At 34.6% G+C, this 72,089-nt stretch overlaps 2 protein-coding genes and 1 long non-coding RNA gene across 7 annotated transcripts; all 3 read left to right on the top strand.

Moving 5' to 3' along the window:
- The first annotated feature begins 44,216 nt into the window (after nucleotides 1–44,216).
- LOC148803085 (putative wall-associated receptor kinase-like 16) lies at nucleotides 44,217–54,977 on the top strand. 3 transcript variants are annotated; one of them, XM_088897825.1, is made up of 6 exons: nucleotides 44,217–45,193; nucleotides 51,183–51,344; nucleotides 51,435–52,274; nucleotides 52,369–52,539; nucleotides 52,901–54,112; nucleotides 54,300–54,977. In XM_088897825.1, the coding sequence occupies exons 3-5, from the start codon at nucleotides 51,596–51,598 to the stop codon at nucleotides 54,094–54,096; spliced, it is 2,046 nt and encodes a 681-aa protein (XP_088753951.1). In that variant the 5' UTR covers nucleotides 44,217–45,193; nucleotides 51,183–51,344; nucleotides 51,435–51,595; the 3' UTR covers nucleotides 54,097–54,112; nucleotides 54,300–54,977. The 3 variants fall into 3 exon arrangements, with proteins under 3 accessions (XP_088753951.1, XP_088754394.1, XP_088754106.1); XM_088898268.1 differs by lacking the exon at nucleotides 54,300–54,977 and having other exon boundaries at nucleotides 44,217–44,736; nucleotides 44,804–45,193; nucleotides 52,901–54,280; XM_088897980.1 differs by lacking the exon at nucleotides 54,300–54,977 and having other exon boundaries at nucleotides 51,438–52,274; nucleotides 52,901–54,280.
- Nucleotides 44,296–45,117, top strand: LOC148803086 (wall-associated receptor kinase 2-like). The gene has a single exon (XM_088892499.1). The coding sequence runs from the start codon at nucleotides 44,296–44,298 to the stop codon at nucleotides 45,115–45,117; it is 822 nt and encodes a 273-aa protein (XP_088748625.1).
- Nucleotides 54,978–61,874: 6,897 nt separating the features above from the next.
- LOC104589510 (uncharacterized) lies at nucleotides 61,875–70,520 on the top strand. 3 transcript variants are annotated; one of them, XR_002022247.2, is made up of 8 exons: nucleotides 61,875–62,143; nucleotides 62,228–62,370; nucleotides 67,463–67,545; nucleotides 67,652–67,741; nucleotides 68,226–68,465; nucleotides 68,546–69,788; nucleotides 69,873–69,984; nucleotides 70,080–70,520. It is a non-coding gene; the product is annotated as an uncharacterized LOC104589510 (long non-coding RNA). The 3 variants fall into 3 exon arrangements; XR_016082776.1 differs by having other exon boundaries at nucleotides 69,873–70,520; XR_016082718.1 differs by having other exon boundaries at nucleotides 68,546–69,984.
- Nucleotides 70,521–72,089: the final 1,569 nt, after the last annotated feature.

Here is a 72,089-nt window from a genome sequence, read left to right as displayed (position 1 = left end):
GCATCAGAGTAAGTAGCAAGAGAGAAGGTATGACATGATTGAAGAAGTAAGCCATAAGTGATTGTACCTTTTAGATAGCAAAGAATCCTCTTTGTAATAGCCCAATGGACCATAGTAGGGGATTACCTGAACTAACATACCTTATTTACAATGAAGGAAATTTCTAAACGAGTAATAATAACGTACTAAAGAGCACCAATAGTGTTGCCGAAGAAAGTTGGATCAGTAAGCGGTTCACCCTCTGATTTTCTAAGATGAGTGGAGGCAGACATAGGAGTGGAGAGAGGTTTGGCTTCATGAAGTTGTGCTCAATGCAAAAGATCATCAATATACTTCTGTTGAGAGAGACAAAAACCATGTGACGATCTGTGAAGTTCAACACCAAGAAAATAATGTGCAGAGCCCCAATCACGAAGAGAAAACTAAGAAGCAAGACTCTAAATGAGGGTGTTAGTGGCAGATGAAGATGATCCTGTAATGATAATGTCATCCACATAAATAAGAATTACAATGATGTCAGAACTAGAATGAGAGATAAAAAGGGAGGCATCAGCCCGGGATTCAAGAAAATCGAGAGAAAGAAGAAATTCATGCAGCCTTGTAAACCACACATGAGGTGCCTATTTCAATCCACAGAGAGATTGATGGAGGCGACAAACATGTATTGGAAATCTAGGATCAACACATCCAACTGGTTGCTTCACATATATTTCTTCTGAAATGTGACCATGTAAAAAATCATTGCTAACATCCAATTGGTGAACATCCCAATTAAAAGAAACAACAAGAGAAAGCACTATGCGAATTATAACCGGTTTGACAATAGGGCTGAATGTTTCATCATAATCAAGACCTGCTTCCTGAGAGAAGCCTTTGGCAACATGGCGTGCTTTGAAACATTCAACTGAACCATTAGGCTTGCGCTTGATTTTAAAAATCCATTTGTTGCCAATAATATTTTTATCAAGTGGGGCTGGGACAAGGGTCCAAATTTTATTTTGAAGAAAGTCTCTATATTTATTAGCCATAGCAAGAACCAATCGAGGATCCTTATGAGCTTGAGAATAACAAGTTGGTTCAGATTTAGCAAGGGGACTTGAAAGTAAGCCATACCTTAGATTTGGCTTAAATGTACCATGTCGAGCTCAATTGGTCATCGGATGCAAGGAAGAAGAAGGTGGTAAGGTAGAAGTAGTTTATTCAATATTGAAAGATGGAGGCATAGCATCTTGAGGGGACAATGGAGATGATAAAGCTTCACCCAGGGATGCAGTGTCTGAATTAGCAACAAGGGGAGGAGCCCCAACTGGAGGAGGTGGGCTCAACAATGGTGGTGATGCAATAGCCTTGGTATAAAGAAATGGAAATATTCCTCATTGAAAATAACAATGGGAAAAATAAAGACCCATCCTATAGGCTGATGTATACATAAACATCCTTTGTGAGGATTAGAATACCCAAGAAATACACATGAAAGGGAGTGAGGTTGTAACTTGTGCTTATTATGTGGCCGAACGTGTGGAAAACATTCACACCCAAAAGCATGGAGTTTGAGGTAATCCAGAGGAGGCCCAAATAATTTCTCAAACAGAGAGTACGACCCAAGAACCAATGTAGGAAGCCGATTAATGAGATAGATGGTAGTGGAGGACTCAAACTAATATTTAGGTGGGGCTCTAGCATGAGTCATAAGAGCAAGACCAGTCTCAACAATATGGTGATGTTTGCGTTCAACTCGCCCATTTTGTGCCTGTGTATGCGGAGATGATATATGGCAAGAGATACCTATATGATTAAAATAATTTTCAAAAGTCTTGAATTTAGAGCGACCATCACTTTGAAAATGTTTAATTTTAGCATCAAATAATAATGCAAAAGTAGCTTTGAATTTCAAGAACACAATAAAAGCCTCAGATTTGCAAGTGATAGGGAAAAACCAACTATACCAGCTGAAATCTTCAACAAAAAGAATATATTAACGATAGCTAGAAGCATATGTTACTGGAGAGGGTTAGTATGATTTCTGGCAGAGGGAAGTACATGACTTTTGGCCATTGAGCAAGTTGAACAAAAATTAAATTCAATACTAGAAATTAGAGGTAAATGCTGAGAAGAAATAATAGCTTGAGTCACTTTAAGAGTAGGGTGGCCCAGTTGATGGTGCCAGATTGTAGGGCTTGCATGAGTACCTACAAGTGCAGAAGGGGATGAAGCAGATACAAACCATCCCTATTCGGCCCTTGAAGGATTAACATCTCGGTGCGATGATCCTTCACAAAAAATTCATGAGGATTAAATTCAAAGTTGACATTATTATTAGTAGAAAACCAAGCCATAGATAAGAGATTTGAAGGAGATCCGAGGAACATGTAGAATATTATTCATAAGCGATGATTTAGAAGATAATGTAGAAACAATAAAAGAGCCAGAATGAGCAATCTACAAATCTGAACCGTCGCCAATAATGACTCGATCAGATCCATCACAGTCAGAATGGATTTGCAATTTATTAAGATTTGAAGCAAGGTGATGCGTCACCCCAGAATCAGGAAACCAGATATCTGTATTTTGCTTGTTGCTGCCAGAAGCAACCATAAACGGAAGGGATTGTGGTCGTTTAGGGTTCTTCAGACTGTCAATATGATTTCGTCCTCCACAAATCTGGCAGGGATTATTGCTATATTTTGAGGGATTGGTGGATCCATTACCCCTTTGTGGTAGATCAACTTTATTATATTTTTGGAATCTTTCCCTTTATAGGTAAGATTTGTAGAAGGAGAGGTAGCGTGTGTAGTTACTGAATGAAGCAAATGATTTTCATGAGTGAGAAGCATGCCTTGTAAGCTAGCAAATGATAATTCATCTGTCCAGGTAATGATAGATATAGAGAAAGCATAATAGTTTGGACCAAGGCCATTGAGGGCATGATGAATTAGCTATGAATTTGTAAGAGGCTCTCCAATTGTAGCAAGCCCATTACCAAGTACCTTGAGTTTTTGAAGATAGTTGGTCATGGAGAGATCATTCTTTCACAGTGTGCCAAGTTCATTTTTGAGGCCAATGACACTAACTATTCCTCGAGGAGAATAAAGGTTGTCAAGGGTTTCCCAAACATCCTTGTTGGTTTTGCTTCCCAGTCATGCACTAGTATTGTTTTTATCAGATAAGACAACAACCAACTGAAAATATAATGGTCTTGCTTAGCCCATTGTATATAGGGTTCTATCATTGAGCGAGATGGACAAGGGTTCATCCTATCAACAAATCCGAGGATCTCATGGCTTAAAAGGGCATTTTCAACCTAAAAATGCCAGACAATATAGTTGGAACCTTCCAACCGTACCGAAATCAATTGAGGAATGTGATTCCTCGATGCTCTGGAGGTTATTTGATTGATTGAACTGGTAGACATGCTGGAAGACATAACGAAAGAAACCTGAACAAGAAAAAATGAGAGAAAAAGAAAATAAGGAATTGTTTATGGCTCTGATACCATATGAGAATAATGGTCAAATTTTATGTATTTAACTTTCATTACTGATATATATAGATTACAAGGATACAAGGATAAGTAAGTCCTATCTTGATTAGGGTAGGTTAGATGAAACCTAACTAAGGTAAAGCTTATCTTATTAGGATAAGTCTGTCCTTTACAAAAATAATCTACAGAGATGAGAATATCTATAAGAGAAAAATACAGTAGGAGAGGTAATTACAATATAAGTTGAAGAGGGAGTCGACAAAATGAAAGAGGAGAAGAAGGAGTTCTACTTGCATACGCCATAGGTGCATGTGCCATGTATGCGCCATGCATGTTTGCACGCTATCGTTTACAGATCATTCTTCCCAACTATATTACTTTCATCACATTTAGATATCATCCACCATTCACTAGAGACTCCCATTTCTCTCCTAGCAGAATATCTAACTTGGCCATTATTGGTGGCCTGAAAACAAGCTCACTTTTTTGTGGGGACTCAAAATTTAGAAAGTATTTGACCAATTAAAACCACCTCTCATGAATTTGATAATTAAATAACCACCCGATTTGTTACGACATTTATGATACGTACCAGTTGATTGGTTACAAGTTTTTTCCGATATCAAACTCAAGAGTGGTTAGTGAAGTTGGTTTGAATGTTTCATTGTGATCATTTGTTCAAGTTTCTTAACATTTTTTTAATATATTTTGTTCATGATATAAAATATCCAAATTATTTTTAGTTCATTTTATTAATAACATGTAATATTTTGGTCATTTTTAGTTTAATTTAATAATGATATTCAATAGCCAAAGACTTCTAAAGTTGGCTTGAATATGGTTTTTAGCCGATTCGTTTGTTGGTTTTGTTGCAGGAAGGTTCAATTAAATACACAATTTCGGTCCACCTTACATGATCAATGATCCAGACTCTAATCAAGAGGAGTAATTTGAACCAGTGTTATCAAACTTGGATCAGGTTGGACGGTTGAACCATAAATCATGTAATTGCAATTAAGGGGGTATTTGGCAATATGCTTGATATTATTTTTAAACCAATCAGTTTTTTTTTTTTTATTTTGTATTCTTAGAAATGTTTGCATCAAATTTATGACCAATCAAAATCGTTCCACGTCCTGTCCAAGTCTTACAACATTGCTCTTTAATTTGAATATAGTAACTGGGTGTATGTAAGTTGGCACACATGAAGATCCTGACTTTCTGTGGTTTGAAACTAAGGTTTTTCAGTATGAGGAAATCAAGTGGATTGGTACAATCTATTTTGATTGTGTTTTACATGCAATAAATATAGGGTTTTAGAATGTCTACTTCCAGGTGAGACATTTAGGGCCCATTTGGTTTACAAGAATAGGGGTTTGGAATTGGAATCGGAATGGGCTATTCCGATTTCAACTGTTTGTTTGGGTGGAATCAGAATCCTATTCCCATTCCTGTTGGAATGGCACTCTCCCATTTGAGAGAATATCCATTCCCTACTCCTTCTTTGGGAATGAAATCTCATTCCTGCTGGTTTTAATTCCCATTCCAATTCCCATTCCTGCTGATTTTAATTCACATTCCAATTCTCATTCCTATTTGAACCAAACAGACTATGGAAATAGACTATTCCGATTCCAATTCCAAAGGATTTTGATTCTGATTCTAATTACAAACCAAATGGACCCTTAGATTATCTCCATTTTCAGCATTAAAGCAAATTTCAATGGCAAGGAGAACTTGGAATGAGATAGCCCATAGATTGTGTGGGCCATTTAAGATACTTGAGAAAGTGGATTTGGTTGCCTACAGATTGGAGCTTCCCTCCTCTAATCTACCACCCCATCTTCCATGTCTCCTTCATAAAAAATCACACTGATGTGTCCTTTATTTCATAATTTAGTGAAGTTGCTTTATTTGTACTTTTTAAAATTTATTGGATAATTATTTTATGTCCCCACCATTCAAGTATCTTTAGTGCTTTTAGATGGACTCCATTCCTCTTATCATCTTGTAGGTTGGAATTAAGATATTAACTATAACTCTTTCCTATTTAACTGAGTTATCTTTGATTTAATCTTGCTCAGGTCTTTCAACCTTGGATTCAGCAGAGAAGACTTGAATACGCAAAGAATAAGCATGTAACCTCTGGAAAATTTTGAAATATCTGGAAAGGAACTCATTAGGGAAGCTCCTCAAAGATGATGGTGAACCTAATGAAGATATTATAAAAAGGTTAGTCTTTGTTAAACCTCTCAAAATTCATATTCCCTTTTTATGCACTCTGGTGGGTCATTGTGACACTAGCAAGTGCATTAGCCGCTCAAGTAATAAAGTGATGAGTAGAGTATCATTTCCACGAGGATTTAGGTAGCAACTACTAGTACTAAATCGGCCAACTCTTATCTAATTAACCGAATACTACAATTTATTCAAATCTGAAATTCTAAATTGCAAACTACCTAAGAGACATTGGTTCAAACACCTTGCATTCAAGTTGAGAGAGTAGGCTAAAATTACAAATTCATGATTCAGCAGTCAGCTCTCTTAGATCATTCGAATAGAATATGATTCAGCCTTGGTTTGGTGAAACCCCAAGGCAATGGACAGCCTCTTTCAAGTACATGTTCATCCTATGCATGAATGATGATTCTTATAACTTTATCAAGAATCTAATCATTCATGCATGCATTAAATCAAACATTTCAAGGGCATCAATTCAAATTGAATTGAAAACTAATTAAATTGTGCAAGTTATATCTAACCTTGCATTCAATTCTATTCTTGAGTAGCAGATCCAAATTTCTAGAGTCTCTCTCAAGCACTCTAAAAATTCCAAGAGGTTAGAACAGATCGGCTAAGCTGAATAATGAATGTCTGAATTCTTTCTCAAGCAATTCAGACATTACAAATCTCAGATCTGAAATTTCAAATCTGAATTTGTAAGAGAACAGTTCGGCCAATAAGTTCTACAATCAATTCTCTAATAAAAAAACATCAAAGTTGGATCTAATCCATTCGAATGATTCAAGAGAACTTAATTACAGAATATGAATGTACAGCATTCAATCTCTATTACAGCAAGAAAGAAAGAAGGAAAGAGAAAATACATACTATAAAGCTGAATTCGAATTCAAAGAAAACAACAATTGAGTAAGAATGTAACCTAGATCTCTTAATTAAGTTTCCCCTCATTCAAACTCACCTTCTTCTCTCTTGGATGCTTTGATCTCCTCAGCTGCTTCTCTTCTTGTGCCTAGCTTTCTCTCCTCTCCTTTTCTTGAATTTCGAACCCAAGGGACTAGAGAGTATTGAACTTATGCAATTGAAAACTCTCCCCCTTCAAGAGACCTCCTTAAATAGGCTTTCAAGGAGTCTAGAAGCTGCCACCTCTAGCCTCTCTTGAAGCTTCTAGAATTGGTTGCCCTTCTCTCATCTTGAACCTTCTAGAGTGTTGCCCCCTTTCTTCTCTTGAAGCCTCTAGAAGTTGCCGCCCCTAGCTCCCTTTAGGCTACACTTTAGGCTGCAACTTAGCTGAATTTTGAGCTGTTTTGGGCTGCAATCTAGGCTGTTCTTTGAGCTGAAATGGGCCTCCTCTTTGTTAGGCCAAATTTAGCTTTCTTTTTAGGCTCTTTCTTTGGGTTCTCCCAAAGAGTGTAGCATGGGCTACATGGGCCTAGTGATCCTCTATTGCTCTCTTGGTTAGGCTGGGCTAAATTAATTTAATTTTGGCTCTTTTTTTCTTGTTTTATGCCTTCTTATTCTTGAATTGGTTTCCCTTGAAATATTTCTTGAAGTTAAGCTAAAAAGGGGTGAAACTCAAGCAAACCGGCATAAAATTCATGCATAAAACCTCATAAATTGTAGGTAAATTATGTGTTCATCACACTCTATAAGTAGGGCTTGTTATATCCTCTAGCACTACTTGATCACTATCCTGTCAATGCAATCACAGGTCATTTAAGCAAATTGATGCAGATAAGGATGGACACCTTTCAATTTCTGAGTTGAGAGCACTGATTATTGTCAATACAATCACACCCTTTCTTTGCAAGTCACCCAGATTGAAACCAGCAAAGGCTTTACCGTTCACCATCTAGGTATTATGATTAGCTAGGACTTGACCTCTTAAGAGTCTCCAAGGAAGAATACTTCACTTAAAAAATTATCCTATTTCTTTCCTCCTAAATATTCCATATGAAAGCATGGATAACCACTTTCATATAAGAGTTTTTTTTTCCTAACAAAAAAACTAGATAGAATGTAAAAACAATTGCAAGTTATCTATAGAAAACCGCTCTACAATGACATAAAAAGTAAATATTAATAATAATCAAATGAATTTTTATGGCTGAACAGTTAGACTGCAATCTTGGTTGCCTGGCCTAGGCACTAGGCTCATCTTAGGCTAGACTAGAGCTGTATATCAGGCCTGATGCATGATTGCGCCATTCTAACTCCTGTACCTGATGCTAAGCATGGACTAGCCCTGTAATGCTATATCTTCACATTGAGCCTGTTGCTATAGACAATATATGAGTTGTTCTGAATTGTTTAAATACCTGGAGAGGGGGTTTAAATACCTTACCCCTTAGAAGCTATACAAGTTGGTCATTGGTTCACAAAAACAACCATCCCAATGACCAATAAAAGCCAAAACCAAAACTGACTCTATACCATCTAGAAAAAGTAAATATCTTTGGTCTGGCCCTAGCCTTTCTAATCCCTTGTAACTTATCTCTTTCACTTATCGGTGCTGTAGGTGGTCTCATGGGGAGTAGATCATGAAAATGCAGAATTCAGAAGCAGACATTTAGAACCTGTCCTATTAGCATTTGTGGAGGAGAGAACACCGGTGTAGTTGGCCGAACTGGGAGTAGAAAATCAACTCTGATCCAAACACTGTTCATGCTGGTGGAGCATTCTAGAGGGAAAATAATTATTTATGGGATCGACATTTGCAAGCTAGGTTTTCATGATCTCAGGTCGCGGTATTGAATTATTCCTCAAGAACCTGTCCTCTTCGAAGGGACACTTTAGGTTTTCTTTTTTCTTGGATGCTTATTTGAATAAACGTTTCTTTTTTTCTTTTCATTTTTCACTGCAATGATACTTGGGAACACTTTAGGTTTCAGCGGGTGTCAACTGAAATTCTTATTTAAAAAAAAAAAATTCAGCACCTAAGCTGGCAGTCAAATAAACCGCCATCTTTGGCAAGCATTACATTTAAACCGGTGGATTATATAACGTCTACGCCGGCGGTCCAAACTGCCAGCTTTGACGAAATGGGCGGCGATTAAATTAGATGACAATTTAGTCTGAGTCGGCGGTTAAAACTGCTGGATTTGGTTACAAAATTTAGCTAAGGTGGCAGTTTATGGAAGTGACAAATTAATCTAAGCCGGCGGTCAAGGGCACCGGCTCAATAAATAAACCGGTGTTCAACTTCACCTGTCCCAGCGGTTTGGGCTACTGCCATCCATTAGATAAGCTAGTGGTTCTTTAAAAACCGCCATTAAATGTATGGTTGGACTGGGTCCCAAGGACAACGGTTTTTGTATTCAAGACCAATGTCCATGAACCACTGAACCACTGACTCATGTCTATGCCAGTGGTTTAAAAGGCAAAGCCGGTGGTTCAGTGAGCACTGGATTAGCCCATTTTTCTTATAGTGAATGGTCAAGTGAGACTGTGGTCTTTGTAAGCACGAGTGCTTTGATTCAAATTTTCATAACCTCAAAGTATTTTGAGATTTAATTCACGGTAAGCTTGATTCCAAGGCCATTTCTACCAAGATCAACCAAGGTTGGTTCCACTAAGGCCAACCAAGGCTGATTCTTCAAGTCCGTTTGAGTAAGGTAAAGCCCTAGACCTTAGAACCAGATTGGGTGGGGAATGGTTCCAAAAACTAAATCCTACATGATAATAGATTGGATAGGGTCGGTTTAAGGCGAATTTGAGGTTGGTTCCAGTTTGTTCTGAGAAGACCTACTCGTTTGTCATTTGTTCACCCCTATTTAGGGTAGGGATGATTATGGGTTGGACAGAGGTCATGCTTAACACTTATTACAAAGTTATAGCCACCTAGGTTTGGCCCTTGGCTGGCTTAGACCCTAGGCCTGAAATACAAGCTTGGACTTTTGGGTTTAAATGCAAGATGTTAAAAATATATAATATTTTTTATTATATGATGTTGGTATACAATTTGACTAAAAAGGGGTAAATTACTTAAACTATCCCTAAGTTTTAGGAAATGAACTTATACTAGGGGTACAATTTGGTCGCACCTAGCCCGAGCCCGAATTGACCCAGCCTAAAATTTTATATAGGTTGGGCTTGGATTTTCAGTTCTTGACTAGGCTCTGGCCCAAGAATTCACGCTTTTTTATTTTTTAGGTTGGGCACGGGCCTAGCGCATAGGTATCTAGAACCCAGCTCGAGCCTAACCCAGTGATACACATCCCTACACATATGTATATATGTAAATTTTTACATGCATACATACATTTTTGTATGTATATATATTTACCTATATATATATATATATACATATTTACATATATATATTTATATGCATATATAATTGCATAGATAAAATTATACATGTATAATTTTAGAGTAGGTTCATTGACCAACCTGAGCATGGCATGGGTTGAAGCTCAACTTGAATGAATCAAATTACAATGTAGGCTGGGCTCAAGTTAGAGAGGCCGGACTTGATCTCAGGCTCAACCTGGACTTGTTAAAGCCCAAAGTTTAGGGTTGGACTTGGGATGACCGTAAACCCGACCCAACTCACCTGACTTACACCCTCAACTAATATTACCGGACTGTTTTACCTAAAAACATATATTGACATATATAATATGTAAAAAATTTAACCTGAACATCTTAAAATTCTATAAGATTTTAAATAGATGCTTAGTGTCAATGAAGAAGAAAAGCCAACTATGACAGAAGTGGCAATAGAACGAGAAGTATTGAGAAATAGAAGAAGGAGACATCCATGGGTGAATTCAACTGAAGCAAGTACCAAAGGGCACCAAAGGGTGTTTATCTTATATCTGAGCCATCGTAGCTTTATCCTATGATATCAATCCAGCTTGTATATTTGTAGAAGAACATTTAAAACAATAAGCTCTATTCTCATGTTGACATATTTTGCCTAATCTGATTTGGCAAATCATTGTGTAGTTACCAAAATACCATTGCGAGCAACTGTGGCAACATTGAGCTAGTTCATGGATTTACAACTAATTAACATTATGCTCTAAATTAAAGCATGCATGGCCAGAATATTTCAAGGCTCTGTTATTTTTCTCTTGCTTTGTTTGCTTAATTCAAAATAAAAAGAATTAATTCACTTTAGCTTAATTTACAAGTTTATGATGGACGGAGATTCAAATAATTTAATTCTATGTTGTCCCAAAAACACATTACCATGAGAATATCTTTTTGGCGGCAAGGGTTTTAAGGACAAATTTCTTGTAGTGAATCTGATGCAGTTATAACTGTGCTGAGCATAATAGAAATTATTAAATTAATATGACCATGAGAATACAAGAGTTTCTAGTTCCTTGAGTAAGCTGAATCTCACATCACATCATAAATTCTTTTTCATTTGTACATATTCGACAAAAAGTACTTTATATTATAGCATGAAAATATTTAGGAAATTAATATTTAATGCAATTAAAATAATTCTTTTTGAAAGAAATTGAATTTACCAATTCAATGTTGACTATGTTCATTTTCTAGATTTATGTGGGAATCAGGGAAGGTTTATTTTCTTGGATACCACTTACCCGGGTAAGTTGTACAAATCTCCTAGGTGGATTAACAACTTTCCCACCTAGGGGGGAAGTTGACCACACTTGAATGAGACAAAAATGCCCCTTTTAATAATAGATTTTTATGACTAAAATGATTATTTCCTTATTTACATGAAAAATAAAAAAACATGGGTAAATGCACTTACCCGGGCAAGTATTTCCGAGAAAAAATTTATCCAGATAACTGCATTTATCCAGGTAAATAACTTACCGAAAAATGAACAGAACCTAATTGTTGGGAATATAATAATATCAGATATTTATCAACCTAATATTTAACTAGATGAAAAATTAATGAAATGACAAGACCACAATTTAATATTCTTATAACCAATCTAGTTTATAGATACAAATATTTCAAACAAGTTGAATTTAGCATGGGTTCTTCTCAACCACAACCCAACACCAAACCTACCTAACCTAATTAAAACCGACCAAATATGCTAAACCAATAGGGTTATATATCAAGGTACCACCAAAACTGATTGATCAGCCCTTGTATTCATCACCTTTCTTCTTCTGGACTTTACAAAATGGTGTTTTCTGGAAGTTGCTCAAGGTGATTTACTTTCTGACATGAGAGGACAAAGCTTTTTGTATTGCATTTTTAGCTGCTGATTGGAACTCGTCACCAACTTCATGGTTTGAAATTTCTTATTCTGTTATTGAATCTCAAGCATCGTAGAAAATCTACTTATAAAATCATCTTCAAGTGTAGGTCTTTCACAGCTCTATATAATATATACTTAAAATGCAGTTGTCCATCAGCTGGGCAAAGCTTTCTGTGTTATATTTTAAACTGGTGATTGGAACTCATCACGAACCGCAAAATTTGAAATTTCTTATTCTGTTTTTGGAACTAAAGACTATTCCACATCAAATTTCTTCGTCAACGGTTTGCTAGTACAGATTGAATCTCGAGCACTAGAGAAGTCTACGTATAAAATCATCTTCAGCAGAAATAGGACAAAGCCTTCTGTATTTTATTTTTTGAGCTGATGATCGGAACTCAGTCACCAACTGAAAGATTTGAAATATAATTTTTCATTCTGTTTTTGGAACGACTCAAGACTATACATACTATTAAATTTCTTCGTCAACATTTTGCAAGTACGTACAGATTAATCTCGAGTACCAGAGAAATTCTACAAATGAAGTCATCTTCAATGGAAAGACAACAACTCAATCCGTAGAATTTTGTGGTTTTCTTGCTATTTTAAGAAAAGAAATTAATCAGACATGAGACTATTTTAATTTGCTCATGACAATCAATTTGGTTACCAAAATCAACCATGTACATCTTTTAACACCAGCCCGTGCACTATACCAGTCTCTTCTACTACTATATATTCTGTTTGTCTGCAATACAATTACATTTGCACAAGTATAAATGCATGAGAATACAAATTAAAGAGTGCAAATTCAGGTTTGTTTTTGTTTTGACTTTCACTTATACTTTGTTTCCAGTTTTAATTCATTTCATTTACATTGCAACGACGAAGGAAAACAGATAACATTTGAAACAAAAGTAAATCAGAATTTGCATTTGACTCATTTACGCCCTCATGCTTTTGTACTAGTACAACTAAAATTGCAATGGAAATTAACAAAGCAGGCCAGCCTTACCAAAGACAATACTACTAGAGAGTAAAATTGGGCCAAAGGGTTCATTGTATATTCGTATTTCAATTGCCATAGCCCGGTTTTTACAGTTTGTTTTAATTGTTAGATCCTGTTTTATTTAGTAGATAAACCATTTGCCCGGTCAAGCCAAATTTTGCACCGAACAATGAGAATCAATATTCAGTAGCAATGTGAGTTTGACGCTGTTGCGATTTGCTAGGAATGAAATTGTTTAAAAAAATAACCAAGGAAAAAGAAAGAAGAAAAGAACGCCTTGACCAAGTAATGACGGTGGGAGTTGAACTATTTATTTAATTTTCCCTCTTATTTTTTTTTATTTATTGTTCTATTCATACTTTTTATTATTAGTTATATCATCTAATGTCATGGTTCAAATTATTCATCGACTGAAAGATGAATTGCAAAAATTTCTGTACCACAAGCTATTAATCCAATAAAATCACTTGTTTTTTTATAAGAGGCCAATAAATTAAAAACAAACTCACTGATTTCCTCCAGAAGACCGGGCAACTGACTAGATCTGTATCTTAAAGATTCTAGATGTATTCAGCTGATTGGCTTAAATCCTTTGACTTTGGTTGTATCATTAAAGAACAAGAAGAAAAGAAAATAATGTAAAAGAAATTGTATTTCCGTGTATGTCAACTAGGGACACACTTGGGTACGATATATATACAAAAAGAATAAAATAATAAAGGAAAGAATAAAGAGAAACTATGTAGGAAGTTTCTCAAATAATTTATTTCCTATTTCAGCTATTTCCAAACTTGGGAGAGAATTTTCATTGGAAACTTCCACTCTTGTAGAGGTATCACCTTTAGATCTTTCCTCTTTTACTCTATTAAAACTTCCACTCTTATAGGGTTACCACCTTTAGATCCTTCCTCTTTCATACTGGTCACCCATAGCTTTCTTTAATACTCCCCCTCAAGCGAAATTGGGCTAGAAGCACATGAATCATGGACCGTAGGAAATCAAATCAGATGGAGGAGAGAGGTTTTGTAAACACACATCAGTAAGTTGATCATTGGTAGAGATATATCGAACCATCGGATTTTTGTGAAGAATGTAATCTCACAAAAAAAATGAAAATCTATTTCAATGTGCATGGTACAAGCATGAAATACTGGATGCATAGTAAGATATGTAACTCCAATATTGTCACAATAGAGAATAGGCGGAGAGGATTGGTGGACAGCCAAAACACATAACAGAGACTAAAGCCATAACAATTTAGTTGTAGTATTAGCTAAAGAACGAAACTCAACTTCAGTGCTGAAACAAGCAATGGTGGGTTGTTTCTTAGCACTTTGGAAAATCAAATAAGAAACAAGGAAAATACCATGACCACTAGTGGAATGCTGGCCATCAGGACAACTAGCCCAGTCATCATTCGAGTATGCTACTAAGGACCCAAGGGGATTAGCAGCAAATAGAGGTGTAAAACGGGTCGTGTCGGGCCAATCCACCCTCTCTTGGAATAACTTGGGGGGTCAGCCCCGCACGGCCCATGGCCCAAGCCCGTTCCATGTCGTGCCGTGCCACGGGCTGGGCTGGTTTATGAGCCAAGCCTTGGGCTAGGCTAGGCCACAGGCCCAGCCAAAGCTATTTATTTAAAAAATTGAAAAAACTTAAAATTTTAATTTTATATGAATTTTTATGTATACAATTGCTTATATACAATAATTAAATAAATTAGTATAATACAATTGCAAACATTTTTTTATTTTATTAATATATTATTATATAATTATAATTTATATACTATATTATATATTATATTTTACATATATATATATATATATATATATATATATATAAATAATATATGGACCGGGCCACGGGCGGCATGGCCCACTCGGTTCTACCATGCCGGCCCGACCCATGGACCTAAAACCCTAGGCCCAGCATGACCCACACGATCGTGCCCTGCCTGGCATGGCCCACGGGCCGTCGTGCTGGGCTGGTCCAAATTCATGCTAGGCTTTTTCGAGCCGCAGTCGGCATGGCCTGATTTAAACCTCTAGCAGCAAAGAAGAGCCCAAAGGTGATTGTAGCTTTGAGATAACACAAAATACGTTTCATAGTCATCCAATGATCATCAGTTGGATTTTGGAGAAACTAACATGCCTTGTTCACGACAAATGCCACATCTGGTCAGGTCGGGTGGCATATTTCAAGGCACTGACAATACTACGATATTGAATAGGATTAGGCAAAGGCTCACCCTAAAATTTTAATAATCTAGATATAGGCGCCATAGGTGTGGATAAAGGCTTGGAAGCTGCAAGATTGGTCTTTTGTAAAAGATCAAGAATATAGCATCATTGAGAGAGAAACAATCCGTTCTTGTCTCGACACGCCTCTACACTAAGAAAATAGTGAAGAGAGCCAAGACCCTTAAGAAAGAAACTATGAGACAAATGCATGATAGGTTGGGAAACATGAGAAGCAGAAGAACCAATAACAATAATATCATCAACATATATGGAAATATAAAGAGAAGTATTAGTTTTTTGATAGATAAAATGTGATGGATCACACTACTAGCATCCAAAACCAAGATCATATAATTTTCTACTAAGCTAAGAAAACCAAGAACGAAGAGCCTAACAAAGGCCATAAAGAGATTTATTTAACTTGCAAACATAACCTAGATGAGTCTGATCCTCAAAACCACAAGGTTGATACAACACACACACATACAAATATATATATATATATATATATATATATTCATGAACAAAACCATTCAAAAAGGTATTGTGAACATCTAATTGTTTGATATCCTATCCCTGTGACATGGCTAGAGATAAGAATGTATGGACAGTGGCCGGTTTAACAAACGGACTAAAGGTATCAGTAAAATCGATTTTAGGAACCAGAGAAAAACCTTGAGCAACTAATCTGCTTTTATACCTGTCTATAGAACCATTAGGTTTTCTCTTGATTTTATAGACTTAATAGAGCTAACGACATTCATAGTGGGATCATAAGGAACAAGTTGCCATGTAGTGTTTTGGAGAAGAGCATGAAACTCAAAAGCCATAATAGAGTGTTAGTGAGCAGATTCTAGGTGAAATTCAAACACCAAAATTTGATTTGCTAATAGAAATCAAATTCTTTGTTAAAGCAGGAACATGATAAACATTTTTCAGTTTAGACTGATGTTGATCATAAGTTATAAAAGAGGAACCAACATTCTTAATTTCTAAACCTTCTTCATTACCTTTCACTTGATCCGTACCAAAAAATTCAAACTTGTTTTGTAAATTGTCACCATCTAGAGTCATGTGATGAGTTGCTCAACTTTTAGGATCAAAATTAGCAGTCAAACCATTGTAGGAGGACATAACACTTTGAACACAATAGTAGGGTCTAGAGAATTATTATTGCTTTCTCCTTGATATGATAGATCATACCATTTGTAGCACTTCAAGGCTCCATGTCCTCGTTTATTACATAGTTGACATATGATTGGGTTGCCTTTACCTCATCCTTGACCTCATCTAGGCTGATTGCCATGCCCCTACCTCTACTATAGCCACAGCCCCCTTTGTTGTCTTGAAACTGAGAATTTTGTTTGCTGCTATTATTGTTATTATTGCTATTATTTGTAGCAATATTAGCATGGGAGCTTCATTGGAGATATTATTTTGAGTAAGCTATGATTCATGACTAAGAAGTAGGCCAGGAACATCATTGATTCCTAATTGATCTGCATCAACTCTGTTAGTAATAATTGTAATGAGAGATTCATATTCACTTCCTAGTCCAGATAGAACATACACAACAAGATCCTCTTTTGCCACCGATTCAGAAATAACAGACAGATTGTGTGTAATAATCTTTGCTTTTTGAATATAATCACTTATAGACAATTTCCTTTCTTAAGATTCTGAAATTGGCACCTAAGATGTAGTACCCTAGATTGTTAGTGAGAAGAGAATGCATCTCTCTAGGGCACTCTAGACTTTAATTGCAATAGAAAGCCCAACAACTTCGGCCAATACGCCCTCAGTCAAAGATACAACAAGCCAGCTCAAAACGAATTTGTCCAATTCTACCCAAGAAGAACAATCTGGGTTAAGAATTTCTTACTACTATCATTTGGATTTGGGATCTCCTCTGGTCGTGCCTCTTGGCCAATCCATTAATCAGACCCATCAACTTGTATGCTCTAAGCACTGGTAAAAGTTGAGCTCTCCACAGTAAAAAGTTCTCTCCTTCCAACTTGATCGTGAGGTAAGGAGATATTTTGGGAATTGAGCTCATGGCTGCCATAGTAGACACATTCTAGATAGCAAATGAATTGGAGTTCATTGCTTCAAAAGAATCAGCACTATTTGCAGCCATGATCAACCTTCAATTCTTGGTTCTAATACCACGTTAAAGAACAAGAAGAGAAGAAAATAATGTAAAAGAAATTGTATTTGTGTATATGTCAACTAGAGATACACTTGGGTAGAATATATATACAAAAAGAATAAAATAATTAAGGAAAGAATAGAGAGAAATAGGCAAATATCTATGTAGGAAGTTTCTTAAATAATTTATTTCCTATTTCAGCTATTTCCGAACTTGGGAGAGAACCTCCATTGTAAACTTCCACTCCTGTAGACTTACCACCTTTTGAACTTTCCTCTTTCACTCTATTAGAAACTTCCACTCTTGTAGGGTTACCACTTAAGACCCTTCCTCTTTCATACTAATCAACCCATAGGTTTCCTTAATAGTATCCTACTAATTATGAAACTAAGGATGTGTTTGGATAAACTTCAGAATCTGTCACGAAGCCCGAAAGCCCAAAGCGCATATTTGAGGACTCATTTGGGAAGGATGAAGCATTGATTGAGATGCTTTCATTGAGCTGTTCTGGTAAAGTCACTAAAAGAAGCTTCAATGCGGAAAGCAATGTTTTTGCCTTTTTGGTTACAAGGTTTTCACCAACATTGCTTATAGATTGACTCGGTGGTATCGGCCTTGCAAAATCAGAAGTTTCTATGTGAAAGCCATTCCAAATAGGCACTTAGGCTTTATCATTTGGTGATTGAAAGTTCCTTAACTTAGATCAAAATGTTTTTAAAAGCAACTCTTACCAAACTCTACCTTAAAACACTTTTAATTGGCACAATTTTGTATTCCATAGTCCAAAGCTCAAATAAAGCAAAGGCTTATCCAAATAAAGCTTAAATTATATTTCTTTCATATTTTCAGTTATGGATTGTGACAAACATTTCTCTCTCTCTCTATATATATAAAACCTCCCCCCTAATAATCATAAAAATTAACCTCCCATAAGCTTTTACTTTACCAAAAATTTTTCCTATAGTTTTGAAAAAAAAAAACCTGCAGTTACCTCCTTCCATCATTACCCCAGTAACATAGACTTGGAAATTACTAAATTGCCCTTATTACTCTTTCCAATTTGATCAGGTAAATTTATTTTAGTTAAAACTTAAAGGTTCTTTTGGGGGTATCTTAATAAATATGCATCCGAGCTTATAGAGATAAGGATAAAATGTATATTTCCAAAAAACTAATGTATTAGACCAACATTTTTTGTTAGGACAATGACAGAAGCGAGGTAACTGCAGGTTTTTTCATGAGGGTTTGTTAAAATGATTAAGCGGCACTTTTTATGATCGTCAGAAACCTCAGGGAGGATTTTATATTTTACCCTTTTTGAATTTTGTGAGAAAGGGATAGCCCCATTTTTAAAGGAAACAAAAAAAATTACTTCTGATCAAATGGCATTATGGTATTCATAATTTATTAATTTGTCAATTAGACCTTTTATGTGGCTAAACTTTCCTTGCTTTTTCGAAAATAGGCTTAAGCATTCCCTATCACAGAATCTAACATGGAAAGAAAAATCTATAATGACAAAGATACTCATTCTATTGAAAAAAAAAATGCTTTTAGGTTGTGTTTGGTTTGAAAGAAAAGGTAGGGAAATATTGCTTTTCCCTTCCTTTTCCTACCTCTTCTTTCAAACCAAACAAAACCTTAGGCAATGTTTTTCAAAATTACCCTTACATAATAGATTTTGTATGCACCAATTGTTGCATATTGGATTTGAGTGTTTGAAGCCTCTCTTTAAATACAAATAAGATAAGACAATATCAAATTTTCTTCCTAAAAAACAGTCTTTTAATTTCTTCCAAAAATTGATAACCCTAACTCTATGCTGAATTTTGACAAAATAACTTAATGAATAAAAAAAATTCTCTGTAGGAACACTGCCTTTAATTGATATTAAGTTGCACTTGTTTTGGGCAGAAAAATTCAACAATTTACATAGAGGTGATAGGTTTCCTTGCTATCGCATGATATACGTTACCGGGTTTATATGGGGTGCACATGGGTTTGATGCTATGGAGAGCCTGTAATTACATGGGTTTGATCCCACGCCTCCAATTTTGGAGGTACACCAACTATCCATCTCAGCTATTATGTCACTGGTCGGTTTTCTAGTATTTCTGATCAGCTTTGGTTCAGCAATTTCCCAACCCAACTAGGTTAGGTCAGTTTTGGTTTGGTCATTTGTAAACCAACCAAAAACGAATCAACCCAACTACAGATATATATATTAATATTTTATATTTGAGATATAATTTTTTTAATACAGTAAAGTGGGAAAATTCCCATATTTCTTAGTATAAAATATTTTATACCGTAAATTTATTTTTTTCTAATTTATTTTTTAATAATAACACTATATTTTTTTAAATATGAATTTAATCTTTTAACTTAAACCCCTCTTTCTTTGTCTATTGGTTGTTATAGATAATTTAACCTATGTTGTTTCCTTATTGTGGTTTAATGGGAAATTACATGGAATTAAAAAAATAAAAAATAAAAAGAAAACACAAAATTAGGAAAGGATTTGGAGCAAGGAGAGGCATGGTGATGTGGACAACCTTGCTTTATATATATGGTATAGATTATGTGTAACTATTCTTTTCTAAGGTAGCTTCCCTCCATTAAGTAAATTTAAATGATGTAAGCATCCTTTGTTATTACTAATAAATCAATATTCGCATGCTAGATAGAGAATATATTTTTAAGGGTAAAAGATATAAACCTTTGTTAGCCAGAAAAAAGAGGACGTAAACCTCTCTTGAAGTTTCTGATAAATATATACCTATACCTCCTATCTAGTTTTTTAATAGGACTTAATTAAAGCTCCCCTATTACAATAAAATAGTGTTGTATTTGACAAAAAAAAATATGATAAGAACTTTATAAACTTCATTACTCTTTAGAATTTTAAAGAAAACCATGCACCATCTTTTTGTCATCATAGTTTCATTAATTACTGTTTATAAACTTCATTATAAAGAGTAATGAAGTTTATAAATACTTACTCTTTAGATTTATAAACCCTCATTAAGAGAAGAAATGGGATGGGTTGATTGAAATTATGACTTTAGGGAAGAAATGAGACGGGATAAATGGCTTTATTGACAAATGAGGCAAAAGATGGGTTTGCGAGTATAGAAGAGAGATGGGAAAATAGGTGAGAAAGTTAATAGATTCTAAGAAAGGAAGAACCATCAGATAGAAAGTAATTGCCAAGAGAGAGGGAGCAAGCTCTACATTAAATAAGGGTGGGTTGTCTTGTATAGTGTTGGCATAGAGTCCTAGATGCTTGCATGAATGGAGGTGGTTGGGATTGTAAAGGTGCTGTAAAAATACTCTTCCTATTTATTTGCTATCCGTTTCTAAAACTAGTAGTGGCGACATGTGCAATGCATGGGTTTTATTAACAAAAACACACTCATATAAGTCCGATAAGCATTGTTTTTGGGGTTATTAGAGGCCCCCATGCGATGCATGGGAAAAATGCGTTGGGTTTTATTGGGCTTAAAACTTATTGTCCTATGGGGATACACAACCCAGGAGTTGGGATGGAAATTTTTCCCATCTCCGTCGAGTATCTGGCCTTCCTGACCAGGCGGGTTAGGCCTATCAATGATACCCGAAAATCCGAGATTTGATCCAACACCTATCCAGTTATCTTAGATTTGGATGTTGCAATCTACTTTCGATTACTAATCAGATTGGATTCGGATTTTACCCCATCCGATCTGATTAAAATCCGAATCCAATTATATTATAATATTTATGGATTTTAATATATAAATTTTATATAATTATATTTAACATTATAAAAAATATATTCTATTTATTATATTATATATGAGTTTATATATATAATAAATTCAGTATGTTATATTTACATTAATTTATTATATATAAAAGTTGAAAAGTTATTAAATTTTTAATTTTTCTGGTATTTTAAAAATATAAAACAATAATCATTGCTTATTATCTATTTTCAGCATGTCTCTTCTTTGAGAAAATCTATTTATCTATTTCCTAGATTTTTTTTGCACTTTTCTTATTTTTTGTTTTAAAAATATAAAACAGTAATTATTACTTACCTTGATTAGATTAATAAAACTGTACACTATTAGAGAGAGACCTTTGGGTTTTCCAAAGTCTCTTATTTTAATGCATGTTATTATTACATTTAAAAAAGACATGTAAGAGAGAGATAGAGATAGAGAGAGACAAAGAGAATAGTAATAATATAAATCAAATAATATAATAGGTTGAGGTTAAACAATAAAAAAAATATTAATTTAAAAATCCACTAAACATTTACTAAAAATAAATATTAACAAAACTTAGTAAATATTAAAAATGTGTTTCAATTCCACTTAAAAATCAAACTCAATAAATGCTAATAATAATAGGGAATTTAAATATAAAAATATTAATTGATAGTTTTAATAATATTCTTATATAACTTTGTATTAATGAATTTTTAATTAATTAATAAATTTTATGAGTTGAGACCTTTATTGTGTATAATGAAATCATTAAAAATGATAAAAACTCATAAAAATTTAAAATATAAGTATTTTTTATTTATTGCAAAATTACTCATATGCAAAAATTACTGAGTAATAATGAAAAATACCAACATTTAATTAAAAATCTGGAAAATTCTAAAAAGCCTAAGCATAATTAAAATACTAAATATAAATAAAAAATATTGAAATTTAACAATATTTTATATTAGTTAGGATATTTACTGAAAATAATTAAAAAGTACAATTAAAAGTATTTTATTATTAAAAAATGCCCAAGCCAGAAATTATTGAAAAGTATTGAAAATTAGCTGTATTTTTTTATTAATTATGGTATTTCTTAAGTTATTTAATTTATTTTTACTGAAAGGAAATGCAAATTAATTTTAATTAGTTTTAGCCAAGAAATTTGCAATATTTCGGAAAATATGATAATTTCCAAAAATTACTATATTTTAAATAAATACAATAATTTAATAATTACAAGATTTTAATACCTAACAATATTTTAATAATTAATAAAAAGTAACTAATCATTTATAACTTAAGAAACTATTAGATCTATAAATTTATAGGTTCAAACAACTATTTTCTTTTGATTTACTACTAGCTTTGATATGCACCATGCCCACACATTATTAGGGATAATTAGATTCAAAGTCTAATTGGATATCAAACTTTTGGAGTCCAATGATGGCTTTAGCGGATAGGACCCAAGTTAAGTAACCCCTAATAAGCTCAACTTGGAATTTATGTGCATATAAGGTAAATGTTATTATATAATATTTAAATAACAAATTTTATATTAATATATATAGAAATGTTATATATTTTTTATACTATACAAGAATTAAATAAAAATTTTAATTTTTAAAAATCGTAGTTTTATAATTAACACGGGCCTCTTTATCCATAGAAAATGTGCAAGCCTGAGCCTGAGCCTAGCCTAACCATCAAGCCTAGATCTTAAGCCTAAGCCCAGCCCTTATATAAAGCCCGAAGCTCGAGCCCGAGACCAAAGCCCGATCTATACATAAAATGTCTTATTTTCAATATATTTTTATAAACTAATATTATATTAATTTAGTAATAACTAAAAATTAATAAACTAATTTATATTCCGTAATAGTAAATTGATAATTATTAATAATTTAAGAAGCATATATATATTTATTTATTTATTTATATAACATAAGTACTTTTTTTATATGTAATAGTATCGGGGTAGGATTATTTGAGCCCACGGGCCTAAAATTTTGTCCATGACTGAAAAATAATGGGTCAAGCTGAGCCAGACTATCGGTCTACTTGGCCCATGAATAGGTCTAATTGTATATATAAACAATTGTATACATAAAAAATCCTATGAAATAAAAATTTAAACATCATTTTCAATTTTTTTTTTAAATGGACCTCTCATAGCTTGGCCCAGTTCGTGGCCTTGCCTGGCCTAAGGCTCGACCCTTGGACTAGCCCGACCCATGGCACGGCATGGGCCCGTGCGGGCTCGGGCTGTGGGCCGTGCCGAACTGACCCCCCCAAATTATCCCAGGGGAGGGAGGCACAACCCAGGATGCCCCATGGGCCAACACTACACGATCCACACTTTGTGCAGGCCACATGCAAGAGGTGTCATGCCGGCTCAGCACAACCTGATTTACCCCTCTACTTAAACTCATCCAATACTAGGGACTGGGCGGGGAAATTCAAGGATTCTCCATCCTTGATGAGGAGTGGGGTGCCTTACCCCTAAACTTGTCTGACATTGGGGAGTGGTTGCCTTGCCCTAAACCCATTTGACATTGGGGACGAGGCGGGGATGGATACTGTCTTTACTATGGGGCTAGGACAAGGATGGGGTGCCCCGCCCTAAACCCACCCCATTGTCATTCCTATATAATTGTTAATTATTAGTGAAATTAATAAAAATGTTAGCTTTTGTAATTATTTTCATTTATTTAAAATTAATCAAAATTTTATTTAAAAATAATAAAAGTAATAACAATTATTAAAATTACTAGAAATTATTAATAAAACTAAATTTATTAAAAATATTTATTCATATTAAATTAACAATAATTATTTCTGTAAATCAACATTAAATGAAAAATAAAATTATTAAAATTTTAAATATTAACAATAACTTTGAGTACTTTAGTTAATTAACAACAAATTTTGATTATTAATTTAATATTAATTAATAGTAAGTTAAATTATTAAATCTTTTAGATTTCACGTGCACCGCACGGGTCCCCACAAGTATATATTGTATTCGATATTTAATATTATCTGTATTAGTAAAATATTATTTACATGATATATATTTAAAATATTATTTTCTATTTTAAATAAATACCTTCCTAAAAACAAACTTTTAATTAAAAATTTGGAGATTCAAGTCCCCAATATGGAACTTGTCTCCATTGTGGGTCAAGGATGTAGGCCAAATTTTTTTCCCAATGGGGATTATGGTCAGAGACAGGAATTAATTTAAAACTCAAGATCATAACGAGGAGTATTATCTTGGCTCCAAACCCGCCCATTGCCATTTGTATCCGGGGGTCATCCTCCGAACGCATAAATATAATTCCAATAATTATGGTAATTATAAATGCAGTATCCAATACTTATGGGAATTATTAAAATTTTCCTATTATTTATTTGAATAATTGGAAGCTTTATAGTTCAACTTTCATTAAATTGAAGGGTAAAATACAAAAACCTCCCATGAAGTTTCTCACAATCAAAAAAACCTCTCCTTTAGTTTGACTAACAAAAACCTCCCCTAGCCCTTTTAAGATTTTGACAAAACCTCTCTTCCTTCATTGATACAGATGAAAAACGTTAAACCGGTGCATCAATTATTTCCAAATGCCCATTTGACCCTTTTGTAAGTTAGTTTACATATACTTCAACTGAAATACCCCCATTTGAAAATTGACCAAAAAACTCCCTTCGACCTCTTTATCCTTTTCTAATCACTGAACTCCACCGTTTGAAGATGAGGAACACAGGTCTTTCGATCTTTCATCCAAACTCTATCGGTTCAGAGAAAAAGAGTAACCCTGAAAAGTCTATCATTTTCTTATTTTTTCTTTGCTGTTTTCTTCCTCCTCTTTTAATATTCCTTGAAACTCCATCGACTCAAGAAGCAGCAGCTGTTGACTCTTTCAACCTCCTCTTTGACCACTGAAGCTTATTCCAATCGGGTAAAGAAGCAACACATATTCGATGCTTGGGACAATGGAGAATGCAGTAGCTCATGCATTAAGGATGATAGAAGTGCAAATCTGACTCAGTCAAGGAAGCTAATGGGAATCAGGGCTCATCATTTACTGCTTAACCAGTCTGACTACCCCGCGCGCATATCAATCATTCTAACAAGAAAAGCAAGAGTTTTCTCAAGAGATTCTTGGGATCACCTTCCCCTGAGGATGATAAAACAATTTTTGAACTTATATCTCTTGATCTCTTGTTTTTATCAAGTAGAAATAAGAATAGTTTCATGGCACTTAAACCTTTTACCACTTTACCACTTATACATATTTTTCTTCTTTTTATTGATTTTTATACTTATAATATGTTATATATGGAAAACCAAGACTTGGGTTGATTCCCTATGTTGCTCAGGCCCAATGCTATTCCCTATACAAGTATGGCCCTTTGCACAAAGTATTTTAGGCCCAATGTTTAAGCAACTGTTGTGATCTCTAGATTTATTTGAAAGTGAAACTTTGCTTATTTTAGCGAAGGAAAACAATTCTATTTACTCTAGTTCAAATTGCACTAATAATTATTTTCATAAATAAATTACACTAATAATTTTGACCCAAGATTGCTGGAAATACCGATTCTACCATGAGAAACTATTAGTGATAATAATGCAAAAATCTTTATCCTTACAGCTTTGTAATGGGCATGCATTTTTTATTCAGAATACGTTTGGTTCTAGCTTCTGCTATTATCTATTTAAGTTGTTACTTGTCTTGTCAATGCAAGTCATCCTTTCAATTAATCATTATATATTTTACATTGTTCATAATAAACTCCAATAGAATATCGAATCCAAAAGAATCCTATGGCACACTTAACCTATGAAACAAAGAGCATAAATCGTATTAGAACGACTTAATCGAATCCAATGTTAAAAGAACGACCATGGAAGAAAACGAAGAGCATAAATCATATTCAAGACAATAAAATATTCCAATCTAATAAAAATCCATTTAAAACTGAATAAAATCCTACGAAACACTAACCTTTTAGCCAGAGAAGCTTTATCTCAGTGAAGAACACTCGCCGGTCAACAAATGGGCTTCAAAACGGAAACAAAAGAAATTTCACTAGACAAGAACAGTCGCCAATGAGGAACAATTGCTGGAAAATAGAAACTATTCTCCGGTGAATGGAATATTCCGAGCACCGGCACCACTACAAATGGTATTAGGGTTTTTTTATTTGAAAAATCCCTATAAAGAAGTGTAAAAGAGAGATTAACTGAGTAAGTTTAATTCTGGAATTTTAAAATATTTTAATGATGCCCTCACAATTAGTGAGGGGCAATTTTGTAAGTTGATGTGTTTTCCATCAGGGTTAGTGACGGAAGGAAGGCTTTTGTCAAATTTTGTAAAAGTCTAGGGGAGGTTTTTGTTAAAGTCAAACTAAAGGGGAGGTTTTATGATTCTTAGAAACTTTAGGGGAGGTTTTTGTATTTTACCTTAAATTAAATAACCAAAATTAGAAATTTTTAGTAATTAACCTGTGAAACAAATCCTATGACAAAAGTATAAATCATGCTTTTATTGCGTTAAATTAAATAACCAAAATCACTAATTAGAAACTTATTGAAACTTTAGGGGAGGTTTTTGTATTTTACCTTACATTAAATAACCAAAATCACTAATTATTGCTCAAAAATCATAGTAAATATCAAAATTATTGAAAATAGATTAAATAGATTTATATTTGTTGAAATTAATTTTCCACTAAAAAATAAATCTGATAATATAATTAAATATTAATAAATGGACCAAAATTCTTGAAAATATCAATATCTGCTTATTGCTAAAAATCACCAATAATATCAAATTTATTGAAAATGTAAAATGTAAATTTATATTTATGGAAATAAAATTTTCATTGAAAAATTACCATTAATTTTTAATTAATAAATTTGTGCTTATTAATATTTTAATTAATTATCAAATTTTTAGTAATTATTGAATTCAATAATTAATTTTCAAAAATTTCTGAAATCAAATTACCAAAATCGGTAATTTTCAAAATGTAATTTTTAGTAATTAAATTTCCAATTTAACAAAATTACGAAAAATTATAGTTTAGGTGTGGATATTTACTGAATAATATTCAATAATATCAGTAATTATTTCAAATGTAGAAAAATATTTTACAAATTAAGTTTAACTACCTAATTAATTTAGCCTCGTTTTTTTGTTTTTAGATCATTTATTGGGCATGTAATATAGATTAATAGGTCTTTTAGGAGGAATTTTAGATGGGAGAGATGGTTTAGTAGAAATTTTAGGAGGGGGTTGGCAGAGAGAGAGAGAGAGAGAGAGAGAGAGAGAGAGAGACTCTAATGAAGAAATGTTAGTGGGTTTTCTTACTAAATCGATGGGGTAAAAAAGGGGAGATTGCCATGCTAGGTGGCAACTCCATGGGCTTCTGGAGGGAATAGAGCACAATAAAGAGGTCATCTAACATGGCATAACATTAATTTAGTAGATATATAGATGTCTAGATTATTCAATCGCAATTCAAGTTGCATTTTAGTGAGAGTGGCTAATTTCCTATTCTCTAGATAAACTGATAAACTTGTATTGTTTTTTTGTATTTTAATGCTAAATTTTTTATTAACTTTTAAAATTTTGTAGTTTGTAATTATTTTTATATTATTTTTAGGTAAAAGTTTTTTACCAAAATATATTTTTTGGTTTGTACTTATTTGTGAATAAAGTTGGTTAAGGGTAAATTTGGAATTTAAAATTAATGCATTATATCAACAATTTCAATTTTTAATGCTAACGGAAGGAAAATATCTACACCTTTTTTTTCAAAACAATATGGGTCATTTTTGTTAAGGAAAAAACATATATAGGGTATAGGTTCATAGGAATGTTAAGAAAACCTATGGAGGTTTTTATAATTTTCCCAATTTATAAATAGAATTTAAGTTGATTTAAAATTAATTAAACTTTATTTAAGATTAATAAATTTTTATTAATTTTTATTTATATTAATCCTTAATAAATTTAATTAATTATATTAATTTTTAACTTTTCAATGAAATTTAAGTGTATTAGTAAAAATTAATTATAAAACTAATAATTTTTAGATATTTGTATTAGTTTTATATTAATTTTAAATGGATATTAGTTTTTAATTTATCTTATTACATTTTATTAATTTATTTGTTTTTATTATAGTAATCAAAACTTATCAATAATTAATAGTTAGTAATTATTTATATCTTATTTATGTAATTTAATATATTGATTTTACTATGGTTAATTAAATTTTATTATTTCAATTGGAATGTAATTTTTATGATTTTTTATTCAATGTTTTCAACTTGTCATTAACTCAGATGGTTAAACCATTCGTACAATCTCTTGGCCTTATTTCTAATTTTGGGTTTCCTATTATTTTGTGAAAAAACTATTGATTTGGTCAAAACCCTTTCAACTTAGGTGGTAAAGCCATTGACCCTTTTGATCTAGTCATTGGGTCATGGGTTATAATATACAATGTATTGAAAACTTCTAAAGGACTTGGCTCTGTGCTCAGTTGTCTGATTGGGAAGATCTTTTTTTTATTTTGGGTAACTTTTCAACACGATCTTTGAAACCCCACTATACAAAAAGAAAAAAAATAATGCACACACATACACAAAATATAATTATATTTATATCATATTATACATACATAGATAGGTGGTGTGTCATGGTTTGATTTGTCTAACCTGAATAGTTTAACCTATGACCTAGAGGCAAAAACTATTCAGCCTGCATGTCGATTTTTAAAACACTGGTTTTATATGTTGAGTGAATTAAAAAATTATTATAAAATATAATTTACTTAATTAATTAACTTAAAATTTAATTATCTTTTAAACTGAAAAAAATTATTTTGCCTAATAATATATTATTGAATATATCAATTTCAATATATTATTATTTATTGATAATTATAATTTAATATAAATATATCTAATGAATACAAAATTATAGATAAATTTAAATGATATAGATATAGATAAAGCTAATGAATTTTGGACAATTTAACGAAGAAATGGAGAAGAGAGAGAATTAATGGCATGAGTTATTGAAGGAGAGAGTTAATGACATAATTAATGAGAAGAGTTAATTGAAGGAGTTAATGAGAAAGATAAGAGGGACTGATGCCATGACATCCATTCATCTCAAAATGTAGTATTTTTTGTAATATGATGAATATATAATATTTACACATGGTCACATGCCCATTTTTTTCTGTAATTTTCTATTTTTATATCAAATTTATTTTTCTTGAAGAAAGGTATAGTATATTTGAATTAAAATTCCAGAGAATAGAAGCCCATATGCATACTGAGGAGCTAGGGTGGGCAGTGGTTTTAAGCCCTCAAAAGATAATGTCCCTCTAGATTTCGGGGACTAGTTCTATCAAATATTATGTGATCATGGCAAATAAAATCTGAACCTATTAGCCCTAATTGCTTGCTCTCTATGGGAAATTTGGAAGGATAGGAATTTATTCCGCTTTGAAAATGAAAATACTGATCCTTTTACTGTGATTTTCTCAATTCTTGGACCTGGTTGGAGAAATCAGGAAGCTTTTTGCTTCCCAAGGAAAAGGTTAGAAAAAACATTTTTTGGATGCCACAAGACCCTTGGTTCTTAAAAGTCAATACAGATGGTGGTTTTAGTAGTAATGGTGCAGCTTCTTTTGGTTTTGTGATAAGAGATTCTCTGGGTTGCTGTTGGGGAGTGGTAGCTGGACCTAGTTCTGCTAGTTCAGCTTTAACTACTGTGAGATTCAAACAAAAGAAGCAAATATCCAGTGAAGTACCAATTTAATAGTCTTTTGAAGATTCTTACAAGAGTTGATTTTCATGTGTTTCTAATAGAAAGCTCTAATTTTAGGTGGTATTGGACCACACCAGACAGCATTCACAGGAAAGGGTAAGATGGAGGGAAAAGAGTATAAAGCCTTGTATGAACAACACACAAGAGAGTATAAAACCTTGCAAAGTCTTGCATGACTTTATATTTTTGCAATGCATATTGGCCCTCCGATTTTTCCATAAAACATACATATTCTCCAAGGCCTTCTCACGATAATGCTCTATATGCTCATTTTAAAAAAGTCCTACAATAATTTAAAATTTATGATGCAAGGAGTTATTGTAACTGCAAACCACATGTGATTCTTGTCTTCTTCTCCAATGTTTTTCCATGAATGCACTCGCATTGGACAAATGTTGCGATCACACACTATTCTGCCCAAGTGTCTTGACCATGAGGTATGGTGTTTCCCAACAACATGATTATTGAAGAAAGTTACTTTTAATTTCTTTCCATTTCTGAGTCTTGCCACTTCCTTGCATTGATTTCTACCTCGCCCCCTTTTCGCTTTTGAGTCTTAGAAGAATCTATCAGCATCATAAAAAACAAATTACCAAAATTTTTATTTCTTAAAATTTATTGAAATTAACTAATAAAATTGAAACAGGTTAATTTTTAGATCAATTAAAAAAAAAAAAAAAAAAACTTCACCACTTTCTCTTAACTCTTCTAAAATGGTATCTCCCATGAACTCTGTCTCTTCAGGGAAAGGGGTGTTACTTGGTAGTATAATAGGAGTATTATTAGTATTCAATGTTTTGTTGGATAGACTTGTAACATGAAAACCTATGGCAACCAAATGGTGAAGAAATTTGTTCAGTCCATCAAGTCCATGACATTTAACTGGTATATTAACCTCCAACTAGGTTTTATTAACAATTGGAACTAGCATGCGAGAAAATTCCTCACTTACTTCTTTTGTATACATCAAAAATTAGGTAGTGTATGCCCTTAGCTCCAATCAAATTGATGTACATAAACTAGAAAGCTACACACAAGTCCATACTTGATTATGGTATTACACTAGGTTTTGGACTGACTGTCTTTGATCTGCCAACCAGTGAGAACCACCAAGGGTGAAATACTTGGGAATGTTGGGGAAATCTAAGAATTCACTTGAGTGGGTGATCATAGTGATAGGGTCCCTTTGTTGGACAAACTGAATATCAAGGATTACATTCTCTCTAATGGAGACCTAAACTACCGGCAATGGATTTCACCTGTGTTTAAAATCTAGTTTTGCAAAATATATTTATATGTTATACTACTATTTTATGAAAAAAAGGTTTGCAAGAGTTTTTAATCCCGAGATCCATCTAAGCAGAGAGTGTAACATTGCACCTTGTGGATAGGGGAGAGGTCTTTCCTTATCGGGTAGTGTTGTGATCATTATGGGCCAAGAGGTTAAATGTAAGAGACAATTACAAAACTAATTACTTAATGGGCTTTATCTCACATAAGTCCATTATCCTTGGGTCTTCATAGGGTGGTTGAATCCAACGATCTTTTAGGTGTAAATGTTAGGCTTAGACTGATGCCATGCTGATTGGATTAGGGGTTCACTGCCTTGAGTAGTGAATTTGGACTAATTTCTTCCAAAGTTGGGATTGAACCCTCATAGACTTGTGTGAGGTCTTTGTGGGGTCCCACGCCATACAATGTCAGACCCAAAGTGGCCATGCAACACTTAGGGACATGAGCCTTTAAGGAAAATGGGCCTAATGCCCATTACTAATATGATTAGTTAATCTATTACATGACAACTTTTGTCATGTGATTTGTGTCAAAATTGGGCATGGTTCTGAGTATGCAGCACTTATCCTTTTAAGAGGATAATGTTTATTTCTTAAAAGAGTTTAGGTCTAAATCAGATTTGGATAATCTCCTAATTAGATTAGGAGAGTTCTCCATATAAGGGGGTTAAGAGGAAGAGGAAAAACAGAACTCGTTTTCTTGACTGTCTTGCTCTCTCCTCCTCTCTTCTCTCCCAGAAACTATATCACGACCTATCCTTTTCAAGAACTGAATTGTTTCAGTTTTTCCTTTGAGTTATTGCAAGAAAAACGTTTGGGAAATCATGCTCAACATCCTATATTATCCAAGCAAGTCGGATAGTAGTTATGTAGAAAACAATGTTTTTAAATCGGCTTCTCGTTCACTATGATTTCTTTAGTTGGAGCCTGGTTTCTGGGACTGATTTTAGCCATGAACTACTATTCTGGGAGTCATAATTTGTTGACTTCATATCAGGTATAATAGTTTTAATTTTGGTTTCAAATCTTGTCCGATTAAGTGCAAGATTGATCCAAAAAAATAAGTTATCAAAATCACTAGGAAATTGGTTCCCAAGATGGGTTAGAAAAATTTATGAGATTCACCCAGCCATCTAGCATGGTTCAGCGATCCATATGATGGATTCTAATCCTTCAGACATTTGTTGCTTCTCTAACAATGCAACGACTTCAGTATATGATTGTTGATACCATAAGGGATCAATATGTAGGAGTCACATAGACTTGTTTAGTGTAAGCCAAGCCGTACACTCTTTGCATTGGTGAGATGCACATGTCAATCGGCTACCATCCGCCTAAGTTAAAGTAATTCAATGAGAAGGGCAATCTGAAATAGCACATAGCCCACTTCATCGAGACTTGTAACATGGGAACCTATGGCAACTAAATGGTGAAGCAGTTCCTTCCCCCTTAAGTCCATTACATTTAATTGGTATGTTGACCTCCCACTAGGTTTTATTGACAATTGGGACTAGCATGAGAGAGAATTCCCCATTCGCTTCTAATGTACACTTTAGAGATTAGACAGTATATGCCCTTAGCTCCAATTAGATTGATGCACATAAACATTGATTTGTTAATGAATAAAGTACATTGTTATTTCATATTCATATTGATGTGTTTTCTCTGTATTACCTCTTAAACTAGACACTTAGCAGACTTATGTTAGTTTAGAATGTTCTCAGCCATTGGATAGACTTTGAGAGTTTATCCTCATAGGGCTGACACTAGTGCGCTATCAAACAGTTCAAGCAGTTTGTCTCAGTTTCTATGGCTTGACCCCAAGTACAGTTAGTGGGTGTTTATCAAAAGCACTGAACTTGCACTAATTTCTAGTTATGCTCTAGACCTTAGAGATAGATGGGCCAAACTGGAAAATCACACATAACCCCAGACTTGATTATGGTATTGCTCTAGGTGTTTGATTGGGCTATCTTTGATATGCCAACTAGTAAGATCTATCAAGGGTCAAATACCTAGGTATGTTGGGGTAATCTAAGAATTCACATGAGTGGATGATCATATTGATAGGATTGGCCCCTTTGTTGGACAAAGTGAATACTAGGGTTTACACTCTCTTTGATGGAAACTTAAACTATTGGTAGTGGATTTCACTTTTGTTTAAAATTTGGTTTTGCAAAATGTATTTATATGTTATACTATTTTTTATGAAAAAATGTTTGCAAAAGGTTTTAATCCCAGGATCCATCTGAGCAGAGAGTGACATTACACTTTACAGCCAAGGGAGAGGTCCTTCCTTGTCAGGCAGAGTTGTGATCATTATGGGCCGAGTGATTAAGTGTAAGAGATCATTATAGGGCTAATTAGTTAATGGGCTTTATCTCACATAAGTCCTTTATCCTTGAGTCTTCATAGAGTAGCTGAATCCAATGATCATTTAGGTGTAAATGTTGGTTCTAAACTGAGGCCATCTTGATTGGCTTAGGGGTTCACTACCTTGAGTAGTGAATTTGGCCTAATTTCTTTTAGAAGTGCGGTCGAACCCTTATGGACTTGTGTGAGATCTTTGTGGGGTTTCATGCCATGCAATATCAGACTCAAAGTGGCCATGCAACACTTCGACCGCACTTTTGCAATATCACATGACTCCTCCATAAGGTCTCAATATGGAGGAGTCCCATAGACCACCTTTATGTATGAAAAACCATACACTTGTTGCATTGATGAGATACTTATGTTGATCAACTACCAACTACCTAAGTTCTAGTAGTTCAATGAGAAGGGCAATCCAAAGCAACACATAGCCCACTTCATCGAGACTTGTAACACGGGAACTTATGGCAACCAAATAGTGAAGAAGTTTGTTCGCTCCCTCAAGTCCACGACATTTAACTAGTATATTGACCACCAACCATGTTTTATTGACAATTGGGACTAGAATGAGAGAGAATTCCTACTTGCTTCTACTATACACATCAAATGGTTAGACTTCCAAAAGTCTCTACTACAGGGGAAAGAAAGAATGAGTTCATCATCGACTACAACAAGCGGTGGAAAAACCTCACCCTTCAGTGCAATGAACAAATTAGTCAATCCTCTACCATAAACAAGTGTCCCAATGATGCATTAGGGTATACTCTACAGTTTCAAAAGGAATATGCCTACCACTTTAGAAGAGATGGCTAATTGAGCTCATGACTTGGTGTTCTAGAATGCCAAACACGGGAATCTTCAACTACATGAAAAGAAAGAATCTAAGAAGGAAGCCAAGAAGGATCCTAAGACCTTTACCTCCTCTAAAGAAAGAAAGTCATGACTACTACTACTACACCAGTTAAGATCTCCAACAAAAAGAAGACGGAGGTGCTCAGCTAACTACTCTATAGAAGCTAGAATAGGAGTATCTATATTTCCTAACTCTAACGTTCCAAAAATGCTCAGCCAGCTACTCCAAGCAAAGTTGATTGAGCTTCTACCACCCAAGCATTCTAGTAGCATCGAATGATAAGTCATCCAATTGAAAAATATTTTGTCTTGAAGGACAAAATACTCCATCTTGTAGAATAAGGAAAGATTGAGTTAGACATTGGTGACAATTTCTTTACTACTAATGTCATCATATGACTTTTGGGTCTCTTGACAACCAGTATCATTCTTCATAAGTTCTTCCTCTTCTACTTAAGCTATAGTAAGCATTTTGACTTCAAGGAACTTTGGACCTATAAAAGGGAAGTTAACACCACAACAATACTCGATGGATTCTCCTCAAGTTATGGACACTAGGGGCAAGGTAACTGGACCCTCAACACCAACTTGAAAGATTCACTTCGATTGGGGGGCAAAACTATCTTCATATACTCTAGTGACTTTGAAACATCTCCTCAAGATGAGGTCGGGTGGACCGTTGTCTCTCGACATAAGAACAAGTCTCCTCATCCTATCATCCTAGCATCAACTATATCAATGTTGACTAGTAAGAGGTGAGTACACAATACATCCAAGAAGGTGGCAAAGAAGAAAGCACCTTGAATATCACCATCTAGTGAGGAGGAAGTGCTTCAATAACTTCATCCAACTCCAATAACTCTTTGGGAATTCATGCCTAAAGAACTCTTTCTAGAAGAGTGTGTAGCGACATATTTGGTGATAGTTGATGAAGAAGAGACATCACTATCAATAGAAAAAGCTTCATCTGACGAGGAATAAGACATGACCAGACTTCTTCAAGATCACCCCATGTGTGATAAAGAAGAAACAAAGTAGTTAGAGGAAGTGCCATCCCACTTAAGCCTCACCTAAGCACTTGACTACCACAGAAGGTTTGCCTTGAAATGGTGAGAACCCTAATTCTCTCGAACAAGTACCAAAACAAAGTACTAGAAAGGGATGACTACACAGATTGCATGGCAAAAATTACCTTCATAGATGAGGATCAACAACTTGGGTTCCGTCCATATAATAGACCCTTGTATGTAGGGTTGTTCATAACAAGACCCAAACCGACCAAACCGACCAACCTAGTCCGGTCCAACTCGAGTTGGCCAGTTTTTCTTCAGCACCGGTCGGTTTTAGGTTACAAAAAAACATAAATTGATGGTTCGGTTTGATTTTGGTTTTCATGTGTGAAAACCGAAACCGAACCGACTTAGATATATATTATATATATAATATATTTCAGATATTATATATATATATATCTGATATATTTCAGTTTTAATATATATTTCAGATATAAATTTGTGGAAATATATATATATATATATATATATATATTTCAGCTTTATTTAAAAAACATACATATTATATATAAGATTTCTGATATATAAAATATCAGTTTTAATCCATCAAATCATTTTTAATTTTCAGGCATCCAGCCTTTGCTTTCTTAGACTTGAATCCTTTACCGTTCACATCGAGAGAATCTTCCACAAAACCGACCCAACCCGATTCAAACCGACCGGGTCAATTTTACTTAGTACTAGGTTGGTTTCGGTTTCATTTCTAGGTAAACCGACCAGGTTGGGTCGGTTGGAAAAATGCCAATAAACTTACACAACCCGACCCATGAATAGGCCTACTTGTATTTTGCTGGATATGTTCATGAATAAAAGATGTCATGCATCCTCATTGATTGTGGATTCACAATCAACATCATGCTAGTCTTTATAAAGAAACAACTTGGGATTGACAATAATGAGTTGTTAAAAAGCAAGATGACAATCCAAGGCTTCAATCAAATAAGACATGTTGTGGGCATGGTGCACCTCGAGATAGAAATATGAGACTTGACATTTTCAACTCTTCTATATGTCTATCATCACCAAGACATCCTACCAATTGCTTTTGAGATGTTCTTGGTTACATGAGATAATGGTGGTTCCTTCAAATATGGCACCAATGCTTCAAATACTACCGTAATGGAACACAGAGGAAAGTGGTTACCAAGATTGAGCCTTATTACTAAGCTAAAGAACATTTTGTCGATGCCAATACTGACAAGGTCATATCAGAAGCTCTTCCAATCTCGGTATTGAAGTTTTCCACAATGAAGGTCTAGAAGGAAAAAGAAGGCATAATGCACAAAGGAGAAAATTCATCTTCAAGCAATGACAATACGTCCTTACAAAACTAGCATGCAATTGTTACATTGCCAAAAACTCCACCTTTGGCATCCTCTCCTAATAACCACTCAGCCCTCATACTACATTACACACCAAAGTCAAAGAGAAGGAAAGGGAAACTACCTTTTGACGTAATGGCTACATTAAGAATTACAACAATATCAAGGAGTGACATTTAAGTTCTCGAGAAGGATTTTGTGCTTCCAATCTCCATGGCGTCTAAGTCTTTGGTCTTTAAACCACTACTAAAGGGATTTTTTAAAACTTCATCAACTAGTAAAGGTGGGCAATAACAAGAAGGGTGGGTTGACCCAACGTTGAAAAGCTCCTTAAAAAGGTAGGGTATGGTGGAGGTAAGAATCACCAACTAAGGGACCTTGAGCCAATTCTTGCAAGTGGGCAAGTAAAACATACAAAGAACATTAGAGAGTGGAAACTCTTACATCACTCAGCAAAATGTTGGTTTAGTATACCATCAGAATCCACCAACTCAAATTTACTAATGCATTGTCTAACTACATCATCGTAGAAGTGGCTGACAAGAAGAAAATGAAGCATAGACAACATGCTTTAGTCTTTAATTGATTAGGAGAACCAAGCAAAAGGCAAGTTCAATAGACTTGGGGAACAAGTCGCTACTCTAGCATTATCTACACAAGCACAAATGACTTCACTTGATACCATCAAAATACACCAACTCAAATTTTTCAATGCATTGTCCAACCACATTATCGTAGAAGTGGTTGACAAGAAGAAAAGGAACCAAGTGAAAGGCAATCATTGTTCAATAAACTCGGGGAATAAGTAGCTACTCCAACATGATCTACATAATCAAAAAGGACTTCAATACTCTCCCGCATTGAGCCTAAGGGTGCTAGTATGAAGAGAAAAGGCCAACAACAAAGCCAAAGCCTACAGTGCATTGTTGCTACAAAAGAAAAGTCAGAGTCTCAGAGTATTGTTCCTTCTCAGATGAAGAGGGTGGCAAACTTAGAAGTCTCCTCTAATGAGACCTTGATAGTTAGACAATAGACTACTGTCCTCACATCTCCATCATCCTCTTAATCAAAGTTTAACTTTCTTCGGAACAAGGCATGAAGGAGCAAAGTGAAGAGTTAATTAAGGATGAAAACATTGTCTCAGTTAATCACATCACCATTGATGAGGTGGATGAATATCCATCAAACTCTTCTTCAAGTGAAGAACTTGAGCCTACTCCACTTACCTTTGAAGAGGGAACCTAACTAACATTTAATGACTTGAAGGAGCTGAACCTTGCAGTAAGAGGAACCTAAAGCAGTCTACATCAATACACTTTTAAGTCTAGAAGTGGAGGCTGAATACTCCGCCTACTTCAAGAGTGTAAGGACATTTTTGCTTAGACATATAAGGAAATGCTTGGATTATACCCTAAGGTTATTTTCCACCACCTCTCTATTAGGAACAGGGTATGACCAATTAAACAAGCATAGCATTGATTCCGCCCGAGTTAATTCCACAAATTGAAGTAGAAGTCAACAAGCTTATTGAAACTAATTTCATATGAGAGGCGAAGTATCCAACTTGGATTGTTAGCATTGTCCTTGTAAGGAAGAAAAATGGTCAAATTCGGGTATGTGTTGACTTTTGATACCTAAATCAAGCATGCCCAAAGGATGTCTTTCCCTTATCTATCACTTAGCTCATGGTAGATGCATCTATAGGACATGAGGCATTAATTTTCATGGATGTTTTATCTGGATACTATCAAATCTGCATTACACCTAAAGATGAAGAGCTCAAAGCCTTCCAAACTCAAAATGGGATTTACTACTATAAAGTAATGCCTTTTGGGCTTAAGAATGCCAGTTCTATGTGCCAACACTCAATGCAACGAATCTTTGATGAAATGCTTCACAAGAAGGTCGGGTGCAATGTTGATGATTTGGTTATCAAGTCTATGAAAATCTAAGACCACCTCGATAATTTGTGTATCATCTTCAACAATCTAAGAAGGTTTTAATTACATACGAACCCTCTCAAGTGTGCATTTGGAGCACCTCGAGTAAGTTCCTTGGGTTCATTGTTTGCCATTAAGTGATTGAAATTGATCTATCAAAAATCGCTGCCATTAACTAAGGGCAATTTTGGAATTTTAAAATATTTTAATGATGCCCTCACAATTAGTGAGGGGCAATTATGTAAGTTGATGTGTTTTCCGTCAGGGTTAGTGACGGAAGGAAGGCTTTTGTCAAATTTTGTAAAAGTCTAGGGGAGGTTTTTGTTAAAATCAAACTAAAGGGGATGTTTTTATGATTGTTAGAAACTTTAGGGAAGGTTTTTGTATTTTACCTTAAATTAAATAACCAAAATTAGAAATTTTTAGTAATTAACCCTTGAAACAAATCCTATGACAAAAGTATAAATCATGCTTTTATTGTGTTAAATTAAATAACCAAAATCACTAATTAGAAACTTATTGAAACTTTAGGGGAGGATTTTGTATTTTACCTTACATTAAATAACCAAAATCACTAATTATTGCTCAAAAATCATAGTAAATATGAAAATTATTGAAAATAAATTAAATAGATTTATATTTATTGAAATTAATTTTCCACTAAAAAATAAATCTGATAATATAATTAAATATTAATAAATGGACCAAAATTCGTGAAAATATCAATATCTACTTATTGCTAAAAATTACCAATAATATCAAATTTATTGAAAATGTAAAATGTAAATTTATATTTATTGAAATAAAATTTTCATTGAAAAATTACCATTAATTTTTAATTAATAAATTTGTGCTTATTAATATTTTAATTAATTATCAAATTTTTAGTAATTATTGAATTCAATAATTAATTTTCAAAAATTTCTGAAGTAAAATTACCAAAATCAGTAATTTTCAGCATGTAAATTTTAGTAATTAAATTTCCAATTTAACAAAATTACGAAAAATTATAGTTTAGGTGTGGATATTTACTGAATAATATTCAATAATATCAGTAATTATTTCAAATGTAAAAAAATATTTTGCAAATTAAGTTTAACTACCTAATTAATTTAGCCTCGTTTTTTGGTTTTTAGATCATTTATTGGGCATGTAATATAGATTAATAGGTCTTTTAGGAGGAATTTTAGATGGGAGAGATGGTTTAGTAGAAATTTTAGGAGGGGGTTGGCAAAGAGAGAGAGAGAGAGAGAGAGAGACTCTAATGAAGAAATGTTATTGGGTTTTCTTACTAAATCGATGGGGTAAAAAAGGGGAGATTGCCATGCTAGGTGAAAACTCCATGGGCTTCTGGAGGGAATGGAGCACAATAAAGAGGTCATCTAACATGGCATAACATTAATTTAGTAGATATATAGATGTCTAGATTATTTAGTCGCAATTCAAGTTGCATTTTAGTGAGAGTGGCTAATTTCCTATTCTCTAGATAAACTGATAAACTTGTATTGTGTTTTTGTATTTTAATGCTAAATTTTTTATTAGCTTTTAAAATTTTGTAGTTTGTAATTATTTTTATATTATTTTTAGGTAAAATTTTTTTTCCAAAATATATTTTTTGGTTTGTACTTATTTGTGAATAAAGTTGGTTAAGGGTAAATTTGGAATCTAAAGAAAATTAATGCATTATATCAACAGTTTCAATTTTGAATGCTAACGAAAGGAAAATATCTGCACCTTTTTTTTCAAAACAATATGGGTCATTTTTGGTAAGGTCAAAACATATATAGGGTATAGGTTCATAGGAATGTTAAGAAAACCTATGGAGGTTTTTATAATTTTCCCTATTTATAAATAGAATTTAAGTTTATTTAAATTTAATTAAACTTTATTTAAGATTAATAAATTTTTATTAATTTTTCTTTATATTAATCCTTAATAAATTTAATTAATTATATTAATTTTTAACTTTTCAATGAAATTTAAGTGTATTAGTAAAAATTAATTATAAAACTTATAATTTTTAGATATTTGTATTAGTTTTATATTAATTTTAAATGGATATTAGTTTTTAATTTATCTTATTACATTTTATTAATTTATTTGTTTTTATTATAGTAATCAAAACTTATCAATAACACCCCACTTACATGGTATTGGTTAACAAAGTGGGTTGAGGTGGGATCCCTAATCCTAGGCTACAAATCCCCTTGCCTAGAAAGAAATAGTGTTTTTTTCACAATCACATTGAAAGAAGTTCTCACACATCAACACTTGAGGATTGCAAGCAGTCACAAGCTTTTGCAAACTCCAAAAAATTTAAAGATGAAGAAAAATGAAAGAAGGAAAAAGTTCTTAGTTTCTACAATACACTTGGATTCAATCTCTCTCAAGAAGATCAAGGCACTACAAAAAGGCCCTTCTTGGAGAAGCATCCTTCACATCCTATTAAGTATGAAGCTTTGAGTGAAAAGAAATTACATCAAGTCTTCAAAAGTATTAAAATCAAGCAAATTTGCATCGACACTTCAAGAAGTACAAGAAATATGCCAGTGGCCTTCGTGTTTATTGAATTCGATTGTTGATTAAAGGTTGCTCACGTCACCGAGTAGAAATCAAAGAATGCTTAATTCCATCACATTCTTTTTATTATACATTATTTTTTTTGTAATTTGTCTCCATACTTTGTGCTAATCAAATACACAAAATTTGTGTTGACAATAGCTATTGCAAATAGTATTGTAATAAAACTTAGCATGACAACAGGCAAGATGGTCTCCTCATAATCGATTCCTTCTCTTTTAGAGTAACCTTTTGCCACTAGTTGATCTTTGTAGGTCTCATCCTTTCCACTAGGGCCTTTTTTCCTTTTGTATATTCACTTGAAACCAATTGCTTTTAACTTGGGGGTAGGTCTATAAGATTCCATACTTTGATGGTTTTCATTGAGCCCATTTGGCATTTATGGCATCTTCCCGCTTTAGGGAGTTTATATTTAATATAGTTTTCATATAAGTTCAGGGGTTTTTTTCGCTGTCCATGGTTTTCGTTAATTAACTTTCTTGATAATAACCAAAATGAATAGGAGGTCTAAACACCTAGGTAGATCTTTTAAACTAAGTGTTGGCATTTGAAACTTGTGGGATGTCTCTCACTATTCCTAAATTCTCTTCATCAAGAACACTCGTGTCATAAAAGAGGTACTTCATAGAATCCTTTAGGTAGCCTATAAATAGGCAATGCCTAGTTTTGGATTTCAATTTGTCTATACTTGTCTTTTTGACATGTGTTCAAAAACCTCATACCTTAATGTGTTTAACACTTAATTTCTTGACAGTCCAAAGCTCATAAGTACTCTTGGGAACTTAGTTAGAACCTGATTCAAAATATAAATCACAATCTCTAAGTTGTGTCCTTAAAAGGATATGGGTAACTTTAAGTAGATAAAATGTGATTCGACCATATTTAATAAAGTTGGATTGCTTCTTTCTGAGACACCAATTAATTATGGTGTATTAGGAGGAGACAATTGTGATATAATTCCATTGTCCTTAAGTAGTCTCTGAATTAATCAGAGAAATACTCACCATTTCAATCTGATCAAAGTATTTTAATTCATCTCTTCAACTATTTCTTGACTTTATGTTTGTATTCTAAACTTTTCAAATGATACAGACTTGTGTCTTATTAGACATACGTATCCATACCGTGAATAGTCATCGGTAAATATTATGAACTATAAATGTGAATTATGGGCCTTAACATTTAAGGGACCACATACATCTCTATTGGTTACTACTTTTACGATGTTAGTTGATTTGTTATAGGTTTTATCTAACATCTTGTCTTTCTAGTATTCTAGTCAAACCCATGTGATTGGGAAATCTATGATGCCAAAAAGAAATAATACCATAAAGGCTTTCACTAATTACAACCTCTCGTGGATTTTGATAAAAACCCACCTGATTGGTAGAACGGACCAACCGTTTGATTTGAACGGTCGAACCGTTCAACCCAATAACCAAACCCCTAACCGGTTAGGTATCTAAGTCAGTTTTAAAAACCATGGTTTTGTCACCGGTTCCCAAGTGAAACAGCCAACTGTCTGCTCCAAACCCGGGTCGAATGGTTTCAAGTTCCAAATTTGAACTCAAAGTGCTTATGACCGATTCCCAATTCAATTAGTCCAATAATTCGGTCTGATCGGGAGTCTCTTGAAACATGGGTTACTGTGATAAATTTAGATTGGCTGATGTAGCAAAAGGATATACCATCAGTGTCGTGAGTGTGAATTCACTTCTAATCTAACAAACTTATAAAAAAATAGTGGTTACGGTCCAAGAATGTATACAATATTTGCTACGGTCAAGTGAAGGGTTGCAACCTTTATTGTATTGCAACCTTTAATTTGCCAGACAATGACACGGTCAAGTGGAGGGTTGCAACATTTATTGTATTGCAACCTTTAATTTGCCAGACAATGACACGGTCAAGTGGAGCGTTGCAACATTTATTGTGTACAAAGAATCTTGACAAAAAAAAAAAACTCTATTTCATCATCACCGTTATCATCTAAGTCATATCCTAATTTTTCACCGTTTGGCCGATTTCAATATTTTTAGTGTTATATTCATCGAAATTATGAATTCTTAAATCATACCCCATCAGCCAAATTTTTTTTATCTACTCCACGCCCTCGTGGTCTCTTTTAATTAATATGAAAATTGAAAAATTCTTCGCTCTTTGTATGAAACCAAATACAGCTTAAGGTTAGGGTTTGTTTATTTTCAATTTTAAGGAAAATGTTACCCTCGACTGTATTATGATATTTTCAAAATATCAAAATTACCCTTTTCAATAACATTAAATTACAATCCGTTTACATTTGGGCACACCAACCCTTCTTAACTTTACTCAAGGAACAGGTAAGGAGGTTGCTCAGGCAGTCAAGACCAAGTCATCTCCCATGATATACACTAAGTTCAAATTTACATTTATTTGTGTGTGACTATGATTTACGTTCCTACAGTTCAGTTTGGACGGAGTACGAAACTACAAATACAAATATGTGGGTTTTATATTACTTTGCATGTATTTGCATTGAATATATTTATATTCCTGCTCTTTTCAAAATGAACCTACTTGATATAAAATTTGTGCTAATTGTCTCTTTTGCAGGAATAAACTGATGCAAAATTTACACCACCTTCTTCGTACTTCAATTCTCTCATAAAGTTTGATCAAGTTATCTTTCTTATCCAACCTCTATTTTTTTATATAAGTTGAGGTTACTTTAATTCATTTTACTATGTTAAATTACTCTCCACTTACAATTAAGATGAAGTCAATCTAAGTCAATCTGGGCTGAATCGTCATTCTCTCTAATATTTATTATATATAGTAGTGGCATGATATTCATCAACAACAAAGTGCAGTATTTTCAGATTGCCATCTTTCCAGGACTACCTTCAGAGTTTAGAACCCCAATTTTCATTTCATCCAAGTATGCCTTGGCCCATGTTGCTTCGTCTCATCTTACCATGGCTTCTGTCCATAACAAAGGCAACAGAAGTGTCGACCTTATTTCAGACGAAGCCTGGCTGCCAGGACAACTGCGGGAACATCAGCATCCCATACCCGTTTGGTATAGGAGATGATCCAAGCTGTTTCATGGATTACGATTTCAAGTTGATCTGCAACACCTCTAGTGACAATCCTGTGCTGCAGACCCAAGACGGCCAGCCCGTCTTGAACATATCATTGCAGGGCCAACTGACGACCTCCATTCAAGTCGCCGTCCAGTGTCAGGTGGGGGACAGCAAGCCGTGGAATAGCCCCTACTCTGCACTTCAACTTCAGAAAGCGTACAGGGTCTCCAACATCAGAAATATATTCATGTCTGTCGGTTGTGAGATGAATGGAAATTTGTACGACTACATGGGCAAGGTGCGCTATATTAGTTGCGATTCGTTATGCTTGGAGGATACTCAAATAACAGGATTACCTTGTGCAGGCCTTGGATGCTGCCAGAGCTCGATACCCAAGGACCTCAGTTCTTTCTGGGTATACATTGAAAATTATTACAGCGTATCCTACAGTGGAAATGCCAGCAAATGCGCATACTCCGTTCTGTCAGAGCAGGAATGGCTCAGCTCGCATGTGTTCGACCTCTGGACTATGAGAAATAACTTGGATTACCTTCAGAAAATTAGGTTGAGAAATCCATTAATACTTGACTGGGCAATTCGAAACAAGACCAGTTGCGTGGAAGCGCAAAGAGTAGCGGCTGATTATGCATGTGGGAACAATACCTACTGCACGAACTAAACAAACGGACCTGGATATCTTTGCCATTGTATGGAAGGTTACGATGGGAATCCTTACCTTCCCAGTGGATGCCAAGGTATGAATTTATTATGCCTGTCAGGAAGAAAAGATAGTTGACCTGGTCAATTAAGGTAATGTGAGGCTGATTATGCATGTGATACTCACATTCATTCAAATAGGCTTGTGAAAAGTTCGGCTATATAGGCTCATTTGCTAATCAAGCCGAGCTCAAGCTCAGTGAAGATTGGCTCGTGAAACTATTATAATAAATAAACATTTTTTTATTAAATACATACATATATATATAATAAAAAATTTTTACTTTATATAATAATATTTTATATATGTCATTTCTATTTTTATGTAAAATAGTAAATAATTTTTATAATTCTTATTTTTTATATGTAAAATAAACACAATTTTATATGTACATCTTTTTGTTTTTATGTGTATAATAATAAATAATTTTTAGAATTCTTAATTTTTTTATTTAAAATAAAAAATATTTTTATATGTATATTTTTTATTTTTTAGAAAAAAACTTGGCTTGCAATCGAACTCGAGCTGAGCCTAGCTCGAACTTGTGAACTTTGAACAGAGCCGAACTCAAGTTCAAGTTTATAGCTTGAATCGAGCTCGAGCTTGAGCCTAACATAGTTTCAACAAGTCAAACTCAAATAGCCAAGTATTTATCTCAGCTCAGCTCGAATCCACCCCTAAATTCACATATATATCTAATCCAACATAACCCGATTCCATTGGATTCAAATATAAATGCTCATGTGTACTTAAAATTTATATTGTGTCTATTCATAATGTTTGTTTGAATGTTGTGTTTTTATATTCAAGTTTTATAAAAGTAAATTTTAAATAATTTTCTTCATAAATTATAATATGAAAGACTATACAATATTTTTATCATTTTAATTTAATTTTATTTATATGATCCAAATTTGATTTGAATCCCCGATGGACGAGATCCAATTCAATTTCAATATATAAACCAATCAAATTTGAATATGTAAACTTTTAGTAGAGAAAAAAGATGCAAGTCAGTATCCGATTTGAGGACTGCACCAGTCACAAGCTTTTGGGCTGGCCCATTGAACTTTTAACAATTTCCCAACCCGAGTTAGCCCAAGTTACACCCCTCTTAGGGATGTCAATGGATCAAGTTAAATGGTTTAAGTTCGAATTGACTCACGCTTACAAGTCAGGTTTATTAGGGTGTAGGGTCTGGTTAGAGTTTTGATTATTTAATGCAAATCGTGTGAAGGTTTGGCTGACCTGGCCCATTGGGTCATAACAGCCCTAGGCATATAAGGGGTGTTTTAGTAATTTGGTCTGACTTCTGACCCCTAACCTTAACGTTTTTGATTTCTTCCGATACTTGCTTAACCCAAATTGGGTGTAGGATTAAGTCAGAATTTTGATTATTTAACCCTCATCAACTTTAATTTTGGCTAACCCCTACCCGTCGGGTCATAATACCCCTACACATATAAAGGGTATTCTTGTAATTTATTAGAGTATTGATTATTTAACACAAATCGTGTGAAGGTTTGGCTGACCTGGCCTGTTGCGTATAACACCCGTAGGCATATAAATGGTGTTTTTATAATTTGGTCTGACTTCTAACCCCTAACCTTAAAGTTTATGATTTCTTCCAATACTTGCTTAACCCAAATTGGGTGTAGGATTAGGTCAGAGTTTTGATTATTTAACCCTCATCTGCTTTAAGTTTGGCTAACCCCTACCCATCGATACATAATGCCCCTACACATATAAAGGGTATTCTTGTAATTTGGTCTAACTTCTAACCCCTAATCTTAAAGTATATGATTTATTTCACTATTTGTTTTGGGTTCCTTTTTCTTTCACTTTGGAATCCATAAACCAATTTCCAACTTAAACTAATTTGAGCTTTCAAAAAGCATTAAGTTGAAAAATTATGGAACAAATTGGGTTGGTATTGAGTCGGGTTGGGTTAGGTTAGGGTTGAGTTAAACCCATGCAGATCCACTCAACCTGATACCAACACAACCCATTTCGCAATCTTTCGCTGTATTTTTTTGGACAGATTTTGAAAGCTCGAGCCATTAATTTTAGTTGGAAATTCGTTTATGGGTTATTGGGTTGACATCCTTATTTTGCTATGCTCTATTATTATGTATAGATTTTTCAGAGAAAATAAAGTAGAGAGAGCCCTATGACATTCTTAATTAGGTGTGATCATGGGCTAGGTTAGGCAATATGCCTACCATAAAGCTTTCTTAATTTAATCATTTTAAGATTAATTTTGTAATATTACTATTTTTATTGATAAACTAATTTTATTGTAAATTATTTTCTTTATAAAATTAGTAATTTACTTGAACTTTCAATTAGTAATTATCATCATCATCATCATCATTATTATTATTATTACTATTATTATTATTTTGAAAAAATTGAATTAATTTTTACAATTCCCATTTTTTAAATATAACTTAAATGGATTAAAATTATAAATTTTATAATTTTATTAGTAATAACAATTAATAATTATGCTACCTAATTAAGTTAATTAGGATTGTTTAACTACATAAATAAGTTACTAATTGAATAAGTAACTTAAATCATGAGCCTAGGACTAAATGTTTGAGTTTTTTTTTTTTAATTTTGAGGGTTGGGCTGGGCCTAGCCCTTGGGCAACGTGAGATCAAAACAACCTTATCCCAATTCTAGCCTAGTCTAACTATATACAAACATACATGCACATATTGACACATTATTTCTATGTACATATACATACATATATATAGGTCAAGCCCAAACTGCGTAAATCAAAGTTTAAACCCAATTCTAATGGACGGATTTAAGTTGAGTTTAATTACTATGGAATTATTTTACTTCATTAATTAAGTAAATAAATGTGAAGTTATTTTAATTACTGTGATATTTTACTTAAATAATACATTAGTTTAATTAGTTATTGTACTTAACAAATTATTCAAATAGTAGTTCACAATTAAATATTCAAATAGTTAGGAAAATAATTAAGTAACATAATTTGCATAAATTATGGTAATTTTCAATAGTAACTACCATAGTTATTAACTATATTTATACTTAATAATTTAAGTAATTGTCAATAATAATTTAATTATAATTACTATTATTATAATTATTATAACATAACTTAAAATTAATTGAAATAATTAAGTAACATAATTTGCATAAATTATGGTAATTTTCAATAGTAAGTACCATAGTAATTAATTATATTTATACTTAATAATTTAAGTACTTGTCAATAATAATTTAATTATAATTACTACTATTATAATTATTATAGCATAACTTAATATTAATTAAAGTAACAATAACTATAATTTAAACAATTCATTAAATATGGTAATTTAATATTAAATTACTTTCTCAAAACGTTTGATAATTAATTATCATTTATCGAGAGTATTTTTATCATTAATTAATTAAGTATTTAATTATCAACTCTACTCAGTTAATTAATTATTTAATGAATAATGGCAATTATTTGAGAGCAATTATATCTACCAAATTAATTAAGTTTATTTAATTAATTTTTTAATTGTATTATTTATAATTATAATAATATTTTTAATTAATTATTAAATTTAATATCTTAATCCTTAACGTCCTTAATACATTAAGGTTGTCAATGCTAAAATCAAATACCTGATCTGATTATATTGAATTTGAATGTTAAAACCTACATCCATTTAGGCTCAGTTTGGAAAGAGTATAAATACAAATATGTTGACTGTAAAACCTTGTATTTTGTATTATTTTTTATTTATTTTTACTCTTTCCAAACTGAGTCTTATAGTAATTGGGTTACATACAGATTTGATCCCAATTCATTGATAAAAATTCAAATTTCGTAATATATAATATAATAATATGCATATATAAATAAACAATAATTAATTCGTTATTTTATTAAATGAAAGAAAGCTGGATTATATCTGAATCTGATTTGAATCCAATACTTTGGATTTCAGATTGGATTCGGATTTAGAATTTCAATAATTTGACGGGAAATTCATCATGCATGGGAGTACTGTAAATAGTAGGGGCCCCAAACATTCATTTGTGACAAGAACCCACCCTCATGAGCTTTCCTGAGACCATTTTGTAGAAAAATGATAAAATACAACCAAAACACGAAATATAAAGCAAAAGTAGGAAATATATAGGAAATACAACAAAATTGAAGAAAAGGAGGAAATAAAACAAAATGCAGAAAATATAGCAAAGAAGAGATGAAAGTATGAAAGAATGAGAAATACAGAAAACAATGAAAATTGCAAAAAAAAAAAAAAAGTACTAGTTAGGACCTGTGCGATGCATGGGCTTTGTTAATAAAAAAAAAAACCAATGGCATTTTCAATTATGCCAAGCAAATCCAAATACGACTCGAGCATTATTTTTTAGTTATGTTCAGAACCTAATTAAGTTGCACACTTAATGAGAGTGGCCGAGTTTGTTATTATTTTCTATTAATTTTACTATTTTTTATTATTTCCAATTTGATTTTAGTAATTATTCTTTACTAATTTTATTAGTTTGTATTATTTTTAAATAGAAATTAAATGGATATTAAATTAATGAAAAATATTAACACAAATTTATTATTACTTTTAAGTGAGAAACTTAAATGGATTTTAAGTTAGTATTTCAAACCTGTCACTATTGGATGGCCGAATTGTTCAAACCGTCACCTGGCCATGATTTTGTTCAGCTTTCCTAAAGTCTAGGGTTTGGTAAAAAATTGCTCGACCCTAGTGGCTGAACCGTTGACCCATTCAGCCAAATCACTAGGTCATGGGTTGCACGCTAAATGTATATACAAACTTCTAGGTGCCATAACTTTGCATTCAGTTGTCTAATTAGGGTGAACTTGATATCGATTTGGGATAATCTTTCAAGACTTATCTGTCCCAAGGGCCAGACGTGCCTTGTCTTGCTATTTTTTCCAAAAAAACCCTTTTTGGCATCGAATCCAAAATTTTGACATTTTTTAAAAAGAAAAGTTAAAACATGAAATAAAAAATATAATTTAAACTTTATTTAATACATATAACGAATAATTTATGTGGAATATAATATACACTATTTTATTGTATATGTTCATACATACATACATACATACGTACATGCTGATGTGTTATGGCCTAACCTGTTTGTTTTATTAGTAAAATCAATATTATTGAATGTTACTATCTTTTACTATTTTCAATTTTTAAATAGATTATAAATTATAATATTTATTTGTAAGAATAGTTAATAATGAATAATTGATTATAGGATTAGTAATTATTAAATAATTACTAAAATAATTATTTATAAAATTTAAATTATTTTTATACAATTAATAAACCAATTGTATTTGTCACACCGTTTTAATCTTTGATGGCAAATAATCTTAGGCGGCGGCTTTGAGCCCTTGATCAGCATTTTCAACCTTCTTTTCCTGGTGGGTAAAATAGGTTCTACGATGATACAGTTTAATTCTTTTCATTTTTACTTGTCTTTTTACAATTTTCTTTGGCATATATATATATATATATGTTTTTTTTTTTATTTTCAGTCACTTATACAACTATTTTATTTGTTCTGAATATTAGTGATTGATTTATATGCATTTTAAATATGACAACAATATTAGTAACACAAATAAAGTTGAAGTTGGGTTCTCCTTTCCTGCAACTATAATGCCATAATGGCAAAACTGAAGTAGTGTTTTAAGCCTTCACACACACTTAAGACGGTTTTGACAAATGCTTTCTCAACAAAACGAATCAGTGTTTTAAAAACTCACCTGGAGGAGTTAAATCATTTTTGCTTCTAAGTCACGGGTCACCGATTCGATTGTATAGGTCATATTGTGCCATGTCACTAATATGTACATTCATATATATATATAAATAGGTGTGTATATAAATATGTATTTTATGAATAAATAATATATAATTATCTTCTTGTATTTTATAAATTAAAATGTTACTAATGGAATTTTGTTTTGGACATGCACCTATCAGTACTCGACTGGTCTACTGTAAACAAGACCTGTGAGAAATGATCTACTAATTATGCATGTGGGGAGAACACCTACTGCTCTTACTCCAACGATAGCCGTGGATTTCTTTGCCATTGCATTGAAGGCTACCAAGGGGATCCTTATCTCCCTGAGGGATGCCAAGGTGTGAATTAATTTAAATTTTCAATAATGTCTTGTATTAAGAAGGATGTGAGATACAACACCACCAGTTGACCCTTTGTGTTGATGGCAGCAGCAGAATCCACATCCTTAGAGACAAAGCCTGGATGCCAAAACAAATGCGGGAATGTTAGCATCCCATACCCATTCGGTCTCGATGGAGATGATCCAACCTGTTTCAGAGATGAATTTAAGTTGTTCTGCAACACTGCCACTGATCCTCCTCAACTGTTAATGAGTACAGAATTTCCCGTTATGGACATATCACTACAAGGTCAATTGATTACACTCTCCACCTGGGCTTCCATCTACTGTTACACTGGAGACAACCAAAGTTATGTTTACAAAACATCTATCGAGTTACCAAATGTATACAGATTCTCCTACACCCGAAACCAGTTCACGGCTGTTGGTTGTAACACACTTGGCGTCTTGTCCGATTATAATTCTACAAAGTTCAATTTGGGGTGCATTTCATCTTGTCCTTATGATACCGTATTGACTGGGCGACCTTGTGACGGCATTGGGTGCTGCCAGACCGCAATACCGATGGATCTTCATGCATTTACTTTGGAAGTTGATAAGTATCCCAAAACAACCAACAAATCGAACTCTTGGAAGATCAGCAGATGTGGCTTAGCCTTCCTATCTGACCAAATGTGGTTCACTTCAAATGCATCTTCCCTGTGGAATTCAAGAAATGATGTGGATCGCCTTGTAAACATTGGCATCAAAACTCCAGTAGTACTTGATTGGGCAATTCGAGAGAAGAATTGCAAGGAAGCACAAAGAGCGAATGATTATGCTTGCGGGAAGAACACCAACTGCACAGACTCCACAAATGGCCCTGGATATCTTTGCCATTGTCTGAATGGCTACCACGGAAACCCATATCTCCCCACTGGATGCCAAGGTATGAGTTCACGACCATATGGGATATTAATTGCTGGGAGCATGGCTCAAGCTACGTATGTAATGCTTCTTTCCATCTTTGTTTTGCTCTACAGATATAAATGAGTGTGAAGATCCAAAGAACAATCCTTGTGTAAGCATTTGTACTAATACAATTGGTTCTTACAACTGCTCTTGTCCAAAGAATAGCTATGGTGATGGTAAAAAAAATGGTCAAGGATGCATTGCCAAGAGTAAAACCTTTCCTGCGATTAAGGTCATTCTAGGTAATCCTTCTTCATCAAGAACAGTTTTCATGTTAATAGTTTTGGATCCTGCATGAATTAGTGTATGACTACTTCATAGTCAAATAATTATATTTATATATGATAATGTGTACATATTTCAGAGATTGCTAGATCAAGAGTTGAACTAAAGACTTTACCCAGATATATTTTACTAATTATCTGCAAGCATAACATTGACCTGTATCTTAACTTGAAGAAAAACCAATTAAATTCTTTCTTCTAGTAGTGGAAAGGGAGATGAACCCACTCTAATATAAAAGACTGATATATGATACATTTCTCCCTTACTATTATAATTGCTCTGCTAACTAAGTAATATTCAAATTAATGCTATATGCAGGTATAGGTTTCGGTGCCATATTCTTACTCATTGGTGGTTCTCGGTTACATTTCATCATAATGAAACGCAAACTCCTGAGGCTAAAAGAAAAATTCTTTCAACAAAATGGTGGCTTGCTTTTGCAACAACGAATATCTTCACATGAAGGTGGTTTTGAGTTCTTAAAGATCTTTACAGCTGAAGAGTTAGAGATGGCAACCAATAGGTACAATGAAGACTGCATCCTAGGCCGAGGTGGTCAAGGTACAGTATATAAAGGTGTTCTGCCTGATCACCGAGTTGTTGCCATTAAAAAGTCTAAAGTAGTTGATGATGGCAAAATTGAGCAATTTATAAATGAGATTATTATTCTTTCTCAAGTTAACCACCGAAATGTAGTGAAACTCTTGGGGTGTTGTTTGGAGACTGAAATACCCTTACTGGTTTATGAATATGTCTCCAATGGAACCTTGTTCGATCATATTCAAAGAAAGAATGGCATCTCCTTGCTTTGGGAAGATAGGTTGAGGATTGCAATAGAAACTGCTGGTGCATTTGCTTATCTACACTCTGCAGCTTCAATACCAATCATCCATAGAGATATCAAATCCACAAACATATTATTGGATGATAATTATACAGCAAAAGTTTCTGATTTTGGAATTTCGAGGTTACTTCCAACAGATCAAGATCAAGTAACTACATTAGTTCAAGGGACCTTGGGCTATTTAGACCCAGAATATTTTCATAGTGGTCAGTTAACAGAGAAAAGTGATGTTTATAGCTTTGGAGTGGTTCTTGTGGAGCTTTTAACAGGGGAAAAACCAGTTTGTTTTGAAAGATCACAAGAACAAAGGAATTTAGCTACATATTTTGTTTCTTCAATGAAAGAAAATCGTCTCTTACAAATCATTGAGGATGAGCTTTTAGATGATCGTGTAACTGAACAAATTTTTGCAGTTGCCGACCTTACAAATAGTTGTCTGAACATAAGTGGGGAACACAGGCCCATCATGAAAGAAGTTGCCATGGAGCTGGAAGGATTAAAAAGGTTGGAAATAAAGTCATGTGTTCAAGAATTGAAAGGAGAGAATGTTAGTTTACAATCTGGAATCACTACTCCTATCCTTGTACCACTAAGGCACTATCCATCTGATGCATCTATGCAGTATAGTTTGGAGAAAGATGCATTATTATCTATGGCATTTCCACGTTAAGATATATCCTCTAGATGTAAGATTTTCTTTTCTTTTCTTTTAGTTTATGATGCTTTAAAATAATTTGCTATCATAGTTGTAAGCACATGAGGATTTTACTTCTTTAATGTTTTTATTGAAATATAAGTAATTATAACTGCTTCTGTAAAAGGTTTCCCCTCATTACAATAAATCTCCCTAAGCCTTTCTTTCTTTTTTGGTAGGAAACAACATTTCATTAAACAAAAAGAACGAAACTGCCAAACACAAAGCAACAGAAACTGAACTGAGCAAAAAAGCAAGCACAAACACAACAGTCAACCAGCACTGTCTTCTCGAAGCACCTCATCCAACCAACTAGGCAGATCACCAACTAACAGGCTTGTAGAAAGCAGACCTTTTTGAGCTGCTAGGTTTGCAGCCTGATTTGCAGACCTACAGACTTTGCTGAAAGAAACCTTCAAGATCTTGCTTAATTCTATGATGTCCAACACCAGAAAATGCAAGTGGCTACAAGAATTAGAGTAAAATAGTCAATTGACTACAATCACTTTCAATAACAACTCTATAGAAATTCGAGGAAATTGCAAGCTTCACTGCTTCAGAAACGTGGCTTTAACTGGAGAATAAACATGGCAGGGACCAAAAGAAACTGCTAAACACAGACCTGAGCAATTTGTGGTAACCACCCTGAAATCTGCTCTGCTACTAGTTTCAAAAACAGCATCTGAGTTTAGCTTTAAACAGCCCGAATCCGGTAGATTCCAAGATGAGAACAGGGAGTGCACATTAGAAGGGCACACTCCTTGTATATCCTCCTTCTTAAGACTCTTCATCTCCTCCACTTGCCTGCGAATCAGAAACAACACATTGGAACTATTAGCATCTGCATTATTAAAAATTTGGTTGTTCCTTTAAAGCCGAATGTTCCATAGAATAACAATTGAATGCATAAGCAGCTAGCTTTCAGATCTCTTCCTTGCCATGCTTGTCACAGAGGGCCAACCATTCTGAAAACCTGCTACTAAAAGAGTTAGCCTGATTTAACTCAAGGATTTTCAAATTTAGGGAGCTCGATCCCAAACCAAATGCTACGGTCATGGTCAAAAAAAAAAAAAGTTGACCTTGTAATGTCTAGATAGCTTTCCAGACATTTTTCCTACATCCAACCCCAAGATCCCTGCAAAGGAAATTGTGAGATTAGGAACCATCTATCTATTACATACTTTCGTTTCACCACCCTAGACCACAAGATGGATGGGTTAGACACAAACCCCTAAGCGAACTTAACTAACATAGCTTAACTGAAAGCTAAAGGATCAGGGAAATCCGAGCCCCATTCAACTTATTTTTGCTAACTTGTTATCAACTTGAGAAAAATTTCGGAAGCCAAAGGTGTGTTTTCTTCCATTGATACCTTATGATACTTATATACAAACGGTGGATTTCCTTGCTCCCCAAAACTTTCTAAAAACAAAGGTCTTCCTAATCCAAAAAGGAAAACAAAACAAAAAGACTTCCTAACTGTACATGTAACATACAGATCCGGAACTCTCGCGAGTCTTATCTCCATCCAATACTCCCCCTCAAGGTGGTGCATGAGGATTGTGAATGCCAATCTTGGGAAGGAAATAATCAAACTGTTTTTGTCCGAGAGCATTTGTGAAAATATCGGCAACTTGTTCACCGGTACGTACATGAGAAGGCACAATGGTGCCGGCTTGGATCTCATTGTGAATGAAATGACAACAGACGTTTTAGCCACTTCAACTCACAACTAGCAGTAGACATTGACCGGTATTCCACCTCGGCAGAGGAACAGGAGACAATATGTTGTTTCTTAGTCTTCCAAGAGATGGGGGAATGTCCTAACATGACAAAATACCCAGTAAGAGAGCGACGAGTTAGAGGACAACTCGCCCAGTCGGAATCACAATAGGCATATAATTGTAGATCACTATCAGAGCGCAAAAATATTCCTTGACCAGGACGTCCTTTTAGATAACGAACTACCCGCAATGCCGCATCCCAATGATCAACACGAGGACACTGCATAAATTGAGCCAAGACATGGATGTATAACTAAGCTCCGACCGTGTAATGGTTAAATAACTCAAACGGCCCACAAGACGTCGATATCATTCAGGGTCATCCAGGAGTGCTCCATCAGCAAGGGCAAGTTTATGATTCTGAGTAATAGGAAAGTGAGCAGGTTTGGACCCCAGTAAGCTAGCTTTTGTAATAATATCAAGTGCATATTTTCTTTGGCAAAGAAATATCCCCGATGATCCGCGAGTCACTTTGATGCCCAAAAAATATTTAAGAACACCCAAGTCCTTCATTGTTTAAATTTGTGTATGAACTCCGGGTTATTCCCACCAACGATTAAGTCATCAACATAAATCAGGATGCGCAAGACAACCCCATTCTTGTGATATGAAAATAAGGAATAATCGAAGTAGGGCTGTTCAAACCCAAAGGTTTTCAAGGCAGTACCTAACTTAGAGAACCAGTTCCAAGGGGCTTGCTGTAGACCATACAAAGATTTTCAGACTTTGCATACCTTTCCAATCCCGGAGGCCAAAAAACCTAGAGGAGGTTTCATATAGACCTCCTCATGGAGATCACTGTGTAGAAAAGCATTGTGGACATCCATCTGATGTAATTCCCAATGTTGGGCCGCAGCAACTGCTAAGAAGGTTTGAACTGTGACCATTTTAGCCACAGGGGCAAAGGTTTCATTGTAATCAAGGCCTTCAACTTGAGTGTTGCCCAGGACTACCAATCGTGCTTTAAATCTTTCAATGGATCCATCAGACTTGTACTTGATCTTGTAGACCCATTTACACTTGATTGCCTTTTTTCCAGGAGGGAGGTCTTCCAAGATCCATGTCCTATTGTCTTCCAGATCCTGTATCTCTTGGTGCATAGCCTCACGCCACCAGGCATTAGTCATTGCCTCAAAGAAATGAGTACATTCTCGGCCTGCAGTAATAGCTGCCAAGAAATGTCTGTATTTCATAGAAAAATTTTCATACGTCACATAATGAGTTATGGGATAAGGAGTACCTGAGGACTGAGTTGATGCAGGAGAAACAGCGGAGGGGTCTAATCAACTAGCTGAGTGTGTGACAAAGTCTTGCAAATAGTTGGGGGTCCGCTTTTCTCGATGTCCGTGGCCTAACAACTCCATGGTGGGCTGAGGAGCACCTAGAGTTTCATTATTTCTGCAATCTGTATGGCTCGTTGTCTCATCAAGAGGACCTGCCTTCTCATCATTACCCGTGTTTTGATGTTCTTCTTCATTGATCGTGTCGCTCCCCCTGATTTCTATATGAGGTGACTCAGATACCATGTTAGGAGTGGCCCAAGGCAACCCATCATTTTCTTTGGCTACGGGAGGATTGGTTACTGAGGGTTGATATTCCAAAGTGGCAAAGGAAAACTCAGCCTCACTAAACACCACGTCTCGTGAGACGAAGTAATCACCAGACTCAAGGTCGTACAATTTCCACCCCTTTTTCTCAAAAAGGTATCCAATAAAGACACATTTCGTACTCCTAGCGGCAAATTTGTCACGGCCTCGAGTATGCGATAAACATAAGCAACCAAAAACTTTGAGATGTTTATAAGAAGGACTTTGTCCAAATAGCATCTCGTAAGGTGTTTTACCACCAAGAAGGGTCGAAGGTGTCCGGTTAATCAAGTACCCTGCGGTCAAAACACACTCACCCCAGAAATTGATGGGAAGATGTGCTTGAAATCTGAGCACTCTGGCTACATTCAAAATATGACGATGCTTCCTCTCCACACGACCATTTTGTTGTAGTGTCCCAATGTAGGAAGTTTGAAATGAAATTCCTTACTTATCAAAATATGACTTCAAGGATTTAAACTTTGTTCCATTATCACTTCTCACCACCTTAACCTTCTTATTAAATTGTCATTCAATCATGACACAAAAATTTTTGAATGTTCTACCAACTTCACTTTTTTGAACCAGCAAATAAATCCAAACTGCTTGAGAATAATCATCGACAATTGTTAGAAAATATACAACACCACAAGATGCAAGTATTCTATAAGCACCCCATAAGTCACAATGAATTAATACAAAACAATCAGTCACTTTATTGCTACTTTGAATAAAGACATCTCTAGTTTGTTTTGTCGTCAAACAAACATCACAAATTTTGTTCCAACTATTACTGATATTAAGAAGTAAGCTAACCGTTTGATAAGAGGGGTGTCCCAATCTCCGATGCCACAAATCGCATGACCCAATTCCATCTATCTCGTAAGCTCGAACCGGCGCCACACCCTTGAAGATATAGACCCCATCAAGCTATTCAACTGCACCAATCAGAGTCCAAATGCGGTCCTATATCACACATAACTTATTAGTAAACGTCACAATATAATCTGTATCACGGAGTAACCGACTTACTGACAATAAATCACATTTGAGTTTTGAGACATATAATACGTGCAACAATTAAAAATTATTTCCTAGTTCAACAGTGCCTTCTTTCACGGCTTCGGTGTGTGACCGTTGGGTAACCTAAAAAGACAAGGTGCAAGATCATAGGTGTCGACGAGCACATTTAAATTCCCTGTCATGTGATGTGAGGCCCTAGAGTCAATAATCCATTCAGTGGAGTAATTCTTACCAGAGAGTTTTTCATTGGTCCTGGTTTTGTAAGCATTAAGCATGCTTATAAGAGTCTATCATTGCTCGTCATTGAGCCCGCTCAATCCGGTCTGGTCTCTGTTAGTCACAACTGCATCATGCCTTGCTGATGACTGAGCAGCATGAGCCTTTGTTGTACCTCGGCCACGTTCACCCCCTTTTCCTCGTCCTGCACCACGTCCGGTCGAGGTATCGCGGGGCCTGTCTCCCCACCAATCAAGGTATCCAATTAATTGGAAGCAACTCATTGCCTCATGGCCAAATCGACCACAATTGTTTTGTCTTTTGAAGCAGATTTACTGTCTCGCGATGTTTGCGAGGCTTGTGCTGCAAAACCAACCGCATCTACCCGTTCCTCCTTACCTCGTTCCAATGATCGATGTCGATCTTCTTGTATGATCATTGAGTAAACTTTATTCATATTTGGAATTGGCTCCATACTCAATATGTTGGAATGCACAGTTCTAAATATATCGTCATCCAAACCCATCAGAAATTGGTGGATTTTCTCTTTTTCTCTTTCTTTAACCAATTCGACTGCTGCTCCACACCTACACCCGCATGTACATACGGGTACCTTGGAGTAGCTTCCTAATTCGTCCCACATTGCCTTCAATTTTCCATAATATGCAACCACTGCACCTTAGAGTAGCTTCCTATTTCATCCCACATTGCCTTCAATTTTCCATAATATGCAACCACTGTCTGTGCATGTTGCTTGCAGTTAGCAAGCTCGAATTTAATCTAATAAATCCGGGGTCCATTGCCGATCGAGAATTGTTCCTTCAGATCATCCCAAAGTTCTTTGACCGTCTCCATATATGTGATAGTTGAACGCAGTGATGGATCGACGGTATTGAAAACCTAAGCCACCAACATTGAATTCACAATCCACTAGAGATCGATTTCCGGAGCATCATCTTTTGGCTTCATGACCTTGCCTTCGATGAAACTGATTTTGTTTTTGGCACGAAAGGCAGTTCTCATCACCTTTGCTCATTCGTCGTAGTTATCTCCTCTCAAGACCACCGGACTGATAATAACTCCAGGATTATCTGATGGATGCAAATAGAAAGGAGAAGACGGTCCAACAGACTTACTCGAGCTTTCACCGTTCCTGTCGTTATTGGCAGTCATGGTGACCAATCAACAAGACTTGTCAGTAGTAATATCGAGATCTTAAAGAAACAGGAAGAAACACGGCACAAGAACAAGCAGATCACTGCCGTAGTCTTTGATTATCCTCTGAATCGTCGATTGGCAGGAACGAGCTTGGTTTATCAAAGTCAATGGGCTTCGGCTGCTGATGCTGTTGAATATTGTGACTCGCGCACTGTTCCATCCTTCTTCAAAAGTAAAAGAACCAGGATACATGAATACAGAAGAGACCCGGGGGATGGAGATATTATAGTATGTCAATTCCTTTGTATGACTGCAACTGGTCACTGCTGTCTGCTGCTACGGTGGCTGTGACGCTCAGTGGTCGGTGGACAAACGGTGAGAGGAAGAATGAAGAGTTGATCAGTGAACCAGTGGATCATTCCTGACTGTCCAAAGGAGAAAGAAAATAAGGAGAGATGTGTTCAGTCTCCATGAGAACAGAAAGAACAATTGCAGAGAAATAGTTCAATCAAGAAAGCATGACCGTTGCTGGGTCAAGAGTTGCAGGGAGATGACCGGATTAAGAATCGTTGAGTAGAAGGAGCACGGCTGGATCAAGAACCGTTCAACAAGCACCGATCACAGTTGAGCTAGGAGTTGCAACCTGATCAAGATTTGCAGAGAGGAAACGAGAAATGCCGATGAATGGTTGGATCAAGAATCGCTGGGCAGAGGAAGCACAGCTTGATCAAGGTCCACCGAACTTAGACCAAATCAAAATTGCATAAGAGAATCAAGAAACACAGAGGAATCAAAGAGAGACAGATTTCCGCTCTGATACCATGAGAAAAATTTCAGAAGCCAAAGGTGTGTTTTCTTCCATAGATACCTTATGATATTTATATACAAACGGTGGAGTTCCTTGCTCCCCAAAACTTTCTTAAAAGAAAGGTCTTCCTAATCCAGAAAGGAAAACAAAACATAAAGACTTCCTAATTGTACAGGTAACATACAGATCCGGGACTCTCCTGTAACATACAGACCGGGACTCTCGCGAGTCTTATCTCCATCCAATACAACCAATCAAGCAAGTTCTCTTTTTCCCATTGACTTCCCTCACCAAAACTTTTTCTAAACTTGCTTCAAATATTCATTACAAACTCTCTTTGGGTGTAGGAAACATGAGATACAATAGGAAGGAATGGTAGACACCACTGAAGTCAGTGGTGTCACTTTAGGATGCAAGTTGGAGACAAAGATGACTCCTGACTAAGCGGAGTTCACCTTTGGCCCGAGGCTCTCTCATAATGCTTAATTGCTTCCATGATTTTCTTCCCTTCTTCTAAATTTGCAAAAAGTGAATTTAAATCTATCATCTAAAAACAATAGGTGAGAAATGATGGGCCAACCTCTATTCAATTTTACACTAGATAATTGATTCTCATTTACTAGTCTATTAAGAGTTGTCAAGAGGACATCAAAGCACAAAATGAATAAATAAGGAGAGATGGGATCTACTGGCATTAGACCTGTTCATGGCCGGGTGGCTCGACGGATCAGCTCGACCCCCAGATGGGCTTGAACAGGCTTTTTGACACGCGGGCTTAACCTCGGGCCAAAAAGCCTGGCCTGCATAAAATTCGAGCCAGGCTCGGGCTTTGCCAAAATAGCCTGGCCCGACCCGATCTATAGTTAAACCTAAGTAAACCCAACCCGACCTATAGTTAAACCTAAGTAAAAACCCTATATGATGTCCATTTGAATAAATTTTTTGATTTAAAAATGTTGTTGATTCACTTATAGGCCCATTATTCATTTAAATAGGAAAAAAAAACATGTAAATTAAAATAGAAAATGTCCATTTGAATAAAAAAACACACCCCACTGTGTTAGTTATTTTCATAAAGTGGAAGATTTCATGAGTAATTACACTACAAGAAAAAACGGCTACGCCACTGGCCTTGATGCATCAATGGTGCGGTTTTATCATAACTGTCACCATTGAATAAATCCAACGAAATGATTAAAACAGGGTGTCGGTTCAGTGAACTAAACCGGCGGTATTCGAATTGAAGCGGTTTCAGTGAATAAAACTGGTTCAATGCTTTCCCTCCATTTCTAAATTCACATGGAGCCACGCGATTTCTACGAGCAATATGACTCCACTTCTACTTTCTCAAAGTTTCCTTCGTTGATCGTGATTCTGAATCGTTGAGGTCGGATTTATATTCAATCGACGCATTGAGAGTTGTGAAATTCAACAGAGAGTCGAGAAAGGTACGTTCATCGACCCCTATATTTTTTATACCCCATTCGTTTTTCTGTATAAATTATAAAACCCTAATCTTGCTTTTTTTTTAGGTCGAGAATAGCTACTACTCTACACTCCTAGTACGCAGAAGTTCAATCTATATTTTCTTTATACTCGCGGTTTTGATTTCTTTCCCCTTAGCGGTGACGAGGCTCTTAAACTTTTTCAAGAGGATCTTGCGCTATTAAATATTGTAAGATCCTATAATCCATATTAATTTATTTACGCTATCTTCTTTTCTTGCTTTGGTTCTTATACGAAGATGAGTACATGTGTCATAGATCAAGTATGTGAATGCAAGTTTTTTTGTTGCATTGGTTCTATACTCCTAGCACCGAAATAATTGCTGTTCTTGTAAGTTTTTTTGTTCGCCAATTGTAAATTGTGGGTTTTTGCATGCTGATGGATTCTTGAATTAAGTGCATTGTGCATTGGTAGGATCAGTTATACTTTTACAGTTTCAGTTCTTGATAGATTTGATAACACTTGAGTTGTAGTTAATTCTGCTTCAGTATACTCCTTTCTTCAGTGAATTTGATTTCTTTGTAAATATATGATTCACCAAGAAAGTCCCTTTCTTGGGTTTAAAAGCAAATTATTTTTAGTGAATCCTAGATTTGATAGAAAAGACATGTTAATTTTGCTTTGGCAATAATGCTTAAGTGGGTTTAGGGTGGTCTGTTAATTTGATAGGGTGAAGTGAAACTTGTGCTTAGAAAGCCATGTTAATCTGTTGAACCTAGAAAGCCATGTTAATTGCTAGATGTAAGATTGTTAAAAGGAGATTTGCATTAACTTAATATTGTATAAATTCACATATTACAGTCATTTGGGCAAGCCTATTTTTTTAAACTGGGAGAAGAAATTCCTATGAGAAGGCTAACAGATTTCCCTTATGTAATGGTTTGTTAGGACATCTTCCCATGAGTCAGTCTGCTCCATTTGATGCAAATAGTAGGTTTCTGTACAATTAAAGCACTTCCCTTTTACATACTGTACAAATTGTGCTGCTTTTTCTGGCTTTTGCAAGTAAATCAAAATGTTTGCATATTTGAATACTAGCACATGGAAGGATAATTGATTGGCCCTTGCATTTATAGTCAAAAATGCCAACAATGTTTGGGCTTTCTTTCAGGGACATAAGATCTTTTTCTATATCAAATTCTTCTTAGAATGTTTAATAGTTTTTCCAGCTAAGAAGTAAAATAACACTCCAGTGGTGTCTCATGGAATTAATATCTGCATCATGATAGTAAGGAGAATAATGAACTCGTCCCCCATATAGCCATATGTGCTCTCTGTGCAAGAATGATAACACAATGATGGCACAACAAAGGATAGATACTAAGAACCATTTAGAAAATCAAAATTAAAAACTGAGGCCACTATCTCTAGTGAGTTTAAAATAGTACTTGTATTACCTAATCTTGTATGTCAGGATTGTTTAAGCTCTCTGGTCTCATGGAATTAATATCTGCATCATGATAGTAAGGAGAATAATGAACTCGTCCCCCATATAGCCATATGTGCTCTCTGTGCAAGAATGATAACACAATGATGGCACAACAAAGGATAGATACTAAGAACCATTTAGAAAATCAAAATTAAAAACTGAGGCCACTATCTCTAGTGAGTTTAAAATAGTACTTGTATTACCTAATCTTGTATGTCAGGATTGTTTAAGCTCTCTGGTCTCTAGGAAGAAAATGTGATTAATGTATATTCTAAAAGGTCTTCTATTGACTATCAATTGCCTTTTTGGTAGGATGTTTAGATATTATATAGGGAGGACTACTGAAGTATCCTTAGGTCCAAACTACGAGGAGTAAGAAGAATATAGATAGGTCTGACCAATCCAACCATGGTCAGACTGGTGATGTAGGATGTATAGAAACTTCTGTTTTTTGGGCTTGGAACAGGGTTTGGGAGTAGACCTGTTCGTGGACCGGGCTGGGGCTTGGCTTTTGCCAAAATTTGAATGGGGCCCAGCCCGAAGCCTGAGCCTGACATAGTGTAAGTCAGGCTTGAAGCCTGGCTCGTGAACAGGTCTATTTGGGAGTTAATTATAAATCTGGAAATCATGTTTAGAGTAAGAGGATTTATGAAGAATAGGATGGGTCAGTTATCTATTAAAAAAAGTATAGGAAGGGTTGGTACAAAAGCAATTTAAAAAAGGAAATTAAGAAAACAGAAGGGAAGAGGGGATAAGTCATTGCTGGAGTCAGCACAACAGGTTCCTTGGCATCAACACTAACCCAAGCATGGAGTCTGCACCTTTGGTTGCTTGAATCACTCCAACAGCAGTAATAGAAAAAGAGAACATACACAATGACAAATTAACAGGAAAATGGAAGATTTTATAGGATCAACTTTGATAGGGTGAGGTGAAATTTGTGCTTAAGTGGGTTGAAGCCAAGGTAGTGCACTGAGTAAAAGCATTGGATGCATTTGCACCTTTTACAATAGATGACATCATTAGGAATTGGTAGCATGTCACATCCTCCTTTATAATAATTCTCTTTTTTTTTTTTTCACAGAGGCTCTATTCTGGACTTGTTGGCATTGAGTACTATACGAAGGCAGAATTATGAACAATACACTGAACAGAAGTCATGTATCCAGCCCCACATAGTGGACAAGGCTTAGACGATTTGCTAGATTAGAAACAACCAAGTGTCCATGCGGGATCATGGAAACCTGGACACACTTAAAGGGAGATTATTAAATGTGAATTGGGGCTGGGCACTAGCTACAAGTGAACACCATGTTAAGCCATTAGCCTCACAGAGGTAGGGGTGAATAGAATTTAGAAGTATTAAGGATTAATTCTCCAACGATGGAGTTAGTAAATTTTTAGTGATGGCTAGGCTAGAAAAGGCTAGCTGCCCTCAAGGGGTGCTTGGAACATGAAAGTTGTACCTTATTTTTACAATATATAATTATATAATAAAATTAATTGTGGCTGATCAAAACAAGAATTCAGCTTTTATCACAAATACAAGTTTCTAGTGTTCAAGGATAATCATAATTGATTAAATTCTGAGTGGATTTTACACCTTTAGCTAAAAGGAAAAAAATCACAAGTCAAATATATACTTATATCAACCAATCTAAAAAATCAATACTTTTATTATAGCTAATATCAACTAAACAGAAGATAGAAAAAATACTAACCTTTCTGCAAGCATTGCTGACCCTTCTTCAAATAGTTCTTCCACTATACCTACAGTTGCCAGACTTTTTGCTAGTTTATTTGTAGAATCAGAGGACCTCTTCCTGAATATAAGAGCTCTACAATTATTCTGCTTTTTGGGAGGGTCTACATGTGTTCTTCCCTAGTGAACACAGGAACCAATTTCTGTAGGCTGATACTTTGACTATAGACTGACAAATTTTGTTCTAATTTCTGGAGGTTGAACTTTAACCTACCCATTACCACCAGCAGTAGCTATAGGTTGAACTTTAATTTCTACTCTTTATTAAGAAATTTGAAACTAGTTAGCATGTTACCTTGAGATAATCAACTATGACTGCTATGACACACCATTTTTTTAGGAATTCACTAGAAGGAACCAAACAAGTAAACGATGTAGCAATCCACTAAGTAGGTTATTACCAAATCATATTGAATTTGATAGTCTCCAAACAAACAACTTCAAGTTACAGTCTTTTATGTTTATAGGTTGCAAATAGAATTTGATCTCATTGATGACGGTAGCCTAAAATTAATTGAGCATAAATGATTTTTCACACACTAAATGGGGTTCTCTGGACACACAAGTCAAATTCATTTTATACATTTCAATGCAAGTCCTGCTAAGCAGGCCAGCAATTCAAGCCAGTCACTACTCACTAGCATCTCAACCATTCACCAACTTTCCTAATTGTGATTCACATCCACTGTCAGTACTTGCTAATGAATAAACAGAAAAGAAAGAATATAAAAACAATTAATCAAATCAACAATAATAAAAAACACCATTTATGCCCAACTGTCACCCTTCAACTGGAACACTATCCTTTATGTTCTCTTATGACAGCATGGATGTCCAATTTGGATATGGACTCATACTAAGGAAGCTGAAGAGCATGCTTCTTTTTTGCAGAAATGTTGTGGGATACTTCCCATGCAGAAAATCATCAAGAAGCAGTGACACTGATAATCCTCAAGACCCTTATTTTCTCATATTATATTCAGCAGATGCATTCTATAAAGGAACTCCTTCCAACTTCTCAGAACTTCCACCTCTGCTACTGCTACTACTGGAAGAGTTGTATTCTGAAACATTTTAAATTATTCAGCAGTATTTATTGCTGACAAGTACAATGCTAGAGTAGAGATGAATCTCAAACAGATCTAATTGACAGTGCTAGGGAACAACTTCAGTTGCCGATTCTTAGGAGTGGCTTATCATTACCTTTAGGACACAAATCAAGATCAGATAAATGAAAAATGCACCAGGATGGACCTTAGCCTGCCCGATATTGCCAGATTAGAACTTTTGTTCTTTAAGCTTAACATACCACATGCCACTCCTAGTTGTATTATAACTCTTCAATCTGCACCCTCAGATCTAGATAGTTATCTTGATATGAAAATAAAGTAAGAAGCTGAGTGCTACAATGCATTGATGTGTTGCAGCCTGTTCTGACCCAGATCTCAGCAATCACATGCTCAGCATGCTGGACCTTCTCAGCCCGAGTCAGATGTGGGTGCTAAATCAAGTGCTGAAACAGATTATCAAGCTTGCAGATCTATTTATTAAAGCTTTCAATTAACTTAGAGTAGATTTTATCATAACCATATGATTGGGGTAGGGGCAACCTTGTCATTGTAGTGGAGTATATCAGATAGCTAGGGTGGTAATAAATTATTTTGATAATTCTTTTCCTGTTTGGATTTTATAATAACCACTACCGGTTAAATTAGGAACTTTTCATTGTACTGGTTGTCTTTGGAGCAATCAGTCATAAAATGGATAGGAGCTGGATTTATCTTCCAAGGTACCCTTCGTAGTACATAGCCTCTCTTCTAGGAATAGATTTCATTATATAGTATTTGATTTGGTAATATGTTGTTTGGGGTTTAATGCATTATGTAGGAATGATCCAACATATATTGAGGGAGCGTAAAAATTTATTGAATTTGTTGTTGGTGAATGAAGAAACTAAGGGACTAGATGCATTTGCAGGGGTGGGGTCTAATACAGTAGCTGAAGAATATTACAATTTGCTAGGTGATGCTGAATGAGTTGGCTATCTAACATACTTGTATATGATTATAGGCACAAGCTACAACCAATAAAGATAACCGCTCCAAGCAAAGATTAAAGCACATTGCTGGTGCAAAAAGTTATGCAAGGATTCGGTAAGAGTTGGTAATCGTATTATTTGATTTACTAAGTTTGTTGTTAGTAAATCTTTTATTTGTTAAGAGTGAATATATACAATCTTTTTTTTGATAACAACGAAAGGAAGGGAATAAAGAAATCTCACATACTGAGGTATTTATTGCGACTCATAGGAAGAAAGATGGGGCACCTGTTGATCCACAATCTGCTGAGGTAATGGTAACCATATTTTAAATATGAAACCTTATAATTTATTAAAGAAATGTTAAACCATTATTATTAATAACATAAATACAAATGGTCTTTTAATGCATTCAATATTTGTGTTCTATTTAAGGAACAAATGCAAAATTATATGTCACAATATCCAGAAGTTCAGATAGAGGATAATGGACCGAATAACATATATGCTCATGTTATGGGCTCAGAACGTCATGGCCGAGTGCGTGGACTAGGGTTGGGTCCAACCCCAACTAGGTTCAATGGCCCCCGACAAAGGAATGATGAACTGGAGGCTAGATTGGCCAATAGACAGCTAATAGCTTGTTTATATATATATATATATATATATATATATACACACATTAAATTTTATTATGGACTAACAGAATTTAACTGTAAGTGTTACTTTTTATCTCAAACATTTATTGTAAAAATACTACAAAGACATTTGTTAATGATTGAATTGCATTTGTAGGAAAACACAAAATGCTATTTGTTGACTAGCCACTGAGGGATGTTTGCCTCTGTAGCAGAAGCAACTGTTATAAGTACCAACCCATCAAAAAATGTAGGTGGCACCCAACTTGGTCCAAGATGGACTGAGGTTGTGATTGACATTCCTATTATCAATGATGCACCTCTAGTACGTCCACATGGACGATATAGAACAATTGGAAGTGCTGTTGGGGTACCAATTGCTTGGTTTTATGGATTTGTAAGATTCCTTTACTATTTGTATCCTTTGAATCAAACATTTCAACATAAATTCTAATATCTATCCTTCTTCTTTTGCAGACTGAAACAATTTCTCAAGTGGATATGTAGTAGGAGCATGGGATATCACTGGATCCCCTGTTTTGTTTTGAATCCCCGCTTGTCTTGCTAGAGAACAATTGGATTTTTTATTCTGTATTTTATTTAAGATGCTTATAAAAAATATTTTTTTTTTATATTATATGATTTTGTTCAAGTTTCTATCTTTTCTTTTGGTTGGAAAGGAATGATCAGTCATAAGGATAATTCATTGACAAAACTGCCATTATCATTCGGTTTGATATTATTGCAAGAAAGCTTATTTAGTATATTAGTTTTTTGGTTCAGCATTTTTTTTAATCAATAACTGGTTGTTGAGGAACAACACCTCCTTCTGTGCAGTACTCATGTACCAAAAGTGGGTGGGATGTTTCCATTGAAATTGTTATTTGCTAAATTTATTACAGAAGCTAGTGACTTCCCAAAATTTGAAGGAATCTTGCCCTCGAACTGGTTGTTGTTGAGGAAGATGGTGTCCAGTCTCTTGTTGAAAAGCTCTTTCGGGATGGGTCCTAAGAAGTAGTTGAATCTTAGGTCCAAGTAAATGAGGTTTGGAATGAGGAGAGTCATATGGCAGAAGATATGTTTGCTCAAGTTACCTTTGATAGACAAGAAGATTCCGATACAGTCATGGATACTTCTGATTCTGAACATAATGATGTGAAGTATATGATGGAACAAAATACTAACATAGTGGGGAAAGAGTTACTAATTAAATCCCATGAAAGACCTCATTGGTATCTTTCCAATGTAGAGATGCAGATTAACTCTAGGAGGATTCCCATATTCCCATTTGGAAGAAATCTAAGGTACTTTTAATTCGAGTTGTAAGATACCCTAACATGTCATTGTGTTATGTTCTGGTTATGATTCTTTCACATTTTTCTAGATTTCCTTCTATATGATGATTCCCATGAGGACCAATGAGAGGTGGCCTACTAAAGATTATGCCGATGGGGAGATTGAAATTAAGAATTTAATTACTCTGACTGGTTTGATTCCTTGCCTTGCAAGGTTTGATATGGTAGAAGTATTGAAGTTTATGACAATATTCTGTAAAACTTGCAGATACACAAGATTCATGGCTCAATTAGAAGATAACAACGCTGGGAAGAAACACATTCAAATTGATATCAGTTCATACACTGTTTGCCCATGGTGTTTTGTTGGCAAAAGAAATCTGGATAAAGCTATAACTTCATCAAAGGATAGATTTGATTTTGAGGTTCACTTCCTTATTATTTTTCTTTTTTCCTAAGTTGTTTCTTTTTTCACCACATGTTGGATTTACTACTGGTTAAATTTTCAGATTAGATCCATTTTTCCTTAATCTTTCTGCCCCAAAAGGAGTTAACAAGGCAGAATTTTACACAACGAAGTTTGGATCTCGGGCTGAACAAATTAAAGCTTGGATGACGGAGGTTTTTCTCATTTATCAAATCACTTAATGTAGAGTTTTTGTTTCCTTTGTTTTGTTTAGTTACTAAAAGCATTTTGAAAGCTTTAATTCTTGCAGATATTTCGGGGTTATGGCCTTGATTATGACATGTCTGGGCTTACGTAAGCATGCAATGTGGCTTAATCGTAGATACCATTATGTAGGAGAAAGATGGCCTTTGCCAGAGTTTCAATTAACCATGATTCAATAATTCAGGGGGAATATTTTGGACACTCACAGGCTCGTAGCATTTGCCAGACACCAGGGTCCTGATAAGCAGCGTGCTCTTGTGGAGGAATTCGGTTTGGGCTACTTCACACGGGGAAAGTTATATAGGAGATCGGTATGTGTGTATTGTTCTACCGGTATAAACTTGGTACTATGAACGGATGTTTTCCTTATAATGTGAACTACAAGCTGTTGCACTCACTGTTTTCTCCGAAGCAATATTGACCCTATTGGACCAAGCATGGGAGCTATCAAAATTGATACTTGGATACTTATTTGAATAGATATTTCTTTTTTCTTGGATGCTTATTTGAATAAATGTTTATTTTCTCATTTTATTTTTTGCTGCAATGATACTTGGAACACTTTAGGTTTCAGCAGGTGTTAACTGAAATTCTTATTGAAAAAAAAATTTAAACACCTAAGCCGACGGTCAAACAAGCCGCCACCTTTGGTAAAGCATTACACTTAAATCGGGGGTTTATATAAAGTCTACGCCGGCGGTTCAAACCGCCACCTTTGACGAAATAAAACATTAATGGCGGTGGTTTAATTACATCAAATTTTAGTCTAAGCTGGCGGTTGAAACTGTCAGATTTGATTACAAAATTTAGCTAAATCGGCAGTTTATGGAAGTGACAAATTAATCTAAGACGGCGGTCAAGGGCACCGGCTCAATAACTAAACCGGCAGTCAAGGCCACCTGTCCCAGTGGTTTGGGCTACCACCGGCTCAATAACTAAGCCAACGGTTCTCTAAAAACTGCCAGCAAATGTATGGTTGGCATGGGTCCCTAGGCCGACGGTCTTTGTATTTTAGACCGGCGTCCACGACCTAGGGCGACGCAACTATAGATGGCGGCCATTGAACCGCCGACAGATATCTATACCGGTGGTTTAAAAAGCTAAGCCAACGGTTTAAAAAATGCCAGCTTAGTTTAAAAAATGCCAGCTTAGTTGTTTTTTTTCTTGTAGTGTTAGAATTGTCACTAGTTAATATATCTTCTTTGGATGAAATCACTTTGATTTGGAGAAATCAAAGACTCAAACCTTGGCTTTAGTCCATTGACCAATACCCTTAGAGATGATTTTATATATAGTGTTAGACAAACTGATTGGTCTAAAATGACGAACTTCCTTTGGGTGAGGGATTTTTGGAATAAGGGTTATATAGGTGGATACCTCATTGAAAAAAACCCTCATCTACCATTCTAAAATCGTCATGAACTATAGCAATGCAGAATCCTTATCTACTTTCCTAGGCTCCATTTGGAATAAAGTCCAATTCTTTCCTCGGCAGTGACTTTTTTTTTTCTAAATATGTTGCATCTTCCATAGAAATAAAGAATCTCACATAATTCAAAGCTTCCTCAATGTCAAGTAGGTTGGAAGAATTAAGAGATCCTCAAAATAGTCAATAGGGACTTTTGGGACATCTTGGGGACCCTCAACCCAATTCCCATTCTTATCAATAATCTTTAAAATCCTGTTACTGGCTCTTCTTCGTAGGAAGTTTGGTGGAAAAAATTAGTATTTTTGTCTCCCCAGTTAAGCCATCTAATTCTTGACTCCTTGGACAACAAGATCTCCTCCTTTCCTATATTTATCAAGTTTGTTTTCAATTTTTTTGATTTCATCGGGATTATACTTATCCATCTTTTTTATAGAAAATTCAAAGAAGTCTATCTTTCAGCTCTTCAATTTTCCCTTGAACTAGCCAAAGCCTTCCTTATACCATTTTTTGGAGTGTTCTTTGCAAAACAATACTCTTTCCTTTTAGACTTAACGGGTTATCTCCACTTTGGTTTTTCTCCCACACTTCCTTGATCACCCTAGAACAATCTTCATGGTTAACCACATT

Source organism: Nelumbo nucifera, chromosome 1 (genome assembly GCF_055504915.1).
Source record: "Nelumbo nucifera cultivar China Antique chromosome 1, China Antique-T2T, whole genome shotgun sequence".
NCBI lineage: Eukaryota > Viridiplantae > Streptophyta > Magnoliopsida > Proteales > Nelumbonaceae > Nelumbo > Nelumbo nucifera.
Note: the sequence above shows the minus strand (reverse complement) of the source record. Positions and strands in the feature narration are given on the sequence as shown.

Coding starts and splice junctions, on each gene's coding strand:
- LOC148803086 (XM_088892499.1), top strand. CDS start 44,296: ATGCCTTGGCCCATGTTGCTTCGTCTCATCTTACCATGGCTTCTGTCC.
- LOC148803085 (XM_088897825.1), top strand. CDS start 51,596: ATGAGTACAGAATTTCCCGTTATGGACATATCACTACAAGGTCAATTG. Junction 52,275..52,368: donor TCTCCCCACTGGATGCCAAG/GTATGAGTTCAC, acceptor TTTGCTCTACAG/ATATAAATGAGTGTGAAGAT. Junction 52,540..52,900: donor TGCGATTAAGGTCATTCTAG/GTAATCCTTCTT, acceptor TGCTATATGCAG/GTATAGGTTTCGGTGCCATA.